The 60,948-nt window shown below is 46.4% G+C and overlaps 2 protein-coding genes, 1 long non-coding RNA gene and 2 pseudogenes across 5 annotated transcripts; all 5 read right to left on the minus strand.

Annotated features, from left to right (window-relative positions):
* Positions 1 to 10,740: 10,740 nt before the first annotated feature.
* On the minus strand, positions 10,741 to 19,641 carry LOC310899774 (zinc finger CCCH domain-containing protein 11A-like; annotated as a pseudogene). The gene is made up of 14 exons: positions 19,588 to 19,641; positions 19,243 to 19,362; positions 18,337 to 18,460; positions 17,689 to 17,892; positions 17,044 to 17,163; positions 16,455 to 16,535; positions 15,928 to 16,038; positions 15,127 to 15,189; positions 14,773 to 14,868; positions 14,497 to 14,562; positions 13,597 to 13,983; positions 12,312 to 12,481; positions 11,834 to 11,895; positions 10,741 to 11,056 (listed from the first exon to the last, which is right to left on the minus strand). The product of its transcript is annotated as a zinc finger CCCH domain-containing protein 11A-like (transcript).
* Positions 19,642 to 31,308: 11,667 nt separating this feature from the next.
* LOC310901126 (zinc finger CCCH domain-containing protein 11A-like) lies at positions 31,309 to 40,365 on the minus strand (annotated as a pseudogene). The gene is made up of 15 exons: positions 40,113 to 40,365; positions 39,766 to 39,885; positions 38,860 to 38,983; positions 38,212 to 38,415; positions 37,564 to 37,683; positions 36,975 to 37,055; positions 36,448 to 36,558; positions 35,647 to 35,709; positions 35,293 to 35,388; positions 35,017 to 35,082; positions 34,351 to 34,503; positions 34,117 to 34,236; positions 32,832 to 33,001; positions 32,354 to 32,415; positions 31,309 to 31,576 (listed from the first exon to the last, which is right to left on the minus strand). The product of its transcript is annotated as a zinc finger CCCH domain-containing protein 11A-like (transcript).
* A 7,707-nt stretch (positions 40,366 to 48,072) lies between these two features.
* Positions 48,073 to 49,148, minus strand: LOC310900881. Its single transcript, XR_014585439.1, has 3 exons — positions 48,878 to 49,148; positions 48,348 to 48,406; positions 48,073 to 48,140 (listed from the first exon to the last, which is right to left on the minus strand). It is a non-coding gene; the product is annotated as an uncharacterized lncRNA (long non-coding RNA).
* A 2,681-nt stretch (positions 49,149 to 51,829) lies between these two features.
* On the minus strand, positions 51,830 to 57,516 carry LOC310901127 (zinc finger CCCH domain-containing protein 11A-like). Its single transcript, XM_083840252.1, has 10 exons — positions 57,496 to 57,516; positions 56,969 to 57,079; positions 56,168 to 56,230; positions 55,814 to 55,909; positions 55,538 to 55,603; positions 54,872 to 55,024; positions 54,638 to 54,757; positions 53,353 to 53,522; positions 52,875 to 52,936; positions 51,830 to 52,097 (listed from the first exon to the last, which is right to left on the minus strand). Exons 2-10 carry the CDS (start codon positions 57,039 to 57,041, stop codon positions 51,836 to 51,838), a joined length of 1,065 nt encoding a protein of 354 aa, XP_083696378.1. The 5' UTR covers positions 57,042 to 57,079; positions 57,496 to 57,516; the 3' UTR covers positions 51,830 to 51,835.
* A 20-nt stretch (positions 57,517 to 57,536) lies between these two features.
* Positions 57,537 to 60,724, minus strand: LOC310899835 (zinc finger CCCH domain-containing protein 11A-like). Its single transcript, XM_083836774.1, has 6 exons — positions 60,633 to 60,724; positions 60,287 to 60,406; positions 59,381 to 59,504; positions 58,733 to 58,936; positions 58,085 to 58,204; positions 57,537 to 57,576 (listed from the first exon to the last, which is right to left on the minus strand). The coding sequence occupies exons 1-4, from the start codon at positions 60,684 to 60,686 to the stop codon at positions 58,833 to 58,835; spliced, it is 402 nt and encodes a 133-aa protein (XP_083692900.1). The 5' UTR covers positions 60,687 to 60,724; the 3' UTR covers positions 57,537 to 57,576; positions 58,085 to 58,204; positions 58,733 to 58,832.
* Between the last annotated feature and the right edge of the window lie 224 nt (positions 60,725 to 60,948).

Here is a 60,948-nt window from a genome sequence, read left to right on the forward strand (position 1 = left end):
CAGAAAATTTGACTTTTTTTTTTTTTTTTTAATTCAAAATTCAGTATGTTCCAATCTCTGGTCTTCAAGATTTCTTCACCTATTAAGAAAACACTAAAACCTTTCCCCGTCTTTATTACCTGTACAGCAAAAAACACACCAGTGCACAGAAATACACAAATGTGCATACGCATACACACATATGTGTTTAGACACACACACGAGGAGTGAGTGATAGAAAGTTAGCGAGAGCGACAGTGGAAATCAGAAGTTTTGCCTTTTTGACACAGAGAGCGCGTAAAAACTCTCTCATTTTGAGGGAACTAGAAAAAAATGGAGGATCTACCAAATATTTTGATGAGTATGCCTTCGAGGCCAATGCTTTATACCATGAGTGATCTGGGGGCCAGCACACAAATATGCATACATATGTATCACACAGTATCACGGATTTCTAGGTTGGAAGAGACCTCAAGATCATCGAGTCCAACCTCCGACCTAACACTAAGTACTCCACTAAACCATATCGCTAAGCTCTACATCTAAACGTCTTTTAAAGACCTCCAGGGATGGTGACTCCACCACCTCCCTGGGCAGCCCGTTCCAATGCTTAATAACCCTTTCGGTAAAGAAGTACTTCCTAACATCCAACCTAAAACTCCCCTGTCGCAACTTTCGCCCATTCCCCCTCGTCCTGTCACCAGGCACGTAGGAGAACAGACCAACCCCCACCTCTTTACAGCCTCCTTTAAGGTAACTGTAGAGAGCGATAAGGTCGCCCCTGAGCCTCCTCTTCTCCAGGCTGAACAAGCCCAGCTCCCTCAGCCGCTCCTCGTAAGACTTGTTCTCCAGACCCCTCACCAGCTTGGTCGCCCTTCTCTGGACTCGCTCGAGCACGTCCATGTCCTTCCTGTAGCGAGGGGCCCAAAACTGAACACAGTACTCAAGGTGCGGCCTCACCAGAGCCGAGTACAGGGGCACAATCACTTCCCTAGACCTGCTGGCCACACTGCTTCTTATACAGGCCAGGATGCTGTTGGCCTTCTTGGCCACCTGGGCACACTGCTGGCTCATATTCAGCCGACTGTCAACCAACACTCCCAGGTCCTTCTCGGCCAGGCAGCTTTCCAGCCACTCATCTCCCAGCCTGTAGCTCTGCTTGGGGTTGTTGCGCCCCAGGTGCAGGACCCGGCACTTGGCCTTGTTGATCTTCATACAGTTGACCTCAGCCCATCGCTCCAGCCTATCCAGATCAAATATGTACATGCATACAGGATAAACATATCTATACACACAAGCGTGCACAGTATATGTCGTATGGTATCCATATCGAGAACAACTCGTAGCCCTGATCAGACACGTAGAGTTGCAATCAATTAACAGCAGGAAGACAGCAGATCAAGGATACAGCAAGCTTTGAGAGGCAGGGCAATGCTCACTTTGCCAGTGGCATGGCTGCATGATACCAAGAATTTTGAATTAGTTTGATTTTTTGGAAGCAATTTGTTTTCTTTCTGCGCTGTAGCAAATACCACAGGTTTGCCATCACGTGCTGTTCCCTAATCCATATATCCATCATCATCCATTGCTGCAAGATCATGAAAGGTTAGAAAAGATGACTTAGGTCCAATTTAACAGCCAATGATTTTTCAATGACCAGAGCTGCAACAGATTTTATTTAGCCACAAGCAGGTTTTTTTTTTTCTGATGTGAAGTCAGATATTTTGATTTTTTTTTAAGACACTAAATGTCATAAAACCTGCAACCAGACCAGATAAAGTTCAAATTAGAGTGATTCTGAAGCCTTTCATTAAAATGCTGCACATTTCTGTGCAAATTATTTCTGACTCTTCTGGACAAAAGCGGATGAAATAGTTCTTACAAATTAATAATAAAAGGTTGGAACCTTTTACTCACACAAACACTAGTGAATTTTCCAGGAAGTATTATTTTGGCAGGGAATTTTCCCAAATCTAAAGTAAAGAGGGGAAAAGTTGGGTTCCCGTATTAGTTGTTGGTTTTGACTGCTTGACAAAGGGAATAAAAACAGTAGTTAAGTGCAAGGTTTCCTTCTCTTCTTTAGTATTGAGAGGAATCGTCACTTCTGACCTTTAGCACCTTCAGAAACACACTTAGTGCCATGCAGATTCCTCTGCATCTACTTCTAAAAATTACTGGTGCTCCTTAGCATGGAAGTTGGACTTGAAATCTTTCCCAGACTGAGCTCTTTTGAATGCCCAAGGAGCTCATCATTTTGCTTGTTGCCTTCCATTTTCCTGAACAGACCCAGAACGCTGTTCAGGATATGAATGGATCTGGTCTAAGGAATGGGAAGAAAGCAAAAACCAAGGATACCTCACAGCCCTAAATGCCATAAAAAGCAGTCTCATTTTAAAAAAGATCTCCAAAGCTTTTTTTTTTTTTTTTCTCCTTGTTGTGACCCTGCTTTTTAATCACCCAGCATCAGCCTTGCTGCAAAACAGTCTCCGCTGATTTACCTGCTTGTTAAAGCACCCCACAGGCTGCAAGTGTTGTGTGCTAGGTGTCAAATTATATTTAACGGTGCATAGGTAAACCATTCATCTTCCCATGGTCAAAGCACAGAAGAGCCTCCTGCTAACACAGCTCATCCTTGCTGTAACTGCTTTTAAACCTATTTGTTGGTAAGAAAAGAGCTCAGTACACCACCTTCACAGGGCAAAAATTCACATGGAAGAGCAGAAAAACCCAGAAGTGCTTCCTGAACTTCACGTTACCAACAGCACCATCGGATTTAGATCCTTGCCTGGCATCCAGGATGCACGGCCTGCAAGCACTGCTGCGATGTGGAAGTGCCAAGGCAGGTTTTTGGCCTGCCCTAAAACACTTTTTTTTTTTTTTCTTTTACAAACAATACAAAGAGTGTGCCAGGTATGCTGTAATGCCCGTGTGCCAGGTCAATAGAGGATATCCAAACAACAGAGGCGCTTCTCCTAATTTCTGGCGTGAAAACACTTTCACAGCATTCTTTTCACGAAGAAACCCCTCTCTATCTTCTCCAATGCTCCAGGACCTGCTGCAGCTGCAGCGGCTGCGCTGGTACCAGCCGCATCTTTGACAAATCTTTTCAACGGTTCTGCTTTACCTCGGCACAGTTGAGGTCACTCCTCTTCCTCTTCCAGCTGAGGAAGCAGCTTGCGGGCTCTGCCACACGGTCGGTGCAGAAGCGAAAGCTGGGAACACAGCAGTCAAACTCTCACTGCTAACGAAGCCACCAGGGCAGAGGGCTGACACAGACCCGCCAGAGGCGAACCGTACCCGCTCTCCCTCCCGGCTGCGAGGCTCGCCACAGCAGCCCCGACCCGAAGCGCTCACAATGCTTTGCTTGGTGATGTCACCGATGAGTCAGAGTCCCCAGATGAGCATCTGCCTTGCCACTCTTTAATGTTGGTGTTGTTTTTTGGTTGGTTGCTTGCTTGCTTTTGAAACTTATGTAGGTTATGGTAAACCTTCAGGTAAACCACAGATCAATGGGGAAGAAGTCCCACACGAGGGAAGGCCGTGCATTTCTTCCAGGCAATGGCGCATTCTTTAACATGCTGCATTCGACAAAGAAGCTCTCTCCATTTTGCGCAGTGGCAACAGGCACGACTGCAACACACGCACGTGTAGGCAGCACCTGCAGGTCCCAAACCGTTAACCAATTTTTAGATAGCACCAATTTTTTATGTAGTTGCTTTCCCTTCATCCATAACCCCTTTTTTCCTTTCTTTATATCGGGTGGCTCTCCTCCATTGTTCTGTCATTTTACTCCCCAGTGTCTGAGCAGGCACTGGGAATCGTTTCCAGAGGAAGGGTACTGCTGAAGCTACAACATTTACTCTCAGGGAAAAGAGAGTATGTGAAAGAATACATACTTCCTTTCTTTTTCCTGTTGTTTTTTTTTTTAAATCTCTGAAATCAACGCTGCGGCCTGGCAGCAAATAACTATGGGAGTAATGATGATTCCTCATCCTCACTGTAACGTTGTAGTTAATGTCATAAAGAAGCAATTTCCCCAGGCAGTGGCCATTTGAGATGGGAAGGGGCAGTAAGAGGAAGTTTTCCTTAGACTAGCTCTTCCCCCAGAACACCTCGCCATCCAGCAACAAATTCAATTCACCTGCTCCGCCTGATCAGTCAAACGCGCGTCCGACTCCAGCACACGTCACAGCGGTGGTTCTGACGTGGTTTGAGAATCACCTATCCGCAGAATATCTCGGGTTTGTACACTCAAATAACGCAGTCTTTTCCAAATAAGGCCCAGAGCTCACACTCCGAGTGCAGCCTAACAGCACCAGAGGGCCGGTAGGCTAAACATTCCCATCCTGGCAACAGGACTGACCCGGGCAACAGTAAGCATCCCTTCTGCACTTTCGTCGTGAACATCAACATAAGGAAACAGAGACCTCCTCGATCCAAGTTTGAAGAAACAAACACAAAGGTCACCCAAGCGGGTTGTTTTCAGCAAACTAACGGAGAAATTAAGGTGACAACCGCGTGCATCCAGAGTTAGTCAGATCCCGAAGGCAGTTCCTTTGGGAAACGCAGGAGCAGCGCGCCAGATGACGGCTACCTTACAGCGCACCCCTCAGAGGCACTGCTACGAAAGGAAGGCAGAAGGTTGGAACACAAAATAACTCGCAAGGCGCCCGTTAAGGGGGAAGCTTTAATTTCCTGAGCAGAACCTCCCCCCTGAAGGCAGCCCAGGGACTCTTTGCTTCCCTAGGGAGACGGCAGGGACGGGGCAGGGCGGTGGGATGGAGGGACACAGGGCCAGATGGACGGCCAGACGGCCGGATGGATGGACAGACGGACGGCCAGACGGCCCAAAAGGCCTGAGCAAGGGCTGAGGAGCGGGAGGGAAGGGCAGGGCGAGGGGAAGGGGAAGGGCGGCCCTGGGCCTGACAGGGCACCTTGGGCCTAACCCCGGGCAGCAGCTCCCCATCTCACAGGGCCCACGGGGGGCTGCCTGTAACAGGAGATGCGGGCAGGTAAATTTTACAAGCACTGCATCACAAATACCCTGCAACACCTGAACTATTCACTGGGACAGCCTCCTTCCTCACCTCCTGAAAGCTCCAGCTGGCAAACCAAGGACAAAATGAAAGGCAGATGTGGAGGACCTCGTAAGATACTGTTTTGTTCCCTACGTGCCCACTGCTGGTGACACGTAATGCCTCCTGTTCCCAAACGACATCGGCACGTTACATCTTTACTACATGCTGAAAGGAACTCAGCAACTTGAACACAACTTAGAATTACCCATCCCGGCAGCAGGCTGTCCAGCTGAAGCTGCTTTAGCCAATCAAGTGTGTCACGCTGCCCCTCAAAGGTTTCTTCCTGGGAACGTCTGCTGTGACACTCCTGACGTATTACTTCTCGGAATGGCAGAACTGCGCTGGGTAGGCCCCACAGCAAGACTCGTATTTCTGTCCTTCCCTTTCAGGAAAGGATCTCCCACCTTGAATTTATTAATTTTCATGATGATGATACACAAATTGAAGTTTTGAAAAACTGAATGCTGATTAACAGATTTCTAGCACAGCCTGTGCATCAAAATTCATTTCTCTCCATTTAGGTAATCTTAGTTTCTGAGTTACAGTTACAGTCAAAATTTTTCTTCTTCGATTTTTTTCTTTTTCTTTTTTTTTTTTTTTTTTTTTTTTGTGATCAGAAAAACGAGGGGACTGGCTGTCCCAAGTCAGCCGGGGAACTTCTCTTTGGTCGATGCATCAAGCAACTCAGCTCTCTTGGGGAAACTTAAATAGAAAAGACAGATCTCCAAACGGATAAAAAAAATAAATCAAATGATAAAAACCCAACCGACACCTCTGATACCCCAGCTTATTGAACAGCACAAGGGTTTAATCTACAGGCTCTGTCCAAAGCAGCAAGAAGTGACAGATTTAATCCAAACCAGTTGCCCGCTCTCACTCTCTGATCTGGAGACGTTATTGGACAAGCATGCATAGCAGTAACACTTGTAAACACTGGGTTACTGCACCACAGCCCCAAATCCCTCACGGGCCCACTAAGATACTTTTACTGACTGATCCACAATAAACACTCCCAAAAAGATTCTCAACAAGCTAAACCCTGTTTAGAAAGAATCTGAGGAACCTGTCACTGCAGCAACAAAGGGCTGCAATTGTATGCAAAATCTCCAACACCCTCCTTAGCACCCTGCTAGCTCAAGGACTGTGTGGGGCTTCCGTGCCCTGAACGAGTCCACCCTGGCCACATAACGCAGATGTAATGGTCAAGAAAGCACATAGCGTTATCGAAACTTATCAGATCCACAGCAAAAGGAAAAGCCCACGCTTCTATATTTCTCCTCCTTCTCCATTCACAGAAGGAAGAGACTGAAAACAGGCAGATTTGTGGTTTACATTTACAGTTAATGTGAAAAATGGCTATTTGTGAAATACATCACGTATTGTTTCAAGCTACAAACAACTCGCTCCCACAAAGGAAAGACTTTTGACCTCAGCATGCAACCCCAGTTACAAATAACTTCCTATCTACCAGTGGGCCGCGTTCCCCTGGCACTCAGTCACTCCGCAGCACGGCAGCCACCTTTGTTCTAAGGATGGCAAATTCTACTTAGAAACGCTCTGTAGAAGAGTGATGTTGTCCCCTTTTAACACGATCCAGCCTGCAGCAAAGAGAAGGGAAAGAGGGGATTAGAGAGAGCCCAGAACCTGAGAATAATCTCGTGTTTTCAGAAAGTGTTTTGTGTGGTTGAGCAGGGTTTTGCCCATCATGCAGAGTGCAGGCCGCCTGGTATTACACGTTTCAAAGACCAGAACTGGTCTCAGGCAGGGACAGATTCTCCTTCATCCAGCAAAATCAGCAGCTCAAAAATCATCAGGGACAGAGATGTAGCCAGGAATTGCTCACTGAACTTCAACAGCAAGGCTCGTCACACGGTTGGTACGTCTCAGTGCTGCTACCTAGAAGGCTCACCCGGGCAGGTTTCAGACCGCGCGTCACTCGGGTTGCACAGACACACGACACACCCAGCTGTTTCCTTGATTTTGCCTTGGAGTGAATCTCCTCTGCGTCGTCCAGCGCCAAATTCACGTACTCGTCAAAGCCCTAGAAATCGGCAACAGTGGCAATTAGTTCAGCAACAACACGAACCATCGTCAGCTGTGCTGACCCAGGCTGGACAACGAAGACTAATTGTTAGAGAAGCACGATTTCTTTTTTCCCTTGGGCTAGTTTTTCTTGACAAGAAAAAATAGGATTGTGAATGAGGGAAAACAAACTAACGATGTAACGTGGGGTCGTGCTGACACTCACGATGATGCAGCCTTCTATCCGCACGTTCACTTGCTCAGCCACACCTGGATCCTCGAGCTCTGCAGAACGAAGGAGGAGAGTAAATTGGAACACAAACACCGCGAGCAGTTTTGTTCTCTCTCGTGTGTTCAGAAATACCCGCTAACCATAGCCGCTAGAGCTCCCAAAAACTCCAAGGAGCAACTCTCAGGGGCAGTTTCAATTAACAGTCTGACATTTTAGAGTCTTATATGACTGGGTGAATACTACACGTTTGCTGAAGGACACGTTTCCAGTCACAAGGGAACACTCCTGCACGCCCGGCTGCACGATCCCACTCCCGTTAACACGAGGGGGAAACGCCGGGCTGCGCAGCAGCTCCTTGTACCCACCAGCACGCCGCACAGCTCTCCATTCCCCACAAACCTGCCCCGAGCAACGGGTGGGAGCCGAAAACTCAGCGAGGGAGATCCCCGGACCCTCCCCGCTCCCCCCACCCCCTCCAAATCCCCATCCCCATCCCCTCCCCGTCCTCTCCCCGCGCTACTCACGCTCTGCAGGTAGCGGAAGATGAGGTTCTGGGGCACTGCGTGAAGGGCTCAGCACGGGGACAAGAGCTCCAGGCCCGGGACAAGGCCTCAAGACAAGGCCTCAAACCCTGCAACGAGGCCCCAGGGCCCCGGGACAAGGCCTCAAGGTCCGGGCCGAGACCCCTGAGGCCCGGGCCGCCCCCCACCCGCTCCCCCGTCGCTCCCCGGCCGCAGGAAGGCTACGATGGGCTGCACCATCACCGTCTGCACCTTCTGGTCCTGCCCGCGGTACGCCATGGCTGCCGCCGCCTCGCTGCTCCCGCCGCCCCTGCTGGGCCGCCTCCGGAAGCCCCTGAGGCCGGGCGGGAGCGCACAAGGGACGCTGGGATGCTGGAGGAGCGTGGGGGGCCGCTCTAGCAGGCCGGGAGGACCGCGTCTCTATGGTCGCAGGCAGGAGTCCCTGCGCCAGCTTTATTGGTGAGCAGCGAGGCTGGGGGGGGGAGGGGGGCAAGACAGCCTTAAATAAAATACAAATATAAAAAGTGTTATAAATGGCTGTTATAAATCCAAATAGGATTACAATCAAAGTTTACAATTTATTAAACGAATAGAGGCAAGCAAGCAGCGCTGGGTGCGCCGGGAGTCTCTGCTCCCCCAGGACGCACACCTGTTACGTAAGGCGGCTGGTTTTGATGCTCCCAGGCTAATACATATTCATTACTACTTCGAGAAGAGGCAGGGTTATTAGAATTGGTTTCCGGAATCCGAAACCCCTCCCAGGGGCGCCTGCGTATCAGTCTCTGGTGGTCTCTCGGGGCTTGCTCGGGCTGAATGCTGGTTGTCTTCCTCCCAGGCTTTTGTCCTTCAATTGTCCTTCATCTCCCCCTTCCTCCTCGTTTGGGAGCCTCTGCGCCGGATTTCAGAAACTCTAGCAACATCCCCTGCAGTAGTCAGCACTTTTCCCTAAAAACCCCTTTGTTCTCTTATCACCTAGACCCGGGCCTCGATGTTAACCCTTCAAATCCCTTAGTGACACGAATTGCTGGACCATTCCTTACAAAAGGAAGGATAAAATATGTAGAGGAGCAATGGCACACGCGAAAGCCCAGCGCCGCGGGCAGAGGCAGCGAAGGTTGACGGCAGAACAGTGCTCGGTTTGAACACGGAGAGGGAAAGCGAGGGGAAGGTGGCCGAAGCCGGCCGCAGTCTCTGAGCTCTCCTCCTCCTGATTGTTTTCTCTCAAAGCCATTTCTGTCTGTGTGCGGGCACCCGGAGCCGGCAGAAGTCCCCGTGAAGTCCTTCGGCAGGACGGAGGGCTGCGTGGGCTCCAGTGAGAGAGGGAGTTAGGAGAATCTTATCAAGTAGAGATAGAGCGCTGACGGCATTAAACTAGGATGCTACTTAGTGTCTTTGCTAACTATGGTGCATTGTGCCAATTAACTAAAGCAAGAAGCCTTGGGCCCCTTACCAAGGTCAGTCTCCTAATAAGAGAGCGAGCCTATCTTAAGAAACTGGGAGAAACTGGTCCTGCAGGTGGACAAGAGCCAAGGAGCAACTGAGTCTGTGCAAAGACAAGAGGTCAACTAGCGGTGACGAGGAAGAGTCATCAATCTTCATGCCCACGACCTCCCGTGCTGCCCAGCGCTGAATAAACATACCTACTTTACAATCTCACTGATTGTGGAGTCCCTTTTCCGCAAGTCGCCAGCAGCAGTTTCTTCCGCAGAGGTTTTCCCAGAGCCGCTTCAAAGCTTCCCTCGCGGAGCTGGGGCGTCGCAGGGGGTCATCAAAGCACGCACGTACACACACACACACACACACACACACACACAGGCGTTGTTGTCCAAACAGAAAGTATTTACAACAAATTCGACAAGCGGTTTTTCTCTGCCAGCAGCAAATGCCTGAGGGCCCCTACAGCTTCACAAATCATAGCACAAAGAGCCTAAAGTTCCTCTAAAATTTAGGGAAATAATTCAAAATAGATCTGCTAGGGGAAAACGATCACTGGCGGCAGGGTACACAATACACGCGAGCCTCAGCTCTCCTCCGCAGAGTCAGTGCCCACGCCCAAGTGCGACGCTGATGGCACCCGAACATTTGCTGTAGCAGGCAGCAGAGCCAGCAGCTCAGGGGAGCAATTTTAAAAACCAGGAGGCACTTAAACCAACCCTTAATTGACCCAGTTACTGCAGGAGAGTCCCGACTACTCGCCCTGGAGTCCTACTGTCACCAGCAAAAAGCACCAACCAAAGCTTGGGGGAACTTTGGTACAGCACAAGAGAAGGGAGTGGGGGTAGCGTAGCCGTATCGCAGAGCTGCTGCTTTTCACACCATTTTATCATCCCTGATAATTGAAAGTAAGGCCGGGTGGGCTGACCCCACCACCACCACTCCTGGCAGCATGTTTGGTCCACAACGCTAGAATAATTATTCTGCTCCCTCCCGCCCCTACAGCTTCATCATCTGAAAAGATTACAGTCAAAACAATGGCATACACAAATAAAAGTCAAGAGTTGACATAGTAACTCCGGGATTTGGGTATCAACTGTCCGAGAAATCAGAACACCCAGGCTTCACAATGTGCCCAACATCGAGCTGTGCCAAGGGGGGGCGGAAGGAAGAAGCTTTCCGTTTAAGCCTTCAGAGCATCGCTCCATCACTACGTCAATTCACAGCCACCACAGCGTGCCGATGGACATCTTTCTGTGCCAAAAGAAACAAGTGCTTTGTCCTCTTGATATCAAAGGTAGCCACCTATAGTTACGGAACCATGCACAAGACCTTAACTCTGACCAGCAGGGAAACTTAGGACAACTGAGTGCAGATCCTGCCAATTTCTACCAGTTCCAACTGTGCTTTAAGTCTCATTGCAAAGCCTCAGTTAGAAAAAGGATCACCTCGGGGTATCCAACAAGAAGAAGAGTTGTTTTTTTTTTTTTTTTTTTTTTTTTTTTAATATACCATAGGACTATGCAGTTCAACCATCAATCATCTTGGAAAGCTCAAGGAGGAGGTCATCCTCATCCTTCCCTGGGTCCAAGTCGAGCTCGGCTTCCAGTATGCCGTCTGAGAGTTCCCAAAGTAGCGTCTCTAAATCCTCGTCTACAGATACGGGCGCGTTGCCTGTGGAACTCAGCCGGCGTGTCCTTGCTTCTTCTAGCTGGGAAGAAGCTGAAGTCGAGCTTGAGAACTCCATTGGCTCCACAGATTCTGCCTGGCTTCCAAGATGTGCTTCAGGTCTTGGCAGAGCAAGGAAGAGAAAAATCAGTATATGCCATTTCTTAACGGGAAATCCCTTTTCTGCAAACCGGCTCTTAAAACCGTAGCCAACCCCTCCTGCACTTCAATCTTACCCAGGGATTGTTATTCAATTAACCCAGGGCGACATTTAGAGCCCAATATATTAGCAGGTACATTTTTCAGTTTGGGGGTTTCTCTGTGAAGCCAGAGCACCTGGAGTCTAGCAAAGATGGTTCAATTGTTGTAGCAAGAGGCACTTTGCCACCTTGCTTAATTTTCCTGTAAAAATGTTAAGAAGTCTCCATCTGCAAATATCTGTTTGCTAAGTTAGTCATTTTTCCCACGGCACACTCAGCAGAGTTTGCTCCCCACTACAGGAAGCTGATCTGCAGCCATCACTTCCCTCTGCTCTCCCTGCACTCTTGTCACCTTGTATGTTTGTTCGGGTGGCATTCTTGAGGACCAAAAGGCAGAGGACACTACTCATCATTTATCACCTCACGAGGAAGTAGGAGAACTTCACCTCATCCTCATTTAGGTATTCAGACAGAGCAAGAAGTCACTGGAAAGCTGTACCGACTTGCAGCATTTAAAGAAAGTAAGTCTAATTAAGCATTCCTGCTAGCTGCTAGAAAGTCATTTCACGTGACTTATTCCTCTGATGGATTTGGGCTTTAATTATCTCAGAACCCTCCTTTTTTCCCCACGTGTGACAGAACTTATGTTTCACTGGGGATATACACCGATTGAGAAAAAGAACAAGTTGTGGTCATCACCTGTTTTGGGGATTTTCTTCAAGTCTGGTGGCTGGGACGTGCTCCAGCGTGGCTGGAACAGCCTAGAAAGCAGCAAAACAGCATTTAGGACTCATGGGTAAAAGATTCCTTACTAGCTTTTTCCTCCATGCTGCTTCTCCTCTGGCATTGCGGAGCCTTAGCCAAAATACAAAACCAAGGTGCTCCTGAAGAAAGTTAATATTCACTTGGAGGTTACTAATGATCTTGTGTCTTTTAAGAACACAGCATTAATGGACAAAATCCTCCACACCAGAGAAATCACAGAATCACAGAGGACTAAGTAAATAGTGCCATTAATCTAATAAATATGGAAGGGTACTACAAGAATTCTGTAGGCAGCTACTGGATTTAAAAGGAAACAGAAAGCCTGTAGAACTTTTGAGTTTTCCATCTTTTCTCCTAGAGGAGGGTGTAAATTTTACAAGGGATCCATTTCTGCATTAGCCCCTGTCCTTACCATAGCTGCTTTTTTGGCTGGAGGTCCCATTGTGTCAGCGTCAGAGGCAGTCCGTGGCTTCACAGCTGCTACAGCAGAGGGAAAACTGCCAGGTGCCTTACGTTTCAGTGCCTTCTTCTTGGGGGAAGCGACTTTCCCATCCCAAGGCTTCGCAAACATGTTAAAGTTGGCTAGAGTAAAAGGAAGAGAGAACTGATACAGTCTTGCTCTGCCTCATGAAAAATCCACGTTCTCTTCCTCATTTCCACGGCCCGTCTACACAGTTAACTGTATTTGGCCAGCAGAATTACACTGCCATTGCCTGGATTCTCAGCAATATCTTCCACATAGTAAACTCCGTCTACCAACAATCCATACAAAGGAACAAAGGAACTGAATAGCTACAGTAAATCATAATCCAGGACGAGGGAAACTCAGACACAGAGCGATCCCAAGTGCAAGCAATACTCTAAGACGTTGTATGAAGTCTAGTAAGATTCACAAATGTTGACAGCTTTTGTATTTAAAGTCTTGCTCCCTCTAGGAAAGGAAAAGCAGCAGGTATAGTAAGACAAGAGAGTGTATGCAACTGTTGTACCAGCTTCCTCTCCCCTGCAGTGATGTCCCACAAAATCTATTAAGTTGTTCTACAAAATCCAAATTTGTAGAGTCATATTCTAGTCTCCCATTCCTGACCTAACATCTGGCTGGCAGGAGAAGAAACGAAAGAAAGCTGGGTACTTGTTTTCTTTGTGTGTTTATTTCCTCGTGTCCCATGAGACAGAGAGAAAGGCTACAATGTGCAGTGCATGCAGCCTTTAAGCCCTCCTTATCTCCCTCACACAATCTCATTTTACAAAGTTGATATAATCTTAACAACGAGGCCTTTGATCCTCTGTCATTTTTGACAGAAACTGGCCCCCCACATTAAGACGCTGAAGCATGCTTTACAAACACATACACGTGTCAAGTTAAGCAACACATGCCAAAGAGGAAGGTGAACTTGAACTCAACGCAGGGAGGACTTCATACCATAAACAGATGGCAGAAAAAAACAGAATACCAAAATTAGACTAAAAAGCCCCTCAATGTGTTAATTTTCTAGTGGGAAATACAGAATACCATCACGTAATTAACGAAAACAGACATGGTTGCATGTTCTGGCCCTTCTTTGCCTTTGAACTTTGCAGCCTTAAACTCTTTTATCCTCTGCATTGAAGGAAAAAGCAAAGCAGATCCTGAGCAAACGGAACTTGCTCAATATGGGAAGCACCTCACCGGGGCAGGTATTAAAGCATCTTATTACCTGATAGCTTTGTGTTCCATAACGATTTCTGCCCGGCTGGGGCAGGTCCAGGTTGTGCTGGGGGAGCTGGCACATTTTCTCCACTCTGCTGCATCCGCAGAGCTTTCTCGCGCTTTATTTCTTCCAGGGTTTTAACACGCACTTCTCCTTCTGGCTTGGCTTTACCTGCCGGCTCCTTCGACTGCACTTTGCTGGGCCCGGAAAGAGTGAGCACGCTCTGCTTCTTGGGCTCACCCTCAATTTTTGCCCCTGCGCTGGGATCTTTGGTTTTACCATGCCATTCAGCCTGGGCTTTGGCTTGACATTCTCGTCTCTGAAGAGCTCTCTCACGACGGATTTCCTCCAGTGTTTTCACATGGACCTCTCCCTTTGGCTTAGCAGCCTTCCCTGTCATCATCAAGAAATGAGAAGCGCCAACATTTAAAGAGAGTCCAACAATAGTTTAAGTCTCCAAAATTTGTCACAGTACTAAGGAAAACTAAGCCTGAGCGTTCCCAATAACGCATCTTAGGACAATAGCCTAACATTCTCCTCCTCCTCTGAGCCACTTGTTGTATTTTGAAGACCAGCCCTATCCAGAGAGAGTTGCTACACAGAAATGCTAGTTTACTTGATTACTTTTTCAGACTGCATTTCAAATTCCTGCTCCCGGCAGTGGCTCTATTCTAATTGTATATGATGGTTCACAGAAGCAGCTTAAAACCTTGACAAGGCACAAGCGGAAAATAAACACACACCTAGAGCCAGATTTCTGATAGTGGCTGTCAGAAGAGCTTCAGCACTCGAGCAAGAGGAATCAGTTCTTTGTTTTCATTTGAATTCCTTTTTAGGGCTGTATGAAAACGGTCTAAGTTCACGGAAAGGAAGAAGGAGAAAGTATATTTAATAGCCAGTTGTTACCTTTCGCAGTACTAGTCCGTTGAGAAGGTAATCCTAGCCTCTCCTTCACAGACTTGGGAACTTGAACTGCAAAACAGAAAAAGACCAAATTAGGGAGGCTGCATAAACGTCAACTTTGTGTTCACATTCAAAAACAAGGCAGGAAAGGTAACTTTGAATCCCGGTGATTAAGACCTCAGCCAACATGCAAAAAGAAACATCGCAGGAAAAGGACAAACAGAAAGCCTAACTACAAAACCCGTGAATCACATCCAGATGCCTGTTTAGTAGCTGTACCTCTCTTTGGTGCTTTGTCAGCATTTCCCGGAACCTCCACCTTCTTCCCCAGCCTTTCAGCAAGGCTGCGCTTCACCGGAAGGGCGCTTACATCAGCTTCAGACAGAGAAAACAAGGAATATTTTAAGAACATTTCTTTGCAGGAAGATTTGAGAACAGTCAACCACAAGCTTCTATTTTTCAAGCATATTTTCATAAAATTGCCTTTCAGCTGCTAAATGGTTTTTTTGCCATTTCTGCAGTCAACACAGATCTCCACTGCAATGCATTTTCCTCTCATACGTCAAAAATACTCTTCAATGCAGTCATATAGAGAAGGCGGCACCTAAATAACAGCTCATAAAAAGTTCTTACCCACGGAGGCTTTCCGTTTTCCTTGTTTCTCAGCAAGATCTAGTCGAACCACAGGTTCCTCCCCTAAAACAAAAGTAAAATTTTTCTATTTCATAGAAACCAGTAGCCAATAGAAATAGTATACTGTTAGCCCATGTCCAAAAAAAACCCAGCAAGGCACTGTTTTGACAGCTAAACCACACAAACTCATATTTCAACTATAATTAACTTAGAAAAAGTATCCATAGTCTCAGTGTTTGCCTCAAATTCCAGCTGAATGTAGTCGAGAATGAATCTGAGTCTGCTTGACAGCTATACTTTGTGCAGAACAGAGCTGCATAAGCAAGCAGAATATTATTAGGTACAAATGCTGAGAAATATTCCTTTCTAAGGTGAATGTCTATGGGTAGAAGTACTTCTTCACTTCTTTCCCTTTCAAAGGAATTTGCACAACTCTAAACAATATAATTTATACACAGACTCCTATCGCACTACTGTCCACACGTGCCACTGTCAGCCTCTTTAAAGCTTCAGAAATTGCTTCTTACATAGCACTGTCCTCTAGAGCTCTTTCTTCTCGTTACTCTCCTGTTTTTCAGTTATCCCCCTATTTGCATACTGACACATTTTTTTCTTTCTCCTGCTACTGCACTTAACCTGAGCACCAAAGCTTTCCAGTACAACCAGGGACTTTCAGCATAAAAGCATGTTTTGAACAGAAGGCGGCAGCACCAGGAGGCTAACAGGGGTGAATTGCCTTCCTTCTTGCTTAACCTTCCAGTTTAGGAGTAATGAAATCAAAACAAAAGCATGAATTATTACCTTCCTCTGTAGACAGTGTCACAGTTCTCACCACTGTCCGGACATTTTCCTTTTCCGGAGCAGGAAAAATCATAGAATCGACGGGAGGAAGAGAAGATCTTGAAGGACCTTCTGCTCAGAGCAAGCAAAACATAAGGAAGTTTACCAAACAGAAAAAACTATCACGAAGAACAAAAAACTTTAATTATTCATTACTGTCAAACATACAGTGACCAGAGCATGCAAATAAGAGAGGTGACTAGTTTGCCTCTGGTTGCCCTTGGAATTCCCATCTAGAATACCAGCTGGCTGAGAATCAGGTTGCTCGATGCCCCCAGCTAAACATGGAAGTCTATCCCTCAAGCAGCTCCCAGCCACCATCACCTGCCATTCTGAAGCCAATCAAATTTCACTTCTTTGGCAAAATAGTTGGATTCACCAAAGCATAGCCAGCTACCCGGTATTACTGGAAGAGGTTTTTTTTGAAAGAAAAATCATCACACAGGATGAAGGTGAACCGGGTAAGGAAGCAGGGAATATTAACTCACCACCGTGTCTCTTAGTTTTTTCCTTCATTTTCTGCAATTTGATTTCTTCAAGTGTTTTTATTCCAAAATTCAGACCGTCCTCTGAAAACAGAAAACAGTTAATGAGACTAAGGCTTAGAGGCACTCACTGAGGACCACAGATCCTCAGGCTTCTTAGTGCTCAGGAACTTTCAGAAGTATTTAGAATAAAGCCTGTCAACACTCCTCACAAGTGAAACAACCATAGAATCAATGGCATTTTGCCCCTCCTTTCACCCTTCAGGGTAAAAACTGTAGTTTTAATTTTAATCCATTTACGTGATATTAGATCCCTCTATCGTTAGATATGGCTTTCAACAGTGGTTGCCAGGCTGCACGTGCAGCCATTTAAACTCCATGCTGTGACCCTGTTTTGTTCTCCAAAAGGAAAGAAAAGCAGTTCAACTTTCTGACCCAATGGGCACATGATGGTATCAGGGAGAAATGAGATCATGGAAATAACCGAGTCCATTCAGCACCCCTACATTCTGTTGTGTTTTTATGCCACATTGCTTTTGAGTTAATTGTCAAGTTATCCTGCCGATTTATCCTACTACAGGTGCTGGAATACCTTGTTTAGCAGTAGTAGCACTGGCTTTCCGAGTGGAAATCATCCGTAATCCATTTTGGCCTTCCTCAGCTGGTTGCTGGACGGGAGTTTTAGTTTCTTCTCCTTCCGCAGAAAGCTGGTCTGAAGGGGAAAAATCTATTCAGTTATGCATAGGCCAGATTGTTCGTGATTATGTAGCTCATGCAATGACACTTCAGTCCATGGTTCCTATAAAAAAGTTGGGTTTTTTTTGTTTTTTTTTTTTTTTAATACAGCTACACTGACCTGATGAACTCGTAAGTAGACTACCCTAGGACAAAACATCTAGGACTCTAGATTCTCTCTGCAGCTTTAACTACTACACGACATATTACTCTTCAGACAAAAAAAAAGGAATTTCCTTCCTAGTTTCACATAGAGCTTTACACAACAGACCAGCTAAAGCCAAGAGTGGTTCTAAGCTTTCCTCCAACATTTCAGGTTCTGTCCACTGACTGCCAGACAAAGCCACCAGTGACCTGAGCGGACTGCCTGCCCTATCGCTAGTCAGACCTCAGGTCATCTGTGATTTATACATTCATTTACAGCACAAATTCCTTCCAAGAACCAAAGACTTACACAATCATTTACAGCACAAATTCCTTCCAGGAACCAAACCATGCTCACCATCATCATCTTCATCATCATCTGCAGCATTGATTACAACTGGAGGGTGTGTAGGGCTTGGGACATTTTCCGAGTTTTCCACTTTCATCACCCGCCTTAGCTATGGAGAGGGATTGGACTGGACAGAAAGTTTGTTTTGCTGCAGTGACATCTGAGCCACTTTCAAATCATCGTCCGCGGACTCAGGCGGACTTGGCAGTGTAGCTAGAGGAAGAGGAGGATCATCAGTAATATGGCAGTTTAAAACTTTGACCACAATGCACGAAGATGGTAGCTAAGGCAGATAACCTGCACAGGCAATGAATGCAGCATCTCCTTTTGCCCATCCCGCCACTGTTTACACCGTGAACAATGACTTGCCTTCAAACAACAACACATCTCCCTGCCACCCAGCAGAAGACGAAACAACAGAAAGCAAACTGCAAGGCAAATATCACACAAAGCAGAGAGAAGCTGAGCATGAAAGCAGAAAACAAATACCAGCAGTACAGCAGCAGTACACTCGGTTTAGCTGACCACCTAGGACTGCAGACCTTTTCCTGCACTCACAAATGAACGGTTACCTGATGTCTCCTACACTATTGGCACCCACTAAGTAATATGCAAAATTAATTCTTCAATACTTAAAGAAAAAGGACCTAAACTCACTCTTGCTTGGTGGTAAGAAGACGCCATCGATGTAACGTCCCTTTGCGTGATGAAAAGCACAGTTGGCTTTCTGACAGCCTACTGGCTGCTTCTCCCAGTAGCAGGGAATCTCAGCGCGCTTTTTCTGAAGACAGAAAGAAAGACAAGCTCGTGATAACATGCACCTAAGGTTTGCAAAGAGATGCACAGTTCCAGGTCACGACAGCGATAGGGCTGTCACAATACAGTGCTGAAACATCATTCCAAAGGTCAGTTTATCACGGAAGTATAGTATTTCCGGGCATATTCACAAAGTTTGCAGAAGCTGTAACCACTATGCACGTTTAGCCTTGTCATCATTCAGTTTGAGAAGACAGGCACTCTCAGACATCAGTTTAGGGTGGGTTAAACTAATACACCCAGGATTATACTAGGATTATTCAGAGGGAAAAAGAACATCTTAAATTGCCTACGTTAACTCTATCCAGAACTACTTCTCGGAGACTTCGTTCTTCTGCACCTTTAACTTTCCCCACTGCTTCCTAGCCCAGGCAGCTAGAACAGCATTATCTGAAGGACTCCGGGACACAAGAGACCTGATAGATCATTATCAAGCCTGCTCTCAGGAGGCTAGTACAGCCTGTTTATTACCCCCCTGCTCCAGCAGCTTTTAGCAGTCTAGTTAGCGGTTATTCTGCATCTGTTGAGAAAATACTGTCGGCGTCTAATAAAAGAAAATCTTGCTAAGACATACCTAAGGCATTGATTTTATTTCCCTCTCCTTCCTCCCACCCCCTCCCCTGCTAACAGAAACCAGTGTAATTCCAAAGCAAAGGACTCTGTCCTGCAAAAGCACAATCAGCACACCTACAGCACTGAAAAATGCTTTTGTTGATTTATTTTGAGAACACATCTTTAGGCACTCACATCGATTTCCATGTGTCTGAATCGGCAGACATTCCTGAAACAACGACCCTCCTGCCACAGCGTGCAGACTGTCTCGTTCCCCAGAGCAGCTTCACAGTGGCGGAAGGAACAGTTGTCTCCCTGTAACCAAAAGGAAACCAACAAGGAAAATATAGTACAGCCTCAAAAACGTCCATGCTACTGCCTCAGGTTGCTACGATTGAATTCAGAATCTATCTGGTTATCACGTTAACCAAAGACCAGTGTGCCTCCTCCTCCTACTCTACCCCTTCCTGAAAAAAAAAGAAAAAAAAAAAAAACAACAAAAAAACAAAGCAAAGCAAAGCAAAAGAAACCCAGCCATACCTTGGTACAGGTAGAATAGAAATAGAAGTAGCAATCGTCTCCTTGTTTAGACATGCCGACAAGTTCTGATAACAAGCTCGGGTTCTCTCCACAGGGACTTCCTCTGCTCTTGGAGAGAGCTGTCTTCACCCTTGCTTGGGCTGAAAGTCTTCCACTGGCTTGTGATCAGTGAAATCTTCTTTTTAAAAGTAACCCTAAACAAAGTACCAACAAGTGAAAAATAATGAGTAACAAGCATTTTTCCAGCTTTCTTCTGTTCATCAAATTAGTCTCTTGAGGAGAGCAATGCCTTGAAATCAGCTGTTACGGGAACTAACACAATATTAAACTAAAGTTCTGTAAAGCTGCCAGGAGCTTTGTCAGCAAGTGTTCTCTTCCACGTCCTCAATAATATGCCTTGGAGCACATCCGGAAGCCTGAAAAGGGAGTCACTTCTTCAAAAACCACCTGATCATACATGCAAGGCAATGATCAACTATGGCTACGAGTAACTTCTACAGAACGCAGTATGACGCATTAAATAGCACGTTCCAGTCACTGTGGGTCTTCGAGTTCACCTACCTGGACAACCTCAGCAAAGTTATCGATCTTCAAAGACTTCCAGTTAACTTCTCCTGGAGGCCGAACCAACACTGAATCCGTGAATTAATGATAAAGGGGTACGAAGAATTTGCCTCCTCACTTTGCCAAGGGAGCCTCTCATCCACAATTCAAACATAGGATGTGCTTTTAAACAGCTTATAACTAATGGAGGAAGCAAGTCCATCTGAACACTCTCTCAGACTGGAGACAGCCAGGGTTAGTTAGCTCTTCAAAAAATAAAAACCAAAAAAAAAAACACCACAAAACAAAACAAAAACAAAAAAACCCAGTGCATTTAGAGATGAACTCGTGATTCAAAGTGGCTGCAAAAATGAGGCTCCATCTTCCACAGCCAGAAAATTTGACTTTTTTTTTTTTTTTTAATTCAAAATTCAGTATGTTCCAATCTCTGGTCTTCAAGATTTCTTCACCTATTAAGAAAACACTAAAACCTTTCCCCGTCTTTATTACCTGTACAGCAAAAAACACACCAGTGCACAGAAATACACAAATGTGCATACGCATACACACATATGTGTTTAGACACACACACGAGGAGTGAGTGATAGAAAGTTAGCGAGAGCGACAGTGGAAATCAGAAGTTTTGCCTTTTTGACACAGAGAGCGCGTAAAAACTCTCTCATTTTGAGGGAACTAGAAAAAAATGGAGGATCTACCAAATATTTTGATGAGTATGCCTTCGAGGCCAATGCTTTATACCATGAGTGATCTGGGGGCCAGCACACAAATATGCATACATATGTATCACACAGTATCACGGATTTCTAGGTTGGAAGAGACCTCAAGATCATCGAGTCCAACCTCCGACCTAACACTAAGTACTCCACTAAACCATATCGCTAAGCTCTACATCTAAACGTCTTTTAAAGACCTCCAGGGATGGTGACTCCACCACCTCCCTGGGCAGCCCGTTCCAATGCTTAATAACCCTTTCGGTAAAGAAGTACTTCCTAACATCCAACCTAAAACTCCCCTGTCGCAACTTTCGCCCATTCCCCCTCGTCCTGTCACCAGGCACGTAGGAGAACAGACCAACCCCCACCTCTTTACAGCCTCCTTTAAGGTAACTGTAGAGAGCGATAAGGTCGCCCCTGAGCCTCCTCTTCTCCAGGCTGAACAAGCCCAGCTCCCTCAGCCGCTCCTCGTAAGACTTGTTCTCCAGACCCCTCACCAGCTTGGTCGCCCTTCTCTGGACTCGCTCGAGCACGTCCATGTCCTTCCTGTAGCGAGGGGCCCAAAACTGAACACAGTACTCAAGGTGCGGCCTCACCAGAGCCGAGTACAGGGGCACAATCACTTCCCTAGACCTGCTGGCCACACTGCTTCTTATACAGGCCAGGATGCTGTTGGCCTTCTTGGCCACCTGGGCACACTGCTGGCTCATATTCAGCCGACTGTCAACCAACACTCCCAGGTCCTTCTCGGCCAGGCAGCTTTCCAGCCACTCATCTCCCAGCCTGTAGCTCTGCTTGGGGTTGTTGCGCCCCAGGTGCAGGACCCGGCACTTGGCCTTGTTGATCTTCATACAGTTGACCTCAGCCCATCGCTCCAGCCTATCCAGATCAAATATGTACATGCATACAGGATAAACATATCTATACACACAAGCGTGCACAGTATATGTCGTATGGTATCCATATCGAGAACAACTCGTAGCCCTGATCAGACACGTAGAGTTGCAATCAATTAACAGCAGGAAGACAGCAGATCAAGGATACAGCAAGCTTTGAGAGGCAGGGCAATGCTCACTTTGCCAGTGGCATGGCTGCATGATACCAAGAATTTTGAATTAGTTTGATTTTTTGGAAGCAATTTGTTTTCTTTCTGCGCTGTAGCAAATACCACAGGTTTGCCATCACGTGCTGTTCCCTAATCCATATATCCATCATCATCCATTGCTGCAAGATCATGAAAGGTTAGAAAAGATGACTTAGGTCCAATTTAACAGCCAATGATTTTTCAATGACCAGAGCTGCAACAGATTTTATTTAGCCACAAGCAGGTTTTTTTTTTTCTGATGTGAAGTCAGATATTTTGATTTTTTTTTAAGACACTAAATGTCATAAAACCTGCAACCAGACCAGATAAAGTTCAAATTAGAGTGATTCTGAAGCCTTTCATTAAAATGCTGCACATTTCTGTGCAAATTATTTCTGACTCTTCTGGACAAAAGCGGATGAAATAGTTCTTACAAATTAATAATAAAAGGTTGGAACCTTTTACTCACACAAACACTAGTGAATTTTCCAGGAAGTATTATTTTGGCAGGGAATTTTCCCAAATCTAAAGTAAAGAGGGGAAAAGTTGGGTTCCCGTATTAGTTGTTGGTTTTGACTGCTTGACAAAGGGAATAAAAACAGTAGTTAAGTGCAAGGTTTCCTTCTCTTCTTTAGTATTGAGAGGAATCGTCACTTCTGACCTTTAGCACCTTCAGAAACACACTTAGTGCCATGCAGATTCCTCTGCATCTACTTCTAAAAATTACTGGTGCTCCTTAGCATGGAAGTTGGACTTGAAATCTTTCCCAGACTGAGCTCTTTTGAATGCCCAAGGAGCTCATCATTTTGCTTGTTGCCTTCCATTTTCCTGAACAGACCCAGAACGCTGTTCAGGATATGAATGGATCTGGTCTAAGGAATGGGAAGAAAGCAAAAACCAAGGATACCTCACAGCCCTAAATGCCATAAAAAGCAGTCTCATTTTAAAAAAGATCTCCAAAGCTTTTTTTTTTTTTTTTCTCCTTGTTGTGACCCTGCTTTTTAATCACCCAGCATCAGCCTTGCTGCAAAACAGTCTCCGCTGATTTACCTGCTTGTTAAAGCACCCCACAGGCTGCAAGTGTTGTGTGCTAGGTGTCAAATTATATTTAACGGTGCATAGGTAAACCATTCATCTTCCCATGGTCAAAGCACAGAAGAGCCTCCTGCTAACACAGCTCATCCTTGCTGTAACTGCTTTTAAACCTATTTGTTGGTAAGAAAAGAGCTCAGTACACCACCTTCACAGGGCAAAAATTCACATGGAAGAGCAGAAAAACCCAGAAGTGCTTCCTGAACTTCACGTTACCAACAGCACCATCGGATTTAGATCCTTGCCTGGCATCCAGGATGCACGGCCTGCAAGCACTGCTGCGATGTGGAAGTGCCAAGGCAGGTTTTTGGCCTGCCCTAAAACACTTTTTTTTTTTTTTCTTTTACAAACAATACAAAGAGTGTGCCAGGTATGCTGTAATGCCCGTGTGCCAGGTCAATAGAGGATATCCAAACAACAGAGGCGCTTCTCCTAATTTCTGGCGTGAAAACACTTTCACAGCATTCTTTTCACGAAGAAACCCCTCTCTATCTTCTCCAATGCTCCAGGACCTGCTGCAGCTGCAGCGGCTGCGCTGGTACCAGCCGCATCTTTGACAAATCTTTTCAACGGTTCTGCTTTACCTCGGCACAGTTGAGGTCACTCCTCTTCCTCTTCCAGCTGAGGAAGCAGCTTGCGGGCTCTGCCACACGGTCGGTGCAGAAGCGAAAGCTGGGAACACAGCAGTCAAACTCTCACTGCTAACGAAGCCACCAGGGCAGAGGGCTGACACAGACCCGCCAGAGGCGAACCGTACCCGCTCTCCCTCCCGGCTGCGAGGCTCGCCACAGCAGCCCCGACCCGAAGCGCTCACAATGCTTTGCTTGGTGATGTCACCGATGAGTCAGAGTCCCCAGATGAGCATCTGCCTTGCCACTCTTTAATGTTGGTGTTGTTTTTTGGTTGGTTGCTTGCTTGCTTTTGAAACTTATGTAGGTTATGGTAAACCTTCAGGTAAACCACAGATCAATGGGGAAGAAGTCCCACACGAGGGAAGGCCGTGCATTTCTTCCAGGCAATGGCGCATTCTTTAACATGCTGCATTCGACAAAGAAGCTCTCTCCATTTTGCGCAGTGGCAACAGGCACGACTGCAACACACGCACGTGTAGGCAGCACCTGCAGGTCCCAAACCGTTAACCAATTTTTAGATAGCACCAATTTTTTATGTAGTTGCTTTCCCTTCATCCATAACCCCTTTTTTCCTTTCTTTATATCGGGTGGCTCTCCTCCATTGTTCTGTCATTTTACTCCCCAGTGTCTGAGCAGGCACTGGGAATCGTTTCCAGAGGAAGGGTACTGCTGAAGCTACAACATTTACTCTCAGGGAAAAGAGAGTATGTGAAAGAATACATACTTCCTTTCTTTTTCCTGTTGTTTTTTTTTTTAAATCTCTGAAATCAACGCTGCGGCCTGGCAGCAAATAACTATGGGAGTAATGATGATTCCTCATCCTCACTGTAACGTTGTAGTTAATGTCATAAAGAAGCAATTTCCCCAGGCAGTGGCCATTTGAGATGGGAAGGGGCAGTAAGAGGAAGTTTTCCTTAGACTAGCTCTTCCCCCAGAACACCTCGCCATCCAGCAACAAATTCAATTCACCTGCTCCGCCTGATCAGTCAAACGCGCGTCCGACTCCAGCACACGTCACAGCGGTGGTTCTGACGTGGTTTGAGAATCACCTATCCGCAGAATATCTCGGGTTTGTACACTCAAATAACGCAGTCTTTTCCAAATAAGGCCCAGAGCTCACACTCCGAGTGCAGCCTAACAGCACCAGAGGGCCGGTAGGCTAAACATTCCCATCCTGGCAACAGGACTGACCCGGGCAACAGTAAGCATCCCTTCTGCACTTTCGTCGTGAACATCAACATAAGGAAACAGAGACCTCCTCGATCCAAGTTTGAAGAAACAAACACAAAGGTCACCCAAGCGGGTTGTTTTCAGCAAACTAACGGAGAAATTAAGGTGACAACCGCGTGCATCCAGAGTTAGTCAGATCCCGAAGGCAGTTCCTTTGGGAAACGCAGGAGCAGCGCGCCAGATGACGGCTACCTTACAGCGCACCCCTCAGAGGCACTGCTACGAAAGGAAGGCAGAAGGTTGGAACTCAAAATAACTCGCAAGGCGCCCGTTAAGGGGGAAGCTTTAATTTCCTGAGCAGAACCTCCCCCCTGAAGGCAGCCCAGGGACTCTTTGCTTCCCTAGGGAGACGGCAGGGACGGGGCAGGGCGGTGGGATGGAGGGACACAGGGCCAGATGGACGGCCAGACGGCCGGATGGATGGACAGACGGACGGCCAGACGGCCCAAAAGGCCTGAGCAAGGGCTGAGGAGCGGGAGGGAAGGGCAGGGCGAGGGGAAGGGGAAGGGCGGCCCTGGGCCTGACAGGGCACCTTGGGCCTAACCCCGGGCAGCAGCTCCCCATCTCACAGGGCCCACGGGGGGCTGCCTGTAACAGGAGATGCGGGCAGGTAAATTTTACAAGCACTGCATCACAAATACCCTGCAACACCTGAACTATTCACTGGGACAGCCTCCTTCCTCACCTCCTGAAAGCTCCAGCTGGCAAACCAAGGACAAAATGAAAGGCAGATGTGGAGGACCTCGTAAGATACTGTTTTGTTCCCTACGTGCCCACTGCTGGTGACACGTAATGCCTCCTGTTCCCAAACGACATCGGCACGTTACATCTTTACTACATGCTGAAAGGAACTCAGCAACTTGAACACAACTTAGAATTACCCATCCCGGCAGCAGGCTGTCCAGCTGAAGCTGCTTTAGCCAATCAAGTGTGTCACGCTGCCCCTCAAAGGTTTCTTCCTGGGAACGTCTGCTGTGACACTCCTGACGTATTACTTCTCGGAATGGCAGAACTGCGCTGGGTAGGCCCCACAGCAAGACTCGTATTTCTGTCCTTCCCTTTCAGGAAAGGATCTCCCACCTTGAATTTATTAATTTTCATGATGATGATACACAAATTGAAGTTTTGAAAAACTGAATGCTGATTAACAGATTTCTAGCACAGCCTGTGCATCAAAATTCATTTCTCTCCATTTAGGTAATCTTAGTTTCTGAGTTACAGTTACAGTCAAAATTTTTCTTCTTCGATTTTTTTCTTTTTCTTTTTTTTTTTTTTTTTTTTTTGTGATCAGAAAAACGAGGGGACTGGCTGTCCCAAGTCAGCCGGGGAACTTCTCTTTGGTCGATGCATCAAGCAACTCAGCTCTCTTGGGGAAACTTAAATAGAAAAGACAGATCTCCAAACGGATAAAAAAAATAAATCAAATGATAAAAACCCAACCGACACCTCTGATACCCCAGCTTATTGAACAGCACAAGGGTTTAATCTACAGGCTCTGTCCAAAGCAGCAAGAAGTGACAGATTTAATCCAAACCAGTTGCCCGCTCTCACTCTCTGATCTGGAGACGTTATTGGACAAGCATGCATAGCAGTAACACTTGTAAACACTGGGTTACTGCACCACAGCCCCAAATCCCTCACGGGCCCACTAAGATACTTTTACTGACTGATCCACAATAAACACTCCCAAAAAGATTCTCAACAAGCTAAACCCTGTTTAGAAAGAATCTGAGGAACCTGTCACTGCAGCAACAAAGGGCTGCAATTGTATGCAAAATCTCCAACACCCTCCTTAGCACCCTGCTAGCTCAAGGACTGTGTGGGGCTTCCGTGCCCTGAACGAGTCCACCCTGGCCACATAACGCAGATGTAATGGTCAAGAAAGCACATAGCGTTATCGAAACTTATCAGATCCACAGCAAAAGGAAAAGCCCACGCTTCTATATTTCTCCTCCTTCTCCATTCACAGAAGGAAGAGACTGAAAACAGGCAGATTTGTGGTTTACATTTACAGTTAATGTGAAAAATGGCTATTTGTGAAATACATCACGTATTGTTTCAAGCTACAAACAACTCGCTCCCACAAAGGAAAGACTTTTGACCTCAGCATGCAACCCCAGTTACAAATAACTTCCTATCTACCAGTGGGCCGCGTTCCCCTGGCACTCAGTCACTCCGCAGCACGGCAGCCACCTTTGTTCTAAGGATGGCAAATTCTACTTAGAAACGCTCTGTAGAAGAGTGATGTTGTCCCCTTTTAACACGATCCAGCCTGCAGCAAAGAGAAGGGAAAGAGGGGATTAGAGAGAGCCCAGAACCTGAGAATAATCTCGTGTTTTCAGAAAGTGTTTTGTGTGGTTGAGCAGGGTTTTGCCCATCATGCAGAGTGCAGGCCGCCTGGTATTACACGTTTCAAAGACCAGAACTGGTCTCAGGCAGGGACAGATTCTCCTTCATCCAGCAAAATCAGCAGCTCAAAAATCATCAGGGACAGAGATGTAGCCAGGAATTGCTCACTGAACTTCAACAGCAAGGCTCGTCACACGGTTGGTACGTCTCAGTGCTGCTACCTAGAAGGCTCACCCGGGCAGGTTTCAGACCGCGCGTCACTCGGGTTGCACAGACACACGACACACCCAGCTGTTTCCTTGATTTTGCCTTGGAGTGAATCTCCTCTGCGTCGTCCAGCGCCAAATTCACGTACTCGTCAAAGCCCTAGAAATCGGCAACAGTGGCAATTAGTTCAGCAACAACACGAACCATCGTCAGCTGTGCTGACCCAGGCTGGACAACGAAGACTAATTGTTAGAGAAGCACGATTTCTTTTTTCCCTTGGGCTAGTTTTTCTTGACAAGAAAAAATAGGATTGTGAATGAGGGAAAACAAACTAACGATGTAACGTGGGGTCGTGCTGACACTCACGATGATGCAGCCTTCTATCCGCACGTTCACTTGCTCAGCCACACCTGGATCCTCGAGCTCTGCAGAACGAAGGAGGAGAGTAAATTGGAACACAAACACCGCGAGCAGTTTTGTTCTCTCTCGTGTGTTCAGAAATACCCGCTAACCATAGCCGCTAGAGCTCCCAAAAACTCCAAGGAGCAACTCTCAGGGGCAGTTTCAATTAACAGTCTGACATTTTAGAGTCTTATATGACTGGGTGAATACTACACGTTTGCTGAAGGACACGTTTCCAGTCACAAGGGAACACTCCTGCACGCCCGGCTGCACGATCCCACTCCCGTTAACACGAGGGGGAAACGCCGGGCTGCGCAGCAGCTCCTTGTACCCACCACCACGCCGCACAGCTCTCCATTCCCCACAAACCTGCCCCGAGCAACGGGTGGGAGCCGAAAACTCAGCGAGGGAGATCCCCGGACCCTCCCCGCTCCCCCCACCCCCTCCAAATCCCCATCCCCATCCCCTCCCCGTCCTCTCCCCGCGCTACTCACGCTCTGCAGGTAGCGGAAGATGAGGTTCTGGGGCACTGCGTGAAGGGCTCAGCACGGGGACAAGAGCTCCAGGCCCGGGACAAGGCCTCAAGACAAGGCCTCAAACCCTGCAACGAGGCCCCAGGGCCCCGGGACAAGGCCTCAAGGTCCGGGCCGAGACCCCTGAGGCCCGGGCCGCCCCCCACCCGCTCCCCCGTCGCTCCCCGGCCGCAGGAAGGCTACGATGGGCTGCACCATCACCGTCTGCACCTTCTGGTCCTGCCCGCGGTACGCCATGGCTGCCGCCGCCTCGCTGCTCCCGCCGCCCCTGCTGGGCCGCCTCCGGAAGCCCCTGAGGCCGGGCGGGAGCGCACAAGGGACGCTGGGATGCTGGAGGAGCGTGGGGGGCCGCTCTAGCAGGCCGGGAGGACCGCGTCTCTATGGTCGCAGGCAGGAGTCCCTGCGCCAGCCTTTATTGGTGAGCAGCGAGGCTGGGGGGGGGAGGGGGGCAAGACAGCCTTAAATAAAATACAAATATAAAAAGTGTTATAAATGGCTGTTATAAATCCAAATAGGATTACAATCAAAGTTTACAATTTATTAAACGAATAGAGGCAAGCAAGCAGCGCTGGGTGCGCCGGGAGTCTCTGCTCCCCCAGGACGCACACCTGTTACGTAAGGCGGCTGGTTTTGATGCTCCCAGGCTAATACATATTCATTACTACTTCGAGAAGAGGCAGGGTTATTAGAATTGGTTTCCGGAATCCGAAACCCCTCCCAGGGGCGCCTGCGTATCAGTCTCTGGTGGTCTCTCGGGGCTTGCTCGGGCTGAATGCTGGTTGTCTTCCTCCCAGGCTTTTGTCCTTCAATTGTCCTTCATCTCCCCCTTCCTCCTCGTTTGGGAGCCTCTGCGCCGGATTTCAGAAACTCTAGCAACATCCCCTGCAGTAGTCAGCACTTTTCCCTAAAAACCCCTTTGTTCTCTTATCACCTAGACCCGGGCCTCGATGTTAACCCTTCAAATCCCTTAGTGACACGAATTGCTGGACCATTCCTTACAAAAGGAAGGATAAAATATGTAGAGGAGCAATGGCACACGCGAAAGCCCAGCGCCGCGGGCAGAGGCAGCGAAGGTTGACGGCAGAACAGTGCTCGGTTTGAACACGGAGAGGGAAAGCGAGGGGAAGGTGGCCGAAGCCGGCCGCAGTCTCTGAGCTCTCCTCCTCCTGATTGTTTTCTCTCAAAGCCATTTCTGTCTGTGTGCGGGCACCCGGAGCCGGCAGAAGTCCCCGTGAAGTCCTTCGGCAGGACGGAGGGCTGCGTGGGCTCCAGTGAGAGAGGGAGTTAGGAGAATCTTATCAAGTAGAGATAGAGCGCTGACGGCATTAAACTAGGATGCTACTTAGTGTCTTTGCTAACTATGGTGCATTGTGCCAATTAACTAAAGCAAGAAGCCTTGGGCCCCTTACCAAGGTCAGTCTCCTAATAAGAGAGCGAGCCTATCTTAAGAAACTGGGAGAAACTGGTCCTGCAGGTGGACAAGAGCCAAGGAGCAACTGAGTCTGTGCAAAGACAAGAGGTCAACTAGCGGTGACGAGGAAGAGTCATCAATCTTCATGCCCACGACCTCCCGTGCTGCCCAGCGCTGAATAAACATACCTACTTTACAATCTCACTGATTGTGGAGTCCCTTTTCCGCAAGTCGCCAGCAGCAGTTTCTTCCGCAGAGGTTTTCCCAGAGCCGCTTCAAAGCTTCCCTCGCGGAGCTGGGGCGTCGCAGGGGGTCATCAAAGCACGCACGTACACACACACACACACACACACACACACACAGGCGTTGTTGTCCAAACAGAAAGTATTTACAACAAATTCGACAAGCGGTTTTTCTCTGCCAGCAGCAAATGCCTGAGGGCCCCTACAGCTTCACAAATCATAGCACAAAGAGCCTAAAGTTCCTCTAAAATTTAGGGAAATAATTCAAAATAGATCTGCTAGGGGAAAACGATCACTGGCGGCAGGGTACACAATACACCCGAGCCTCAGCTCTCCTCCGCAGAGTCAGTGCCCACGCCCAAGTGCGACGCTGACGGCACCCGAACATTTGCTGTAGCAGGCAGCAGAGCCAGCAGCTCAGGGGAGCAATTTTAAAAACCAGGAGGCACTTAAACCAACCCTTAATTGACCCAGTTACTGCAGGAGAGTCCCGACTACTCGCCCTGGAGTCCTACTGTCACCAGCGAAAAGCACCAACCAAAGCTTGGGGGAACTTTGGTACAGCACAAGAGAAGGGAGTGGGGGTAGCGTAGCCGTATCGCAGAGCTGCTGCTTTTCACACCATTTTATCATCCCTGATAATTGAAAGTAAGGCCGGGTGGGCTGACCCCACCACCACCACTCCTGGCAGCATGTTTGGTCCACAACGCTAGAATAATTATTCTGCTCCCTCCCGCCCCTACAGCTTCATCATCTGAAAAGATTACAGTCAAAACAATGGCATACACAAATAAAAGTCAAGAGTTGACATAGTAACTCCGGGATTTGGGTATCAACTGTCCGAGAAATCAGAACACCCAGGCTTCACAATGTGCCCAACATCGAGCTGTGCCAAGGGGGGGCGGAAGGAAGAAGCTTTCCGTTTAAGCCTTCAGAGCATCGCTCCATCACTACGTCAATTCACAGCCACCACAGCGTGCCGATGGACATCTTTCTGTGCCAAAAGAAACAAGTGCTTTGTCCTCTTGATATCAAAGGTAGCCACCTATAGTTACGGAACCATGCACAAGACCTTAACTCTGACCAGCAGGGAAACTTAGGACAACTGAGTGCAGACCCTGCCAATTTCTACCAGTTCCAACTGTGCTTTAAGTCTCATTGCAAAGCCTCAGTTAGAAAAAGGATCACCTCGGGGTATCCAACAAGAAGAAGAGTTGTTTTTTTTTTGTTTTTTTTTGTTTTTTTAATATACCATAGGACTATGCAGTTCAATCATCAATCATCTTGGAAAGCTCAAGGAGGAGGTCATCCTCATCCTTCCCTGGGTCCAAGTCGAGCTCGGCTTCCAGTATGCCGTCTGAGAGTTCCCAAAGTAGCGTCTCTAAATCCTCGTCTACAGATACGGGCGCGTTGCCTGTGGAACTCAGCCGGCGTGTCCTTGCTTCTTCTAGCTGGGAAGAAGCTGAAGTCGAGCTTGAGAACTCCATTGGCTCCACAGATTCTGCCTGGCTTCCAAGATGTGCTTCAGGTCTTGGCAGAGCAAGGAAGAGAACAATCAGTATATGCCATTTCTTAACGGGAAATCCCTTTTCTGCAAACCGGCTCTTAAAACCGTAGCCAACCCCTCCTGCACTTCAATCTTACCCAGGGATTGTTATTCAATTAACCCAGGGCGACATTTAGAGCCCAATATATTAGCAGGTACATTTTTCAGTTTGGGGGTTTCTCTGTGAAGCCAGAGCACCTGGAGTCTAGCAAAGATGGTTCAATTGTTGTAGCAAGAGGCACTTTGCCACCTTGCTTAATTTTCCTGTAAAAATGTTAAGAAGTCTCCATCTGCAAATATCTGTTTGCTAAGTTAGTCATTTTTCCCACGGCACACTCAGCAGAGTTTGCTCCCCACTACAGGAAGCTGATCTGCAGCCATCACTTCCCTCTGCTCTCCCTGCACTCTTGTCACCTGGTATGTTTGTTCGGGTGGCATTCTTGAGGACCAAAAGGCAGAGGACACTACTCATCATTTATCACCTCACGAGGAAGTAGGAGAACTTCACCTCATCCTCATTTAGGTATTCAGACAGAGCAAGAAGTCACTGGAAAGCTGTACCGACTTGCAGCATTTAAAGAAAGTAAGTCTAATTAAGCATTCCTGCTAGCTGCTAGAAAGTCATTTCACGTGACTTATTCCTCTGATGGATTTGGGCTTTAATTATCTCAGAACCCTCCTTTTTTCCCCACGTGTGACAGAACTTATGTTTCACTGGGGATATACACCGATTGAGAAAAAGAACAAGTTGTGGTCATCACCTGTTTTGGGGATTTTCTTCAAGTCTGGTGGCTGGGACATGCTCCAGCGTGGCTGGAACAGCCTAGAAAGCAGCAAAACAGCATTTAGGACTCATGGGTAAAAGATTCCTTACTAGCTTTTTCCTCCATGCTGCTTCTCCTCTGGCATTGCGGAGCCTTAGCCAAAATACAAAACCAAGGTGCTCCTGAAGAAAGTTAATATTCACTTGGAGGTTACTAATGATCTTGTGTCTTTTAAGAACACAGCATTAATGGACAAAATCCTCCACACCAGAGAAATCACAGAATCACAGAGGACTAAGTAAATAGTGCCATTAATCTAATAAATATGGAAGGGTACTACAAGAATTCTGTAGGCAGCTACTGGATTTAAAAGGAAACAGAAAGCCTGTAGAACTTTTGAGTTTTCCATCTTTTCTCCTAGAGGAGGGTGTAAATTTTACAAGGGATCCATTTCTGCATTAGCCCCTGTCCTTACCATAGCTGCTTTTTTGGCTGGAGGTCCCATTGTGTCAGCGTCAGAGGCAGTCCGTGGCTTCACAGCTGCTACAGCAGAGGGAAAACTGCCAGGTGCCTTACGTTTCAGTGCCTTCTTCTTGGGGGAAGCGACTTTCCCATCCCAAGGCTTCGCAAACATGTTAAAGTTGGCTAGAGTAAAAGGAAGAGAGAACTGATACAGTCTTGCTCTGCCTCATGAAAAATCCACGTTCTCTTCCTCATTTCCACGGCCCGTCTACACAGTTAACTGTATTTGGCCAGCAGAATTACACTGCCATTGCCTGGATTCTCAGCAATATCTTCCACATAGTAAACTCCGTCTACCAACAATCCATACAAAGGAACAAAGGAACTGAATAGCTACAGTAAATCATAATCCAGGACGAGGGAAACTCAGACACAGAGCGATCCCAAGTGCAAGCAATACTCTAAGACGTTGTATGAAGTCTAGTAAGATTCACAAATGTTGACAGCTTTTGTATTTAAAGTCTTGCTCCCTCTAGGAAAGGAAAAGCAGCAGGTATAGTAAGACAAGAGAGTGTATGCAACTGTTGTACCAGCTTCCTCTCCCCTGCAGTGATGTCCCACAAAATCTATTAAGTTGTTCTACAAAATCCAAATTTGTAGAGTCATATTCTAGTCTCCCATTCCTGACCTAACATCTGGCTGGCAGGAGAAGAAACGAAAGAAAGCTGGGTACTTGTTTTCTTTGTGTGTTTATTTCCTCGTGTCCCATGAGACAGAGAGAAAGGCTACAATGTGCAGTGCATGCAGCCTTTAAGCCCTCCTTATGTCCCTCACACAATCTCATTTTACAAAGTTGATATAATCTTAACAACGAGGCCTTTGATCCTCTGTCATTTTTGACAGAAACTGGCCCCCCACATTAAGACGCTGAAGCATGCTTTACAAACACATACACGTGTCAAGTTAAGCAACACATGCCAAAGAGGAAGGTGAACTTGAACTCAACGCAGGGAGGACTTCATACCATAAACAGATGGCAGAAAAAAACAGAATACCAAAATTAGACTAAAAAGCCCCTCAATGTGTTAATTTTCTAGTGGGAAATACAGAATACCATCACGTAATTAACGAAAACAGACATGGTTGCATGTTCTGGCCCTTCTTTGCCTTTGAACTTTGCAGCCTTAAACTCTTTTATCCTCTGCATTGAAGGAAAAAGCAAAGCAGATCCTGAGCAAACGGAACTTGCTCAATATGGGAAGCACCTCACCGGGGCAGGTATTAAAGCATCTTATTACCTGATAGCTTTGTGTTCCATAACGATTTCTGCCCGGCTGGGGCAGGTCCAGGTTGTGCTGGGGGAGCTGGCACATTTTCTCCACTCTGCTGCATCCGCAGAGCTTTCTCGCGCTTTATTTCTTCCAGGGTTTTAACACGCACTTCTCCTTCTGGCTTGGCTTTACCTGCCGGCTCCTTCGACTGCACTTTGCTGGGCCCGGAAAGAGTGAGCACGCTCTGCTTCTTGGGCTCACCCTCAATTTTTGCCCCTGCGCTGGGATCTTTGGTTTTACCATGCCATTCAGCCTGGGCTTTGGCTTGACATTCTCGTCTCTGAAGAGCTCTCTCACGACGGATTTCCTCCAGTGTTTTCACATGGACCTCTCCCTTTGGCTTAGCAGCCTTCCCTGTCATCATCAAGAAATGAGAAGCGCCAACATTTAAAGAGAGTCCAACAATAGTTTAAGTCTCCAAAATTTGTCACAGTACTAAGGAAAACTAAGCCTGAGCGTTCCCAATAACGCATCTTAGGACAATAGCCTAACATTCTCCTCCTCCTCTGAGCCACTTGTTGTATTTTGAAGACCAGCCCTATCCAGAGAGAGTTGCTACACAGAAATGCTAGTTTACTTGATTACTTTTTCAGACTGCATTTCAAATTCCTGCTCCCGGCAGTGGCTCTATTCTAATTGTATATGATGGTTCACAGAAGCAGCTTAAAACCTTGACAAGGCACAAGCGGAAAATAAACACACACCTAGAGCCAGATTTCTGATAGTGGCTGTCAGAAGAGCTTCAGCACTCGAGCAAGAGGAATCAGTTCTTTGTTTTCATTTGAATTCCTTTTTAGGGCTGTATGAAAACGGTCTAAGTTCACGGAAAGGAAGAAGGAGAAAGTATATTTAATAGCCAGTTGTTACCTTTCGCAGTACTAGTCCGTTGAGAAGGTAATCCTAGCCTCTCCTTCACAGACTTGGGAACTTGAACTGCAAAACAGAAAAAGACCAAATTAGGGAGGCTGCATAAACGTCAACTTTGTGTTCACATTCAAAAACAAGGCAGGAAAGGTAACTTTGAATCCCGGTGATTAAGACCTCAGCCAACATGCAAAAAGAAACATCGCAGGAAAAGGACAAACAGAAAGCCTAACTACAAAACCCGTGAATCACATCCAGATGCCTGTTTAGTAGCTGTACCTCTCTTTGGTGCTTTGTCAGCATTTCCCGGAACCTCCACCTTCTTCCCCAGCCTTTCAGCAAGGCTGCGCTTCACCGGAAGGGCGCTTACATCAGCTTCAGACAGAGAAAACAAGGAATATTTTAAGAACATTTCTTTGCAGGAAGATTTGAGAACAGTCAACCACAAGCTTCTATTTTTCAAGCATATTTTCATAAAATTGCCTTTCAGCTGCTAAATGGTTTTTTTGCCATTTCTGCAGTCAACACAGATCTCCACTGCAACGCATTTTCCTCTCATACGTCAAAAATACTCTTCAATGCAGTCATATAGAGAAGGCGGCACCTAAATAACAGCTCATAAAAAGTTCTTACCCACGGAGGCTTTCCGTTTTCCTTGTTTCTCAGCAAGATCTAGTCGAACCACAGGTTCCTCCCCTAAAACAAAAGTAAAATTTTTCTATTTCATAGAAACCAGTAGCCAATAGAAATAGTATACTGTTAGCCCATGTCCAAAAAAAACCCAGCAAGGCACTGTTTTGACAGCTAAACCACACAAACTCATATTTCAACTATAATTAACTTAGAAAAAGTATCCATAGTCTCAGTGTTTGCCTCAAATTCCAGCTGAATGTAGTCGAGAATGAATCTGAGTCTGCTTGACAGCTATACTTTGTGCAGAACAGAGCTGCATAAGCAAGCAGAATATTATTAGGTACAAATGCTGAGAAATATTCCTTTCTAAGGTGAATGTCTATGGGTAGAAGTACTTCTTCACTTCTTTCCCTTTCAAAGGAATTTGCACAACTCTAAACAATATAATTTATACACAGACTCCTATCGCACTACTGTCCACACGTGCCACTGTCAGCCTCTTTAAAGCTTCAGAAATTGCTTCTTACATAGCACTGTCCTCTAGAGCTCTTTCTTCTCGTTACTCTCCTGTTTTTCAGTTATCCCCCTATTTGCATACTGACACATTTTTTTCTTTCTCCTGCTACTGCACTTAACCTGAGCACCAAAGCTTTCCAGTACAACCAGGGACTTTCAGCATAAAAGCATGTTTTGAACAGAAGGCGGCAGCACCAGGAGGCTAACAGGGGTGAATTGCCTTCCTTCTTGCTTAACCTTCCAGTTTAGGAGTAATGAAATCAAAACAAAAGCATGAATTATTACCTTCCTCTGTAGACAGTGTCACAGTTCTCACCACTGTCCGGACATTTTCCTTTTCCGGAGCAGGAAAAATCATAGAATCGACGGGAGGAAGAGAAGATCTTGAAGGACCTTCTGCTCAGAGCAAGCAAAACATAAGGAAGTTTACCAAACAGAAAAAACTATCACGAAGAACAAAAAACTTTAATTATTCATTACTGTCAAACATACAGTGACCAGAGCATGCAAATAAGAGAGGTGACTAGTTTGCCTCTGGTTGCCCTTGGAATTCCCATCTAGAATACCAGCTGGCTGAGAATCAGGTTGCTCGATGCCCCCAGCTAAACATGGAAGTCTATCCCTCAAGCAGCTCCCAGCCACCATCACCTGCCATTCTGAAGCCAATCAAATTTCACTTCTTTGGCAAAATAGTTGGATTCACCAAAGCATAGCCAGCTACCCGGTATTACTGGAAGAGGTTTTTTTTGAAAGAAAAATCATCACACAGGATGAAGGTGAACCGGGTAAGGAAGCAGGGAATATTAACTCACCACCGTGTCTCTTAGTTTTTTCCTTCATTTTCTGCAATTTGATTTCTTCAAGTGTTTTTATTCCAAAATTCAGACCGTCCTCTGAAAACAGAAAACAGTTAATGAGACTAAGGCTTAGAGGCACTCACTGAGGACCACAGATCCTCAGGCTTCTTAGTGCTCAGGAACTTTCAGAAGTATTTAGAATAAAGCCTGTCAACACTCCTCACAAGTGAAACAACCATAGAATCAATGGCATTTTGCCCCTCCTTTCACCCTTCAGGGTAAAAACTGTAGTTTTAATTTTAATCCATTTACGTGATATTAGATCCCTCTATCGTTAGATATGGCTTTCAACAGTGGTTGCCAGGCTGCACGTGCAGCCATTTAAACTCCATGCTGTGACCCTGTTTTGTTCTCCAAAAGGAAAGAAAAGCAGTTCAACTTTCTGACCCAATGGGCACATGATGGTATCAGGGAGAAATGAGATCATGGAAATAACCGAGTCCATTCAGCACCCCTACATTCTGTTGTGTTTTTACGCCACATTGCTTTTGAGTTAATTGTCAAGTTATCCTGCCGATTTATCCTACTACAGGTGCTGGAATACCTTGTTTAGCAGTAGTAGCACTGGCTTTCCGAGTGGAAATCATCCGTAATCCATTTTGGCCTTCCTCAGCTGGTTGCTGGACGGGAGTTTTAGTTTCTTCTCCTTCCGCAGAAAGCTGGTCTGAAGGGGAAAAATCTATTCAGTTATGCATAGGCCAGATTGTTCGTGATTATGTAGCTCATGCAATGACACTTCAGTCCATGGTTCCTATAAAAAAGTTGGGTTTTTTTTGTTTTTTTTTTTTTTTTTTAATACAGCTACACTGACCTGATGAACTCGTAAGTAGACTACCCTAGGACAAAACATCTAGGACTCTAGATTCTCTCTGCAGCTTTAACTACTACACAACATATTACTCTTCAGACAAAAAAAAAGGAATTTCCTTCCTAGTTTCACATAGAGCTTTACACAACAGACCAGCTAAAGCCAAGAGTGGTTCTAAGCTTTCCTCCAACATTTCAGGTTCTGTCCGCTGACTGCCAGACAAAGCCACCAGTGACCTGAGCGGACTGCCTGCCCTATCGCTAGTCAGACCTCAGGTCATCTGTGATTTATACATTCATTTACAGCACAAATTCCTTCCAAGAACCAAAGACTTACACAATCATTTACAGCACAAATTCCTTCCAGGAACCAAACCATGCTCACCATCATCATCTTCATCATCATCTGCAGCATTGATTACAACTGGAGGGTGTGTAGGGCTTGGGACATTTTCCGAGTTTTCCACTTTCATCACCCGCCTTAGCTATGGAGAGGGATTGGACTGGACAGAAAGTTTGTTTTGCTGCAGTGACATCTGAGCCACTTTCAAATCATCGTCCGCGGACTCAGGCGGACTTGGCAGTGTAGCTAGAGGAAGAGGAGGATCATCAGTAATATGGCAGTTTAAAACTTTGACCACAATGCACGAAGATGGTAGCTAAGGCAGATAACCTGCACAGGCAATGAATGCAGCATCTCCTTTTGCCCATCCCGCCACTGTTTACACCGTGAACAATGACTTGCCTTCAAACAACAACACATCTCCCTGCCACCCAGCAGAAGACGAAACAACAGAAAGCAAACTGCAAGGCAAATATCACACAAAGCAGAGAGAAGCTGAGCATGAAAGCAGAAAACAAATACCAGCAGTACAGCAGCAGTACACTCGGTTTAGCTGACCACCTAGGACTGCAGACCTTTTCCTGCACTCACAAATGAACGGTTACCTGATGTCTCCTACACTATTGGCACCCACTAAGTAATATGCAAAATTAATTCTTCAATACTTAAAGAAAAAGGACCTAAACTCACTCTTGCTTGGTGGTAAGAAGACGCCATCGATGTAACGTCCCTTTGCGTGATGAAAAGCACAGTTGGCTTTCTGACAGCCTACTGGCTGCTTCTCCCAGTAGCAGGGAATCTCAGCGCGCTTTTTCTGAAGACAGAAAGAAAGACAAGCTCGTGATAACATGCACCTAAGGTTTGCAAAGAGATGCACAGTTCCAGGTCACGACAGCGATAGGGCTGTCACAATACAGTGCTGAAACATCATTCCAAAGGTCAGTTTATCACGGAAGTATAGTATTTCCGGGCATATTCACAAAGTTTGCAGAAGCTGTAACCACTATGCACGTTTAGCCTTGTCATCATTCAGTTTGAGAAGACAGGCACTCTCAGACATCAGTTTAGGGTGGGTTAAACTAATACACCCAGGATTATACTAGGATTATTCAGAGGGAAAAAGAACATCTTAAATTGCCTACGTTAACTCTATCCAGAACTACTTCTCGGAGACTTCGTTCTTCTGCACCTTTAACTTTCCCCACTGCTTCCTAGCCCAGGCAGCTAGAACAGCATTATCTGAAGGACTCCGGGACACAAGAGACCTGATAGATCATTATCAAGCCTGCTCTCAGGAGGCTAGTACAGCCTGTTTATTACCCCCCTGCTCCAGCAGCTTTTAGCAGTCTAGTTAGCGGTTATTCTGCATCTGTTGAGAAAATACTGTCGGCGTCTAATAAAAGAAAATCTTGCTAAGACATACCTAAGGCATTGATTTTATTTCCCTCTCCTTCCTCCCACCCCCTCCCCTGCTAACAGAAACCAGTGTAATTCCAAAGCAAAGGACTCTGTCCTGCAAAAGCACAATCAGCACACCTACAGCACTGAAAAATGCTTTTGTTGATTTATTTTGAGAACACATCTTTAGGCACTCACATCGATTTCCATGTGTCTGAATCGGCAGACATTCCTGAAACAACGACCCTCCTGCCACAGCGTGCAGACTGTCTCGTTCCCCAGAGCAGCTTCACAGTGGCGGAAGGAACAGTTGTCTCCCTGTAACCAAAAGGAAACCAACAAGGAAAATATAGTACAGCCTCAAAAACGTCCATGCTACTGCCTCAGGTTGCTACGATTGAATTCAGAATCTATCTGGTTATCACGTTAACCAAAGACCAGTGTGCCTCCTCCTCCTACTCTACCCCTTCCTGAAAAAAAAGAAAAAAAAAAAAAACAACAACAAAAAAACAAAGCAAAGCAAAGCAAAAGAAACCCAGCCATACCTTGGTACAGGTAGAATAGAAATAGAAGTAGCAATCGTCTCCTTGTTTAGACATGCCGACAAGTTCTGATAACAAGCTCGGATTCTCTCCACAGGGACTTCCTCTGCTCTTGGAGAGAGCTGTCTTCACCCTTGCTTGGGCTGAAAGTCTTCCACTGGCTTGTGATCAGTGAAATCTTCTTTTTAAAAGTAACCCTAAACAAAGTACCAACAAGTGAAAAATAATGAGTAACAAGCATTTTTCCAGCTTTCTTCTGTTCATCAAATTAGTCTCTTGAGGAGAGCAATGCCTTGAAATCAGCTGTTACGGGAACTAACACAATATTAAACTAAAGTTCTGTAAAGCTGCCAGGAGCTTTGTCAGCAAGTGTTCTCTTCCACGTCCTCAATAATATGCCTTGGAGCACATCCGGAAGCCTGAAAAGGGAGTCACTTCTTCAAAAACCACCTGATCATACATGCAAGGCAATGATCAACTATGGCTACGAGTAACTTCTACAGAACGCAGTATGACGCATTAAATAGCACGTTCCAGTCACTGTGGGTCTTCGAGTTCACCTACCTGGACAACCTCAGCAAAGTTATCGATCTTCAAAGACTTCCAGTTAACTTCTCCTGGAGGCCGAACCAACACTGAATCCGTGAATTAATGATAAAGGGGTAGGAAGAATTTGCCTCCTCACTTTGCCAAGGGAGCCTCTCATCCACAATTCAAACATAGGATGTGCTTTTAAACAGCTTATAACTAATGGAGGAAGCAAGTCCATCTGAACACTCTCTCAGACTGGAGACAGCCAGGGTTAGTTAGCTCTTCAAAAAATAAAAACCAAAAAAAAAAACACCACAAAACAAAACAAAAACAAAAAAACCCAGTGCATTTAGAGATGAACTCGTGATTCAAAGTGGCTGCAAAAATGAGGCTCCATCTTCCACAGCCAGAAAATTTGACTTTTTTTTTTTTTTTTTAATTCAAAATTCAGTATGTTCCAATCTCTGGTCTTCAAGATTTCTTCACCTATTAAGAAAACACTAAAACCTTTCCCCGTCTTTATTACCTGTACAGCAAAAAACACACCAGTGCACAGAAATACACAAATGTGCATACGCATACACACATATGTGTTTAGACACACACACGAGGAGTGAGTGATAGAAAGTTAGCGAGAGCGACAGTGGAAATCAGAAGTTTTGCCTTTTTGACACAGAGAGCGCGTAAAAACTCTCTCATTTTGAGGGAACTAGAAAAAAATGGAGGATCTACCAAATATTTTGATGAGTATGCCTTCGAGGCCAATGCTTTATACCATGAGTGATCTGGGGGCCAGCACACAAATATGCATACATATGTATCACACAGTATCACGGATTTCTAGGTTGGAAGAGACCTCAAGATCATCGAGTCCAACCTCCGACCTAACACTAAGTACTCCACTAAACCATATCGCTAAGCTCTACATCTAAACGTCTTTTAAAGACCTCCAGGGATGGTGACTCCACCACCTCCCTGGGCAGCCCGTTCCAATGCTTAATAACCCTTTCGGTAAAGAAGTACTTCCTAACATCCAACCTAAAACTCCCCTGTCGCAACTTTCGCCCATTCCCCCTCGTCCTGTCACCAGGCACGTAGGAGAACAGACCAACCCCCACCTCTTTACAGCCTCCTTTAAGGTAACTGTAGAGAGCGATAAGGTCGCCCCTGAGCCTCCTCTTCTCCAGGCTGAACAAGCCCAGCTCCCTCAGCCGCTCCTCGTAAGACTTGTTCTCCAGACCCCTCACCAGCTTGGTCGCCCTTCTCTGGACTCGCTCGAGCACGTCCATGTCCTTCCTGTAGCGAGGGGCCCAAAACTGAACACAGTACTCAAGGTGCGGCCTCACCAGAGCCGAGTACAGGGGGACAATCACTTCCCTAGACCTGCTGGCCACACTGCTTCTTATACAGGCCAGGATGCTGTTGGCCTTCTTGGCCACCTGGGCACACTGCTGGCTCATATTCAGCCGACTGTCAACCAACACTCCCAGGTCCTTCTCGGCCAGGCAGCTTTCCAGCCACTCATCTCCCAGCCTGTAGCTCTGCTTGGGGTTGTTGCGCCCCAGGTGCAGGACCCGGCACTTGGCCTTGTTGATCTTCATACAGTTGACCTCAGCCCATCGCTCCAGCCTATCCAGATCAAATATGTACATGCATACAGGATAAACATATCTATACACACAAGCGTGCACAGTATATGTCGTATGGTATCCATATCGAGAACAACTCGTAGCCCTGATCAGACACGTAGAGTTGCAATCAATTAACAGCAGGAAGACAGCAGATCAAGGATACAGCAAGCTTTGAGAGGCAGGGCAATGCTCACTTTGCCAGTGGCATGGCTGCATGATACCAAGAATTTTGAATTAGTTTGATTTTTTGGAAGCAATTTGTTTTCTTTCTGCGCTGTAGCAAATACCACAGGTTTGCCATCACGTGCTGTTCCCTAATCCATATATCCATCATCATCCATTGCTGCAAGATCATGAAAGGTTAGAAAAGATGACTTAGGTCCAATTTAACAGCCAATGATTTTTCAATGACCAGAGCTGCAACAGATTTTATTTAGCCACAAGCAGGTTTTTTTTTTCTGATGTGAAGTCAGATATTTTGATTTTTTTTTAAGACACTAAATGTCATAAAACCTGCAACCAGACCAGATAAAGTTCAAATTAGAGTGATTCTGAAGCCTTTCATTAAAATGCTGCACATTTCTGTGCAAATTATTTCTGACTCTTCTGGACAAAAGCGGATGAAATAGTTCTTACAAATTAATAATAAAAGGTTGGAACCTTTTACTCACACAAACACTAGTGAATTTTCCAGGAAGTATTATTTTGGCAGGGAATTTTCCCAAATCTAAAGTAAAGAGGGGAAAAGTTGGGTTCCCGTATTAGTTGTTGGTTTTGACTGCTTGACAAAGGGAATAAAAACAGTAGTTAAGTGCAAGGTTTCCTTCTCTTCTTTAGTATTGAGAGGAATCGTCACTTCTGACCTTTAGCACCTTCAGAAACACACTTAGTGCCATGCAGATTCCTCTGCATCTACTTCTAAAAATTACTGGTGCTCCTTAGCATGGAAGTTGGACTTGAAATCTTTCCCAGACTGAGCTCTTTTGAATGCCCAAGGAGCTCATCATTTTGCTTGTTGCCTTCCATTTTCCTGAACAGACCCAGAACGCTGTTCAGGATATGAATGGATCTGGTCTAAGGAATGGGAAGAAAGCAAAAACCAAGGATACCTCACAGCCCTAAATGCCATAAAAAGCAGTCTCATTTTAAAAAAGATCTCCAAAGCTTTTTTTTTTTTTTTTTCTCCTTGTTGTGACCCTGCTTTTTAATCACCCAGCATCAGCCTTGCTGCAAAACAGTCTCCGCTGATTTACCTGCTTGTTAAAGCACCCCACAGGCTGCAAGTGTTGTGTGCTAGGTGTCAAATTATATTTAACGGTGCATAGGTAAACCATTCATCTTCCCATGGTCAAAGCACAGAAGAGCCTCCTGCTAACACAGCTCATCCTTGCTGTAACTGCTTTTAAACCTATTTGTTGGTAAGAAAAGAGCTCAGTACACCACCTTCACAGGGCAAAAATTCACATGGAAGAGCAGAAAAACCCAGAAGTGCTTCCTGAACTTCACGTTACCAACAGCACCATCGGATTTAGATCCTTGCCTGGCATCCAGGATGCACGGCCTGCAAGCACTGCTGCGATGTGGAAGTGCCAAGGCAGGTTTTTGGCCTGCCCTAAAACACTTTTTTTTTTTTTCTTTTACAAACAATACAAAGAGTGTGCCAGGTATGCTGTAATGCCCGTGTGCCAGGTCAATAGAGGATATCCAAACAACAGAGGCGCTTCTCCTAATTTCTGGCGTGAAAACACTTTCACAGCATTCTTTTCACGAAGAAACCCCTCTCTATCTTCTCCAATGCTCCAGGACCTGCTGCAGCTGCAGCGGCTGCGCTGGTACCAGCCGCATCTTTGACAAATCTTTTCAACGGTTCTGCTTTACCTCGGCACAGTTGAGGTCACTCCTCTTCCTCTTCCAGCTGAGGAAGCAGCTTGCGGGCTCTGCCACACGGTCGGTGCAGAAGCGAAAGCTGGGAACACAGCAGTCAAACTCTCACTGCTAACGAAGCCACCAGGGCAGAGGGCTGACACAGACCCGCCAGAGGCGAACCGTACCCGCTCTCCCTCCCGGCTGCGAGGCTCGCCACAGCAGCCCCGACCCGAAGCGCTCACAATGCTTTGCTTGGTGATGTCACCGATGAGTCAGAGTCCCCAGATGAGCATCTGCCTTGCCACTCTTTAATGTTGGTGTTGTTTTTTGGTTGGTTGCTTGCTTGCTTTTGAAACTTATGTAGGTTATGGTAAACCTTCAGGTAAACCACAGATCAATGGGGAAGAAGTCCCACACGAGGGAAGGCCGTGCATTTCTTCCAGGCAATGGCGCATTCTTTAACATGCTGCATTCGACAAAGAAGCTCTCTCCATTTTGCGCAGTGGCAACAGGCACGACTGCAACACACGCACGTGTAGGCAGCACCTGCAGGTCCCAAACCGTTAACCAATTTTTAGATAGCACCAATTTTTTATGTAGTTGCTTTCCCTTCATCCATAACCCCTTTTTTCCTTTCTTTATATCGGGTGGCTCTCCTCCATTGTTCTGTCATTTTACTCCCCAGTGTCTGAGCAGGCACTGGGAATCGTTTCCAGAGGAAGGGTACTGCTGAAGCTACAACATTTACTCTCAGGGAAAAGAGAGTATGTGAAAGAATACATACTTCCTTTCTTTTTCCTGTTGTTTTTTTTTTAAATCTCTGAAATCAACGCTGCGGCCTGGCAGCAAATAACTATGGGAGTAATGATGATTCCTCATCCTCACTGTAACGTTGTAGTTAATGTCATAAAGAAGCAATTTCCCCAGGCAGTGGCCATTTGAGATGGGAAGGGGCAGTAAGAGGAAGTTTTCCTTAGACTAGCTCTTCCCCCAGAACACCTCGCCATCCAGCAACAAATTCAATTCACCTGCTCCGCCTGATCAGTCAAACGCGCGTCCGACTCCAGCACACGTCACAGCGGTGGTTCTGACGTGGTTTGAGAATCACCTATCCGCAGAATATCTCGGGTTTGTACACTCAAATAACGCAGTCTTTTCCAAATAAGGCCCAGAGCTCACACTCCGAGTGCAGCCTAACAGCACCAGAGGGCCGGTAGGCTAAACATTCCCATCCTGGCAACAGGACTGACCCGGGCAACAGTAAGCATCCCTTCTGCACTTTCGTCGTGAACATCAACATAAGGAAACAGAGACCTCCTCGATCCAAGTTTGAAGAAACAAACACAAAGGTCACCCAAGCGGGTTGTTTTCAGCAAACTAACGGAGAAATTAAGGTGACAACCGCGTGCATCCAGAGTTAGTCAGATCCCGAAGGCAGTTCCTTTGGGAAACGCAGGAGCAGCGCGCCAGATGACGGCTACCTTACAGCGCACCCCTCAGAGGCACTGCTACGAAAGGAAGGCAGAAGGTTGGAACTCAAAATAACTCGCAAGGCGCCCGTTAAGGGGGAAGCTTTAATTTCCTGAGCAGAACCTCCCCCCTGAAGGCAGCCCAGGGACTCTTTGCTTCCCTAGGGAGACGGCAGGGACGGGGCAGGGCGGTGGGATGGAGGGACACAGGGCCAGATGGACGGCCAGACGGCCGGATGGATGGACAGACGGACGGCCAGACGGCCCAAAAGGCCTGAGCAAGGGCTGAGGAGCGGGAGGGAAGGGCAGGGCGAGGGGAAGGGGAAGGGCGGCCCTGGGCCTGACAGGGCACCTTGGGCCTAACCCCGGGCAGCAGCTCCCCATCTCACAGGGCCCACGGGGGGCTGCCTGTAACAGGAGATGCGGGCAGGTAAATTTTACAAGCACTGCATCACAAATACCCTGCAACACCTGAACTATTCACTGGGACAGCCTCCTTCCTCACCTCCTGAAAGCTCCAGCTGGCAAACCAAGGACAAAATGAAAGGCAGATGTGGAGGACCTCGTAAGATACTGTTTTGTTCCCTACGTGCCCACTGCTGGTGACACGTAATGCCTCCTGTTCCCAAACGACATCGGCACGTTACATCTTTACTACATGCTGAAAGGAACTCAGCAACTTGAACACAACTTAGAATTACCCATCCCGGCAGCAGGCTGTCCAGCTGAAGCTGCTTTAGCCAATCAATTGTGTCACGCTGCCCCTCAAAGGTTTCTTCCTGGGAACGTCTGCTGTGACACTCCTGACGTATTACTTCTCGGAATGGCAGAACTGCGCTGGGTAGGCCCCACAGCAAGACTCGTATTTCTGTCCTTCCCTTTCAGGAAAGGATCTCCCACCTTGAATTTATTAATTTTCATGATGATGATACACAAATTGAAGTTTTGAAAAACTGAATGCTGATTAACAGATTTCTAGCACAGCCTGTGCATCAAAATTCATTTCTCTCCATTTAGGTAATCTTAGTTTCTGAGTTACAGTTACAGTCAAAATTTTTCTTCTTCGATTTTTTTCTTTTTCTTTTTTTTTTTTTTTTTTTTTGTGATCAGAAAAACGAGGGGACTGGCTGTCCCAAGTCAGCCGGGGAACTTCTCTTTGGTCGATGCATCAAGCAACTCAGCTCTCTTGGGGAAACTTAAATAGAAAAGACAGATCTCCAAACGGATAAAAAAAATAAATCAAATGATAAAAACCCAACCGACACCTCTGATACCCCAGCTTATTGAACAGCACAAGGGTTTAATCTACAGGCTCTGTCCAAAGCAGCAAGAAGTGACAGATTTAATCCAAACCAGTTGCCCGCTCTCACTCTCTGATCTGGAGACGTTATTGGACAAGCATGCATAGCAGTAACACTTGTAAACACTGGGTTACTGCACCACAGCCCCAAATCCCTCACGGGCCCACTAAGATACTTTTACTGACTGATCCACAATAAACACTCCCAAAAAGATTCTCAACAAGCTAAACCCTGTTTAGAAAGAATCTGAGGAACCTGTCACTGCAGCAACAAAGGGCTGCAATTGTATGCAAAATCTCCAACACCCTCCTTAGCACCCTGCTAGCTCAAGGACTGTGTGGGGCTTCCGTGCCCTGAACGAGTCCACCCTGGCCACATAACGCAGATGTAATGGTCAAGAAAGCACATAGCGTTATCGAAACTTATCAGATCCACAGCAAAAAGAAAAGCCCACGCTTCTATATTTCTCCTCCTTCTCCATTCACAGAAGGAAGAGACTGAAAACAGGCAGATTTGTGGTTTACATTTACAGTTAATGTGAAAAATGGCTATTTGTGAAATACATCACGTATTGTTTCAAGCTACAAACAACTCGCTCCCACAAAGGAAAGACTTTTGACCTCAGCATGCAACCCCAGTTACAAATAACTTCCTATCTACCAGTGGGCCGCGTTCCCCTGGCACTCAGTCACTCCGCAGCACGGCAGCCACCTTTGTTCTAAGGATGGCAAATTCTACTTAGAAACGCTCTGTAGAAGAGTGATGTTGTCCCCTTTTAACACAATCCAGCCTGCAGCACAGAGAAGGGAAAGAGGGGATTAGAGAGAGCCCAGAACCTGAGAATAATCTCGTGTTTTCAGAAAGTGTTTTGTGTGGTTGAGCAGGGTTTTGCCCATCATGCAGAGTGCAGGCCGCCTGGTATTACACGTTTCAAAGACCAGAACTGGTCTCAGGCAGGGACAGATTCTCCTTCATCCAGCAAAATCAGCAGCTCAAAAATCATCAGGGACAGAGATGTAGCCAGGAATTGCTCACTGAACTTCAACAGCAAGGCTCGTCACACGGTTGGTACGTCTCAGTGCTGCTACCTAGAAGGCTCACCCGGGCAGGTTTCAGACCGCGCGTCACTCGGGTTGCACAGACACACGACACACCCAGCTGTTTCCTTGATTTTGCCTTGGAGTGAATCTCCTCTGCGTCGTCCAGCGCCAAATTCACGTACTCGTCAAAGCCCTAGAAATCGGCAACAGTGGCAATTAGTTCAGCAACAACACGAACCATCGTCAGCTGTGCTGACCCAGGCTGGACAACGAAGACTAATTGTTAGAGAAGCACGATTTCTTTTTTCCCTTGGGCTAGTTTTTCTTGACAAGAAAAAATAGGATTGTGAATGAGGGAAAACAAACTAACGATGTAACGTGGGGTCGTGCTGACACTCACGATGATGCAGCCTTCTATCCGCACGTTCACTTGCTCAGCCACACCTGGATCCTCGAGCTCTGCAGAACGAAGGAGGAGAGTAAATTGGAACACAAACACCGCGAGCAGTTTTGTTCTCTCTCGTGTGTTCAGAAATACCCGCTAACCATAGCCGCTAGAGCTCCCAAAAACTCCAAGGAGCAACTCTCAGGGGCAGTTTCAATTAACAGTCTGACATTTTAGAGTCTTATATGACTGGGTGAATACTACACGTTTGCTGAAGGACACGTTTCCAGTCACAAGGGAACACTCCTGCACGCCCGGCTGCACGATCCCACTCCCGTTAACACGAGGGGGAAACGCCGGGCTGCGCAGCAGCTCCTTGTACCCACCACCACGCCGCACAGCTCTCCATTCCCCACAAACCTGCCCCGAGCAACGGGTGGGAGCCGAAAACTCAGCGAGGGAGATCCCCGGACCCTCCCCGCTCCCCCCACCCCCTCCAAATCCCCATCCCCATCCCCTCCCCGTCCTCTCCCCGCGCTACTCACGCTCTGCAGGTAGCGGAAGATGAGGTTCTGGGGCACTGCATGAAGGGCTCAGCACGGGGACAAGAGCTCCAGGCCCGGGACAAGGCCTCAAGACAAGGCCTCAAACCCTGCAACGAGGCCCCAGGGCCCCGGGACAAGGCCTCAAGGTCCGGGCCGAGACCCCTGAGGCCCGGGCCGCCCCCCACCCGCTCCCCCGTCGCTCCCCGGCCGCAGGAAGGCTACGATGGGCTGCACCATCACCGTCTGCACCTTCTGGTCCTGCCCGCGGTACGCCATGGCTGCCGCCGCCTCGCTGCTCCCGCCGCCCCTGCTGGGCCGCCTCCGGAAGCCCCTGAGGCCGGGCGGGAGCGCACAAGGGACGCTGGGATGCTGGAGGAGCGTGGGGGGCCGCTCTAGCAGGCCGGGAGGACCGCGTCTCTATGGTCGCAGGCAGGAGTCCCTGCGCCAGCTTTATTGGTGAGCAGCGAGGCTGGGGGGGGAGGGGGGCAAGACAGCCTTAAATAAAATACAAATATAAAAAGTGTTATAAATGGCTGTTATAAATCCAAATAGGATTACAATCAAAGTTTACAATTTATTAAACGAATAGAGGCAAGCAAGCAGCGCTGGGTGCGCCGGGAGTCTCTGCTCCCCCAGGACGCACACCTGTTACGTAAGGCGGCTGGTTTTGATGCTCCCAGGCTAATACATATTCATTACTACTTCGAGAAGAGGCAGGGTTATTAGAATTGGTTTCCGGAATCCGAAACCCCTCCCAGGGGCGCCTGCGTATCAGTCTCTGGTGGTCTCTCGGGGCTTGCTCGGGCTGAATGCTGGTTGTCTTCCTCCCAGGCTTTTGTCCTTCAATTGTCCTTCATCCCCCCCTTCCTCCTCGTTTGGGAGCCTCTGCGCCGGATTTCAGAAACTCTAGCAACATCCCCTGCAGTAGTCAGCACTTTTCCCTAAAAACCCCTTTGTTCTCTTATCACCTAGACCCGGGCCTCGATGTTAACCCTTCAAATCCCTTAGTGACACGAATTGCTGGACCATTCCTTACAAAAGGAAGGATAAAATATGTAGAGGAGCAATGGCACACGCGAAAGCCCAGCGCCGCGGGCAGAGGCAGCGAAGGTTGACGGCAGAACAGTGCTCGGTTTGAACACGGAGAGGGAAAGCGAGGGGAAGGTGGCCGAAGCCGGCCGCAGTCTCTGAGCTCTCCTCCTCCTGATTGTTTTCTCTCAAAGCCATTTCTGTCTGTGTGCGGGCACCCGGAGCCGGCAGAAGTCCCCGTGAAGTCCTTCGGCAGGACGGAGGGCTGCGTGGGCTCCAGTGAGAGAGGGAGTTAGGAGAATCTTATCAAGTAGAGATAGAGCGCTGACGGCATTAAACTAGGATGCTACTTAGTGTCTTTGCTAACTATGGTGCATTGTGCCAATTAACTAAAGCAAGAAGCCTTGGGCCCCTTACCAAGGTCAGTCTCCTAATAAGAGAGCGAGCCTATCTTAAGAAACTGGGAGAAACTGGTCCTGCAGGTGGACAAGAGCCAAGGAGCAACTGAGTCTGTGCAAAGACAAGAGGTCAACTAGCGGTGACGAGGAAGAGTCATCAATATTCATGCCCACGACCTCCCGTGCTGCCCAGCGCTGAATAAACATACCTACTTTACAATCTCACTGATTGTGGAGTCCCTTTTCCGCAAGTCGCCAGCAGCAGTTTCTTCCGCAGAGGTTTTCCCAGAGCCGCTTCAAAGCTTCCCTCGCGGAGCTGGGGCGTCGCAGGGGGTCATCAAAGCACGCACGTACACACACACACACACACACACACACACACAGGCGTTGTTGTCCAAACAGAAAGTATTTACAACAAATTCGACAAGCGGTTTTTCTCTGCCAGCAGCAAATGCCTGAGGGCCCCTACAGCTTCACAAATCATAGCACAAAGAGCCTAAAGTTCCTCTAAAATTTAGGGAAATGATTCAAAATAGATCTGCTAGGGGAAAACGATCACTGGCGGCAGGGTACACAATACACGCGAGCCTCAGCTCTCCTCCGCAGAGTCAGTGCCCACGCCCAAGTGCGACGCTGACGGCACCCGAACATTTGCTGTAGCAGGCAGCAGAGCCAGCAGCTCAGGGGAGCAATTTTAAAAACCAGGAGGCACTTAAACCAACCCTTAATTGACCCAGTTACTGCAGGAGAGTCCCGACTACTCGCCCTGGAGTCCTACTGTCACCAGCGAAAAGCACCAACCAAAGCTTGGGGGAACTTTGGTACAGCACAAGAGAAGGGAGTGGGGGTAGCGTAGCCGTATCGCAGAGCTGCTGCTTTTCACACCATTTTATCATCCCTGATAATTGAAAGTAAGGCCGGGTGGGCTGACCCCACCACCACCACTCCTGGCAGCATGTTTGGTCCACAACGCTAGAATAATTATTCTGCTCCCTCCCGCCCCTACAGCTTCATCATCTGAAAAGATTACAGTCAAAACAATGGCATACACAAATAAAAGTCAAGAGTTGACATAGTAACTCCGGGATTTGGGTATCAACTGTCCGAGAAATCAGAACACCCAGGCTTCACAATGTGCCCAACATCGAGCTGTGCCAAGGGGGGGCGGAAGGAAGAAGCTTTCCGTTTAAGCCTTCAGAGCATCGCTCCATCACTACGTCAATTCACAGCCACCACAGCGTGCCGATGGACATCTCTCTGTGCCAAAAGAAACAAGTGCTTTGTCCTCTTGATATCAAAGGTAGCCACCTATAGTTACGGAACCATGCACAAGACCTTAACTCTGACCAGCAGGGAAACTTAGGACAACTGAGTGCAGACCCTGCCAATTTCTACCAGTTCCAACTGTGCTTTAAGTCTCATTGCAAAGCCTCAGTTAGAAAAAGGATCACCTCGGGGTATCCAACAAGAAGAAGAGTTGTTTTTTTTTTGTTTTTTTTTGTTTTTTTAATATACCATAGGACTATGCAGTTCAATCATCAATCATCTTGGAAAGCTCAAGGAGGAGGTCATCCTCATCCTTCCCTGGGTCCAAGTCGAGCTCGGCTTCCAGTATGCCGTCTGAGAGTTCCCAAAGTAGCGTCTCTAAATCCTCGTCTACAGATACGGGCGCGTTGCCTGTGGAACTCAGCCGGCGTGTCCTTGCTTCTTCTAGCTGGGAAGAAGCTGAAGTCGAGCTTGAGAACTCCATTGGCTCCACAGATTCTGCCTGGCTTCCAAGATGTGCTTCAGGTCTTGGCAGAGCAAGGAAGAGAACAATCAGTATATGCCATTTCTTAACGGGAAATCCCTTTTCTGCAAACCGGCTCTTAAAACCGTAGCCAACCCCTCCTGCACTTCAATCTTACCCAGGGATTGTTATTCAATTAACCCAGGGCGACATTTAGAGCCCAATATATTAGCAGGTACATTTTTCAGTTTGGGGGTTTCTCTGTGAAGCCAGAGCACCTGGAGTCTAGCAAAGATGGTTCAATTGTTGTAGCAAGAGGCACTTTGCCACCTTGCTTAATTTTCCTGTAAAAATGTTAAGAAGTCTCCATCTGCAAATATCTGTTTGCTAAGTTAGTCATTTTTCCCACGGCACACTCAGCAGAGTTTGCTCCCCACTACAGGAAGCTGATCTGCAGCCATCACTTCCCTCTGCTCTCCCTGCACTCTTGTCACCTTGTATGTTTGTTCGGGTGGCATTCTTGAGGACCAAAAGGCAGAGGACACTACTCATCATTTATCACCTCACGAGGAAGTAGGAGAACTTCACCTCATCCTCATTTAGGTATTCAGACAGAGCAAGAAGTCACTGGAAAGCTGTACCGACTTGCAGCATTTAAAGAAAGTAAGTCTAATTAAGCATTCCTGCTAGCTGCTAGAAAGTCATTTCACGTGACTTATTCCTCTGATGGATTTGGGCTTTAATTATCTCAGAACCCTCCTTTTTTCCCCACGTGTGACAGAACTTATGTTTCACTGGGGATATACACCGATTGAGAAAAAGAACAAGTTGTGGTCATCACCTGTTTTGGGGATTTTCTTCAAGTCTGGTGGCTGGGACGTGCTCCAGCGTGGCTGGAACAGCCTAGAAAGCAGCAAAACAGTATTTAGGACTCATGGGTAAAAGATTCCTTACTAGCTTTTTCCTCCATGCTGCTTCTCCTCTGGCATTGCGGAGCCTTAGCCAAAATACAAAACCAAGGTGCTCCTGAAGAAAGTTAATATTCACTTGGAGGTTACTAATGATCTTGTGTCTTTTAAGAACACAGCATTAATGGACAAAATCCTCCACACCAGAGAAATCACAGAATCACAGAGGACTAAGTAAATAGTGCCATTAATCTAATAAATATGGAAGGGTACTACAAGAATTCTGTAGGCAGCTACTGGATTTAAAAGGAAACAGAAAGCCTGTAGAACTTTTGAGTTTTCCATCTTTTCTCCTAGAGGAGGGTGTAAATTTTACAAGGGATCCATTTCTGCATTAGCCCCTGTCCTTACCATAGCTGCTTTTTTGGCTGGAGGTCCCATTGTGTCAGCGTCAGAGGCAGTCCGTGGCTTCACAGCTGCTACAGCAGAGGGAAAACTGCCAGGTGCCTTACGTTTCAGTGCCTTCTTCTTGGGGGAAGCGACTTTCCCATCCCAAGGCTTCGCAAACATGTTAAAGTTGGCTAGAGTAAAAGGAAGAGAGAACTGATACAGTCTTGCTCTGCCTCATGAAAAATCCACGTTCTCTTCCTCATTTCCACGGCCCGTCTACACAGTTAACTGTATTTGGCCAGCAGAATTACACTGCCATTGCCTGGATTCTCAGCAATATCTTCCACATAGTAAACTCCGTCTACCAACAATCCATACAAAGGAACAAAGGAACTGAATAGCTACAGTAAATCATAATCCAGGACGAGGGAAACTCAGACACAGAGCGATCCCAAGTGCAAGCAATACTCTAAGACGTTGTATGAAGTCTAGTAAGATTCACAAATGTTGACAGCTTTTGTATTTAAAGTCTTGCTCCCTCTAGGAAAGGAAAAGCAGCAGGTATAGTAAGACAAGAGAGTGTATGCAACTGTTGTACCAGCTTCCTCTCCCCTGCAGTGATGTCCCACAAAATCTATTAAGTTGTTCTACAAAATCCAAATTTGTAGAGTCATATTCTAGTCTCCCATTCCTGACCTAACATCTGGCTGGCAGGAGAAGAAACGAAAGAAAGCTGGGTACTTGTTTTCTTTGTGTGTTTATTTCCTCGTGTCCCATGAGACAGAGAGAAAGGCTACAATGTGCAGTGCATGCAGCCTTTAAGCCCTCCTTATCTCCCTCACACAATCTCATTTTACAAAGTTGATATAATCTTAACAACGAGGCCTTTGATCCTCTGTCATTTTTGACAGAAACTGGCCCCCCACATTAAGACGCTGAAGCATGCTTTACAAACACATACACGTGTCAAGTTAAGCAACACATGCCAAAGAGGAAGGTGAACTTGAACTCAACGCAGGGAGGACTTCATACCATAAACAGATGGCAGAAAAAAACAGAATACCAAAATTAGACTAAAAAGCCCCTCAATGTGTTAATTTTCTAGTGGGAAATACAGAATACCATCACGTAATTAACGAAAACAGACATGGTTGCATGTTCTGGCCCTTCTTTGCCTTTGAACTTTGCAGCCTTAAACTCTTTTATCCTCTGCATTGAAGGAAAAAGCAAAGCAGATCCTGAGCAAACGGAACTTGCTCAATATGGGAAGCACCTCACCGGGGCAGGTATTAAAGCATCTTATTACCTGATAGCTTTGTGTTCCATAACGATTTCTGCCCGGCTGGGGCAGGTCCAGGTTGTGCTGGGGGAGCTGGCACATTTTCTCCACTCTGCTGCATCCGCAGAGCTTTCTCGCGCTTTATTTCTTCCAGGGTTTTAACACGCACTTCTCCTTCTGGCTTGGCTTTACCTGCCGGCTCCTTCGACTGCACTTTGCTGGGCCCGGAAAGAGTGAGCACGCTCTGCTTCTTGGGCTCACCCTCAATTTTTGCCCCTGCGCTGGGATCTTTGGTTTTACCATGCCATTCAGCCTGGGCTTTGGCTTGACATTCTCGTCTCTGAAGAGCTCTCTCACGACGGATTTCCTCCAGTGTTTTCACATGGACCTCTCCCTTTGGCTTAGCAGCCTTCCCTGTCATCATCAAGAAATGAGAAGCGCCAACATTTAAAGAGAGTCCAACAATAGTTTAAGTCTCCAAAATTTGTCACAGTACTAAGGAAAACTAAGCCTGAGCGTTCCCAATAACGCATCTTAGGACAATAGCCTAACATTCTCCTCCTCCTCTGAGCCACTTGTTGTATTTTGAAGACCAGCCCTATCCAGAGAGAGTTGCTACACAGAAATGCTAGTTTACTTGATTACTTTTTCAGACTGCATTTCAAATTCCTGCTCCCGGCAGTGGCTCTATTCTAATTGTATATGATGGTTCACAGAAGCAGCTTAAAACCTTGACAAGGCACAAGCGGAAAATAAACACACACCTAGAGCCAGATTTCTGATAGTGGCTGTCAGAAGAGCTTCAGCACTCGAGCAAGAGGAATCAGTTCTTTGTTTTCATTTGAATTCCTTTTTAGGGCTGTATGAAAACGGTCTAAGTTCACGGAAAGGAAGAAGGAGAAAGTATATTTAATAGCCAGTTGTTACCTTTCGCAGTACTAGTCCGTTGAGAAGGTAATCCTAGCCTCTCCTTCACAGACTTGGGAACTTGAACTGCAAAACAGAAAAAGACCAAATTAGGGAGGCTGCATAAACGTCAACTTTGTGTTCACATTCAAAAACAAGGCAGGAAAGGTAACTTTGAATCCCGGTGATTAAGACCTCAGCCAACATGCAAAAAGAAACATCGCAGGAAAAGGACAAACAGAAAGCCTAACTACAAAACCCGTGAATCACATCCAGATGCCTGTTTAGTAGCTGTACCTCTCTTTGGTGCTTTGTCAGCATTTCCCGGAACCTCCACCTTCTTCCCCAGCCTTTCAGCAAGGCTGCGCTTCACCGGAAGGGCGCTTACATCAGCTTCAGACAGAGAAAACAAGGAATATTTTAAGAACATTTCTTTGCAGGAAGATTTGAGAACAGTCAACCACAAGCTTCTATTTTTCAAGCATATTTTCATAAAATTGCCTTTCAGCTGCTAAATGGTTTTTTTGCCATTTCTGCAGTCAACACAGATCTCCACTGCAACGCATTTTCCTCTCATACGTCAAAAATACTCTTCAATGCAGTCATATAGAGAAGGCGGCACCTAAATAACAGCTCATAAAAAGTTCTTACCCACGGAGGCTTTCCGTTTTCCTTGTTTCTCAGCAAGATCTAGTCGAACCACAGGTTCCTCCCCTAAAACAAAAGTAAAATTTTTCTATTTCATAGAAACCAGTAGCCAATAGAAATAGTATACTGTTAGCCCATGTCCAAAAAAAACCCAGCAAGGCACTGTTTTGACAGCTAAACCACACAAACTCATATTTCAACTATAATTAACTTAGAAAAAGTATCCATAGTCTCAGTGTTTGCCTCAAATTCCAGCTGAATGTAGTCGAGAATGAATCTGAGTCTGCTTGACAGCTATACTTTGTGCAGAACAGAGCTGCATAAGCAAGCAGAATATTATTAGGTACAAATGCTGAGAAATATTCCTTTCTAAGGTGAATGTCTATGGGTAGAAGTACTTCTTCACTTCTTTCCCTTTCAAAGGAATTTGCACAACTCTAAACAATATAATTTATACACAGACTCCTATCGCACTACTGTCCACACGTGCCACTGTCAGCCTCTTTAAAGCTTCAGAAATTGCTTCTTACATAGCACTGTCCTCTAGAGCTCTTTCTTCTCGTTACTCTCCTGTTTTTCAGTTATCCCCCTATTTGCATACTGACACATTTTTTTCTTTCTCCTGCTACTGCACTTAACCTGAGCACCAAAGCTTTCCAGTACAACCAGGGACTTTCAGCATAAAAGCATGTTTTGAACAGAAGGCGGCAGCACCAGGAGGCTAACAGGGGTGAATTGCCTTCCTTCTTGCTTAACCTTCCAGTTTAGGAGTAATGAAATCAAAACAAAAGCATGAATTATTACCTTCCTCTGTAGACAGTGTCACAGTTCTCACCACTGTCCGGACATTTTCCTTTTCCGGAGCAGGAAAAATCATAGAATCGACGGGAGGAAGAGAAGATCTTGAAGGACCTTCTGCTCAGAGCAAGCAAAACATAAGGAAGTTTACCAAACAGAAAAAACTATCACGAAGAACAAAAAACTTTAATTATTCATTACTGTCAAACATACAGTGACCAGAGCATGCAAATAAGAGAGGTGACTAGTTTGCCTCTGGTTGCCCTTGGAATTCCCATCTAGAATACCAGCTGGCTGAGAATCAGGTTGCTCGATGCCCCCAGCTAAACATGGAAGTCTATCCCTCAAGCAGCTCCCAGCCACCATCACCTGCCATTCTGAAGCCAATCAAATTTCACTTCTTTGGCAAAATAGTTGGATTCACCAAAGCATAGCCAGCTACCCGGTATTACTGGAAGAGGTTTTTTTTGAAAGAAAAATCATCACACAGGATGAAGGTGAACCGGGTAAGGAAGCAGGGAATATTAACTCACCACCGTGTCTCTTAGTTTTTTCCTTCATTTTCTGCAATTTGATTTCTTCAAGTGTTTTTATTCCAAAATTCAGACCGTCCTCTGAAAACAGAAAACAGTTAATGAGACTAAGGCTTAGAGGCACTCACTGAGGACCACAGATCCTCAGGCTTCTTAGTGCTCAGGAACTTTCAGAAGTATTTAGAATAAAGCCTGTCAACACTCCTCACAAGTGAAACAACCATAGAATCAATGGCATTTTGCCCCTCCTTTCACCCTTCAGGGTAAAAACTGTAGTTTTAATTTTAATCCATTTACGTGATATTAGATCCCTCTATCGTTAGATATGGCTTTCAACAGTGGTTGCCAGGCTGCACGTGCAGCCATTTAAACTCCATGCTGTGACCCTGTTTTGTTCTCCAAAAGGAAAGAAAAGCAGTTCAACTTTCTGACCCAATGGGCACATGATGGTATCAGGGAGAAATGAGATCATGGAAATAACCGAGTCCATTCAGCACCCCTACATTCTGTTGTGTTTTTACGCCACATTGCTTTTGAGTTAATTGTCAAGTTATCCTGCCGATTTATCCTACTACAGGTGCTGGAATACCTTGTTTAGCAGTAGTAGCACTGGCTTTCCGAGTGGAAATCATCCGTAATCCATTTTGGCCTTCCTCAGCTGGTTGCTGGACGGGAGTTTTAGTTTCTTCTCCTTCCGCAGAAAGCTGGTCTGAAGGGGAAAAATCTATTCAGTTATGCATAGGCCAGATTGTTCGTGATTATGTAGCTCATGCAATGACACTTCAGTCCATGGTTCCTATAAAAAAGTTGGGTTTTTTTTGTTTTTTTTTTTTTTTTTTAATACAGCTACACTGACCTGATGAACTCGTAAGTAGACTACCCTAGGACAAAACATCTAGGACTCTAGATTCTCTCTGCAGCTTTAACTACTACACAACATATTACTCTTCAGACAAAAAAAAAGGAATTTCCTTCCTAGTTTCACATAGAGCTTTACACAACAGACCAGCTAAAGCCAAGAGTGGTTCTAAGCTTTCCTCCAACATTTCAGGTTCTGTCCGCTGACTGCCAGACAAAGCCACCAGTGACCTGAGCGGACTGCCTGCCCTATCGCTAGTCAGACCTCAGGTCATCTGTGATTTATACATTCATTTACAGCACAAATTCCTTCCAAGAACCAAAGACTTACACAATCATTTACAGCACAAATTCCTTCCAGGAACCAAACCATGCTCACCATCATCATCTTCATCATCATCTGCAGCATTGATTACAACTGGAGGGTGTGTAGGGCTTGGGACATTTTCCGAGTTTTCCACTTTCATCACCCGCCTTAGCTATGGAGAGGGATTGGACTGGACAGAAAGTTTGTTTTGCTGCAGTGACATCTGAGCCACTTTCAAATCATCGTCCGCGGACTCAGGCGGACTTGGCAGTGTAGCTAGAGGAAGAGGAGGATCATCAGTAATATGGCAGTTTAAAACTTTGACCACAATGCACGAAGATGGTAGCTAAGGCAGATAACCTGCACAGGCAATGAATGCAGCATCTCCTTTTGCCCATCCCGCCACTGTTTACACCGTGAACAATGACTTGCCTTCAAACAACAACACATCTCCCTGCCACCCAGCAGAAGACGAAACAACAGAAAGCAAACTGCAAGGCAAATATCACACAAAGCAGAGAGAAGCTGAGCATGAAAGCAGAAAACAAATACCAGCAGTACAGCAGCAGTACACTCGGTTTAGCTGACCACCTAGGACTGCAGACCTTTTCCTGCACTCACAAATGAACGGTTACCTGATGTCTCCTACACTATTGGCACCCACTAAGTAATATGCAAAATTAATTCTTCAATACTTAAAGAAAAAGGACCTAAACTCACTCTTGCTTGGTGGTAAGAAGACGCCATCGATGTAACGTCCCTTTGCGTGATGAAAAGCACAGTTGGCTTTCTGACAGCCTACTGGCTGCTTCTCCCAGTAGCAGGGAATCTCAGCGCGCTTTTTCTGAAGACAGAAAGAAAGACAAGCTCGTGATAACATGCACCTAAGGTTTGCAAAGAGATGCACAGTTCCAGGTCACGACAGCGATAGGGCTGTCACAATACAGTGCTGAAACATCATTCCAAAGGTCAGTTTATCACGGAAGTATAGTATTTCCGGGCATATTCACAAAGTTTGCAGAAGCTGTAACCACTATGCACGTTTAGCCTTGTCATCATTCAGTTTGAGAAGACAGGCACTCTCAGACATCAGTTTAGGGTGGGTTAAACTAATACACCCAGGATTATACTAGGATTATTCAGAGGGAAAAAGAACATCTTAAATTGCCTACGTTAACTCTATCCAGAACTACTTCTCGGAGACTTCGTTCTTCTGCACCTTTAACTTTCCCCACTGCTTCCTAGCCCAGGCAGCTAGAACAGCATTATCTGAAGGACTCCGGGACACAAGAGACCTGATAGATCATTATCAAGCCTGCTCTCAGGAGGCTAGTACAGCCTGTTTATTACCCCCCTGCTCCAGCAGCTTTTAGCAGTCTAGTTAGCGGTTATTCTGCATCTGTTGAGAAAATACTGTCGGCGTCTAATAAAAGAAAATCTTGCTAAGACATACCTAAGGCATTGATTTTATTTCCCTCTCCTTCCTCCCACCCCCTCCCCTGCTAACAGAAACCAGTGTAATTCCAAAGCAAAGGACTCTGTCCTGCAAAAGCACAATCAGCACACCTACAGCACTGAAAAATGCTTTTGTTGATTTATTTTGAGAACACATCTTTAGGCACTCACATCGATTTCCATGTGTCTGAATCGGCAGACATTCCTGAAACAACGACCCTCCTGCCACAGCGTGCAGACTGTCTCGTTCCCCAGAGCAGCTTCACAGTGGCGGAAGGAACAGTTGTCTCCCTGTAACCAAAAGGAAACCAACAAGGAAAATATAGTACAGCCTCAAAAACGTCCATGCTACTGCCTCAGGTTGCTACGATTGAATTCAGAATCTATCTGGTTATCACGTTAACCAAAGACCAGTGTGCCTCCTCCTCCTACTCTACCCCTTCCTGAAAAAAAAAGAAAAAAAAAAAAAAACAACAAAAAAACAAAGCAAAGCAAAGCAAAAGAAACCCAGCCATACCTTGGTACAGGTAGAATAGAAATAGAAGTAGCAATCGTCTCCTTGTTTAGACATGCCGACAAGTTCTGATAACAAGCTCGGGTTCTCTCCACAGGGACTTCCTCTGCTCTTGGAGAGAGCTGTCTTCACCCTTGCTTGGGCTGAAAGTCTTCCACTGGCTTGTGATCAGTGAAATCTTCTTTTTAAAAGTAACCCTAAACAAAGTACCAACAAGTGAAAAATAATGAGTAACAAGCATTTTTCCAGCTTTCTTCTGTTCATCAAATTAGTCTCTTGAGGAGAGCAATGCCTTGAAATCAGCTGTTACGGGAACTAA

The sequence above is a fragment of the Anser anser genome (assembly GCF_964211835.1).
Source record: "Anser anser genome assembly, chromosome: 5".
NCBI lineage: Eukaryota > Metazoa > Chordata > Aves > Anseriformes > Anatidae > Anser > Anser anser.

What these genes read in the sequence shown, in the direction of transcription:
- LOC310901127 (XM_083840252.1), bottom strand. Translation starts at nt 57,041, where the DNA reads ATGATTTTTCCTGCTCCGGAAAAGGAAAATGTCCGGACAGTGGTGAGA. An exon ending in GACACTGTCTACAGAGGAAG is followed by an intron (nt 56,231 to 56,968) that starts GTAATAATTCAT and finishes CTTTTGTTTTAG; the next exon opens with GGGAGGAACCTGTGGTTCGA. An exon ending in GAAGAAAATCCCCAAAACAG is followed by an intron (nt 52,098 to 52,874) that starts GTGATGACCACA and finishes TGCTCTGCCAAG; the next exon opens with ACCTGAAGCACATCTTGGAA.
- LOC310899835 (XM_083836774.1), bottom strand. Translation starts at nt 60,686, where the DNA reads ATGTCTAAACAAGGAGACGATTGCTACTTCTATTTCTATTCTACCTGT. An exon ending in TCAGACACATGGAAATCGAT is followed by an intron (nt 59,505 to 60,286) that starts GTGAGTGCCTAA and finishes TTCTGTCTTCAG; the next exon opens with AAAAAGCGCGCTGAGATTCC. An exon ending in CTTCTTACCACCAAGCAAGA is followed by an intron (nt 58,937 to 59,380) that starts GTGAGTTTAGGT and finishes CTCTTCCTCTAG; the next exon opens with CTACACTGCCAAGTCCGCCT.